General features: G+C 42.6%; 1 pseudogene across 1 annotated transcript; it reads right to left on the reverse strand.

The window, feature by feature from the left end:
- Window positions 1-10,640: 10,640 nt before the first annotated feature.
- LOC113029837 (uncharacterized) lies at window positions 10,641-57,945 on the reverse strand (annotated as a pseudogene). Its single transcript, XR_013911450.1, has 3 exons — window positions 57,329-57,945; window positions 55,478-56,387; window positions 10,641-11,327 (listed from the first exon to the last, which is right to left on the reverse strand). The product of XR_013911450.1 is annotated as an uncharacterized LOC113029837 (transcript).
- Between the last annotated feature and the right edge of the window lie 14,144 nt (window positions 57,946-72,089).

Here is a 72,089-nt window from a genome sequence, read left to right on the forward strand (position 1 = left end):
GACTTTATGACTTTCTGTGTCGTTTCTGGGATGCCTAGGACTCATATTGCACTGCTGGAAATAGTTTATTTTGATGCATATGGTGCTTTTTTGCAAATTTGCAGTATAATATTTATTTTCGTTTTTCCTGCAGTGTATAAAAATTGGTGTATTTCAATAATAAAACTATGAAGACACTCAAAATAAATTTCCTGTGGTGGGAAACTATTTTGTGCAACTTTTTTGTATTTACAGTTTTGAGGGATAAGCCTCTTAAATTTCTCTAACTACAAATATATGTTAAAAAATCAAAAACGATTTTCAATTTTTTTGTAGTTTATTGCACTTTTTTGCAATTTATGTAATTACTATGCACTTAATGAATACATATTATTAAAATCTGGGCTATAATGGTTGTATTGATTTATATCAACTTGAAATGCTCCAAAAAATGGCTCCACAGCATGTAAAAATATAATATAAGCTCTGGCGGACTTGGTTCTACGGTAGGTCTTAAAGGGTTAATCAACTCTGAGTTATGCATGTGTGTGAGTAGAGAAACAAATCAGTTACACCAGGACGGAGACACAGCTACCTTAAGGACCTTTTAAACCCTTATGCTCCTGCTAGGGCTTTAAGGTCATCGTCACAGTTACTGCTGGCTCAGCCCACTCAGCTCGACTTAAGACTAGAGGTGATCGATCGTTTGCTCTTGTTGCACCTGTGCTGTGGAACAATCTCCCGATTGGCATCTGGGCATCTGATTCTATTCATTCTTTTAAATCACAGCTTAAAACATATCTTTTTAAACTTGCCTTCTCCACCTTTTAATTGCTGGTTTGTTTGTTTGTTTGTTTGGTTGCTGTGACCTATTGACCTCTTGTATTAATTCCCTCCTATCTTTCTATTGGTGTCTTTTATTATGGTGGTACAGCTTTTATCTTGCTATTACCCATGTGCTGTAGTCATTCTTATTGGTAGCTTTTATCTATGAACATAACTCCTTATTTTTTATTTTTTTTATCCGTTATCAATGTTTGAACCTTTTATTGTTTTATGTAAAGCACTTTGGTATGCCCAAGGCTTTTAAATGTGCTCTATAAATAAAGATTGTTGTTGTTGTTATCAATGGAGCTGTGATACTGAGATTTACCATGACAACAGGGAAGTAAAGAGCAGCGCTTCCTTTTAATCTAGTGGACCAAGGAATATGAACACGTGTCAGCGTTCCATTACGTTACAACTATCTCGAAAAGTAGGAGGAGAGAAAAGAGTCATTTTAATTAGCTAGGCCGACTCTCATCATCACAGAAGGAATAACGTTTGATATAAAACACCCAGACAGCAGACCCCGGGGTGGATCTGCCTTCAACTTGGTTTTTATACAAATTGATTTTGCTACAGTGCATGACCATTTTATTGTTTGAGTAATTATTCAGTAAAAATTTTATCTCTTGAGGGAATGTAACACCCTCACTTGTTTTCTTTTTAAATGGAGAATATCATTATTTCTGTCATAGCTGGATAAGAAATATACAAAACTGTTCCCAGTTGAATTGTTTCTAAACTAGTCTGATCCCAGGCTCTCTTACAGCCATAGCATAGATGTGTTTTGAGTTACTGTTAATAGAGTTCAGTAATTGTTTTATCTATCTGAAAAAATGCAGGGCAGTGTCATAGAAATTAATGTAAAAAAACAATGAACTGATCATTGTGTCTCCGTCCTGGTGTAACTGAAATACTGTAAAAAGTCACAAACTAGTAAACAAATGTGTGTGAAACCATGAACCTCTCCAGATGAATTTGCTGCGCTCTAAGCTTTGACAGCGACTTTATGTACAAGGAAATGAGTGGGAGTGTCAGTCAGCTGGTGCAGGCGCAGCAGTCGGGGAGGAGCCACGGAGAAACCAACAACTTTTTACCCTTACTTCTAATGACTAAACCTGACACAGAACAGGTTGAAACCACTGGCTGAAATGCATCATCAAACCACGCTGGATCTACTCCTCAGGCCTGAAAGCGACATAGCTGCTCTAAATTTCAGTTTAGTGATCTAGTGATGGTAAATTTGATTATTTTTACTGAAAAGAGTTTTAAAGAGTCACTCAACAAAGTGAATTGGATTTTTTGAGTCATTTGATTCACTGAGTCAGATGACCAGAAAGTGCAAAAAATTTACATTTTCATGTATATCCTACTGCTAAGATGAGTGATTCTAAAAGAAAACAACTATTTTATAGAGTAAAGAAGAGCAAAAACATTTCTAAAATTAAGCAATTTCCTATCAAAATTGCATAATAAACATTTATTTTGATTATTTTTATTTTATTAGTTTTTTCTTAAGTGTGTCAAATATATATTTTCTCATCTAAATGTCCACTGAGCTGTGAGCCAGGGGGCGGTAATGCGCCTTAACATTGGTTGCCAACCAAGAAGAAGAAGCTGTGAGCCAGGAGGGAGGGGGTGAGTGAGCGAGTGATTCGTTCGCTCTATGATTCAGCACAGGAGGGAGGGGGTGAGCAGCTCAAATGTGCTGTTAGCATGTTAGCAGAGCGATGCTACTGTGAACCGAGGAGCTATTTTTTTGATGTGAGCTTCTACTCAGGGTTTTTTCTTCCAGTTCAGAGCAGAAATTTTTTTGTTAAGATACTGGATGTTGTGTTTTTCTCCACAATTTTAATTATAAGCTAGATACATTGTTGTTGCCATACATTGTTGCCAACAGCAACGGGGATGAGTTAGTGAGTCAGTTGGGCTTGTGAATCATGATTCATGAGTCAGTAAAGTGATTCTCGAGTATTGAACGATTCCTTCATGATTCGCACATCACTAGTCACATCTAGCTCTGGTTCATGTTATAGCAGCCTTCATATTTTAAAATGTGTTTAAACAATAAGTGTTGCTATGCAACCAGCATGCCCGATTGTTGTTTTACATTAATTTTTATGATGACATCTTTGGCTGCTATTGGTGTTGTACCGCACACTCCAAAGTTTATGATGTTCCAAAGTTTAAAAAAAAAAATCTCATAAAATATCAGATTATGTGGCTTTACATGTATTTTAAAATGCAAAAGGGTCACAGTGGCTGAGAGCAGAAGAAGAGTGTCTCCACTGGTGTACACTCTGAGGATCGGGCCCCATTTCACTGCAGTGTCCCCTGACATTCTTCATAGTATATTCATGTTGAATATTGTAAGAGAAGCAATACCGAAGCAAAATGTCCTTGTGCAAACACAAACACTTCCTATGAAAGATTCTCCTTGACAGTGCAAATCTAGGCACAAACAGCAGCTAGAAACAATGTAGCTAATCAGTCTCTGGAGAGAGAAGGCTGCTTTATGATGCTTTAATGCTTGAGTAGGGGATAGTACAAGGGCAGCTGATGGACAGTTGTGAGAGAGTTTTTGTTATCAGATCAAGGTAGTGGCAAAAATATCTGATACAAGCAGTGTGTGGGTTGATTGTGTTGGTACATCTGCAGAGAAGAGAAGAAGAGCTAAGTGCTAAAAAGCTGACGTTAAGTATTAAAAACAATGAAAAGTGTTCACTGCAGACACTGTCTCCAGTTTTCATGCTATGTTTTTGATCTTTGATTATTTTTCATGCTTCTCCCGTTCCTGGTGAACTCTCCTGCTTCTCCCATTGATGTTCCGGCCTACTCGTCAATCAATCAGCATTCGACTGATGGATATGTCATCCACATTTTGGAGGACTGCAAAGGAGCATGTTTGTGATGGGTGAAAATCCCTCTCCACACTCTGTGTGAGTGGAAACTGCACACAGACACATTTGAAGTGCCATAATTTACGATGAGTATTGTGTTTTATGGGGATAAGGAATGTCATTTTCAGTGTCAGGAAAACAAATCTGTATCTGCATTGATATAAAATCCAGTTTTGTTCTCTTTTTAAACAGCATTTTCAAAGATTTTGATTTCTCAAAAATAAATTCATAAATAGTTTTTCAAACAATGTTTAAAGTTTGTTTCTGTAAATCCTCTTTCCATGTGACTATTGGCCCCTATATTCTGGAAATAATTAATACTTCTCTTTACACTTGCTCAGTTCCCAGCTATTTAAAACAAGCTATTGCTGAACCAATTGTAACGTGCGGTGGAGATGAAGCCAGCCGCGGAGGTGTGCAGGTGGATAGCGAATGAGCAACAGCTTCTGACTTTCCAAAAAGTACTCATTTATTTACAATATCAAAAATAAGTGCTACCTCTACCACACATTACTGAAGAGCACACTAGTCCGCGTACACACGGGAGCATCCATTACAGGAGGAGTGCGAAGAAGAACAAAAAGGGGGTGACACCAGTCGTGAGACAGGAGGCGCCGCCATGTGGTGATACACTGCATTACGATAGCAACTGTTACACAATATTAAAAAAAACAAATTTGGACCCATCTCTTCCAAGCAGTTGCAGGCCAATATCAAAATTACCATTGGTGTCAAAGATCTTGGAAAAAACTGTTGCAGAACAACTTAACAACTTTTTGTTGAACAATGTTCTGGACATTTTCCAGTCTGTTTTTTTTTTTTTTTTTTCACAAATTGCACTCCACTGAAACCCTTTACTTAAAGTGTCTAGTGACATTCTGATGGCAGCAGACTCTGGAGAGTACACTGTTCTGGTTATGTTGGATCTCAGCTCTGCTTTTGATACGGTTGATCACAGCATCCTGATAAATAGGCTGAAGGACTTGTTTGGGATTACTGGTGTTGTTTTAAATGGTTTATGTCTTTCTGAGAGATCTTTTGTATGAATCATGTGCTGTCTGAAACATCAGTTCTGCCTTCTGGGGTACCTCAAGGATCTGTTTTAGGTCCTATTCTCTTTTTGATGTATATACTCCCTCTAGGCCAAATTATCAGAAGTTACAATAATATTTCTTATCATCTCTATGCTGATGACATTCAGTTGTACTGTTCTTTCAAAACTTCTGAGATTTATAAATTGTCATTTTTAAATAAATGTCTCCTGAGATCAAACAATGGTTAAATGACAATGTCCTCCAGTTAAATGCAGATAATACAGAAACATTGATTATTGCACCGGATCACATGCTCTCAGTTTTTTAGACCCTTCATTTCAGTCGAGTCTCAGAAACCTCGGTGTTATATTCAGTTCAATGTCTCTTGAGAAACACTCTAGACAACTTGTCCAGAACTGTTTTTATCATCAAAGAAATATTTCTAAACTCAGGCTACTGGTGTCAAAGGCAGAACTTGAGGTGATTATTCATCCTTCTTCTTGTTTAGATTATTGTAATGGTCTTTTAGTTGTCTCAACAAATCCGCTCTGGATCGCCTTCAGTCTGTACAGAATGCTGCGACAAGACTTTTAACTGGCACAAACAAGAGGTCACACATTGCTCCAGTTTTGGCTTCTCTTCATTGGTTGCCAGTAAATTTTAGGGTCCATTCTAAAATTTTAGTTGTAACTTTTAGAGCTCTGCACGGTGAAGATCCCCAGTATATCTCTGACCTGTTGAAACCTCATGCTTCATCCCGAGCACTTAGGTCGTCAGGTCAGAGATTACTGGCGGTCCCACGTACTAGCTTTAAAACATGTGGAGATCGGGCTTTTCAGGCACCAAGGCTGTGGAACTCCCTGCCGTTGTCTTTACGCGTTGTAATTATTTTTTTCAATGTTTTATATTACTTTATTTGTATTTCTGATTTTATTGTGAGCCACTTTGTGACTTTTATCTGTGAAATGTGCTATATAAATACATTTTACTTACTTACTTTTTTTTTACTACATATTTAACAATGGATTAATAATTGATTTTTTTATTGTAACAAAATAACTATAAATTGTAAACCCCAAAAAGTGACTTCTTCAGTCTCAGCTGACTGCAGGTTTCCCCAACCTTATATACAGTACATTTGCATTAATCAAATGTATTTATTTAGTATGCATTAATTGATCATTAATATGTAATAAGTAAATTGTCATGACCATTAATCAATGGCCATGAGTACCATTCACAGAGAGTTGGGGAATGGCTGCAATCACAGCATTTTAAGTTGGTGACAGATGTACCCTTAGGCCTCCTCCTCGATTCAGAGATGGTCTTTCCCGTTTCACGTAAATGGCCTCCTCGACTCTGCGCTCAAACCAGCGTTCCTCCCTGTCCAGGATGTTACATCCTCATCATTGAAAGAGTGTCCACTGGCCTGTAGGTGTGAATAGACTGCAGAGTCCTGGCCTGATGAGATAGTTCTTCTGTGATGTGCCATTTCGGGTCCCCCGGCACAAAGAGAGTAACATAGTGTATGCTGTTAAGTGCCAGGAGGATTGATTTATGCACCGGGGAAACCAAACAACCTCTGGCTAAGAGGATGGCCAAATAAAAAAAATAATTACTTTGGGGGATTTCCTTACCTGGATGATTAACCCTTTAAACCCTTTTAAATCCTTGTAGAACCGGAGCTGCGTAAGCTAGCGCAATAATTTTTTTTTGCATATGAAACCGGAGGAGTTGTACTTACATCTGATGCCATCAGCTTGTCCTCGGTCACGGTTTCCTTCCACATATAGCTTTGCAAAAATTGCATAAAAAGCCCTTGCAGGAACAAAAACATAATATTCCAGAAACACGCTTTGCCAATCCGATCAGCTGTTCATAACACTTCCCACATTGAAACAGAGGTCAGCGCTAACGATCGCATGTCCGCCATTTCCTGCCCGAAACCGGAAGTGATGTCATTTTTTAACTTGTAGGCCTTAAAAGCCTACTACTGGTGTTTTTATAAGTCATGTTTGACTTTATGCTTTTCTGAATAGTTGCTGGGATGCTTAGAAATCGAACTGCACTGCTGGAAATAGTTTATTTTGATGCAAATGCTGTTTTCTTTGCAAATTTGCATCATAGGATTGTTTTTCGTTTTTCCTACAGTATATAAAAGTTGGTGTATCTCAAAAATAAAACTATGAAGACACTCAAAATAAATTTCCTGTTGTTGTAAACTATTTTTTGAAACTTTTTTGTTGCAAAAAGATAAGATAAGCCTCTTAAATTTCTCCAAGTAGAAATATATGTATAAAAACCAAAAACGATTTTCAATTGTTTTGTAGTTTATTGTATTGTAGTTATATGGACTTAATGCATACATATTATTAAAATATGGGCTATAACAGTTGTATTGATGTATAGCAACTTGAAATGCTCCCAAAAATGGCACTACAACATGTAAAAATATAAAGTAAGCTCTGGCAGACTTGGTTCTATGGTAGGTCTTAAAGGGTTAAGCATGCATCAAGATATAATTTATAAATATAAATAGCTATTCATTATTAATATATAAATTAATTGACTAAACTAATTACTTATTCATTAAATTCTTCAGTGACTTACTCGGTCCTGCATACATCTTCATAGCTTCGTAACATAACCAGTGCTTTATGGTCAGCATGCACATTGACATATATGAAATATATGTGTAGCTGGCCTCAGTATTTATAGGTGTTAATTTACAAAGGTATGTGGAAAATGGCATAAATGTAATGCTGAAAAAACCTTTTTCTGCCCAGTGGGGTTATAATTGTTGATAAGAGTGCTGATTTATTTGCAGGGGAAGGAGAACATGTTATCAAAATAATTGTAAAACTGAAATCGTGTATTTCTCAACCTGAATCCATTCGTCCATCTGTTCCTCCATCCTGTTGCAGGGTCAAGTGTCTTTAAAGCCCATCATTTCCTGATCTCAGTAACACTTGGATGAAACAGAGACAGGGTGAGGAAAGCCACTCACCCAAGTGCCTCTTGTATGAATGGATAGAGCAAAACAAGTTAATGGTTACAGTGAGTGAATGGTTTGTACTGTAACTACTAACTTGGTTGCAAGTTATTTATGCAGCAATTGAAAAATATCGGTCTTTTTGTTACTGGTCCGTATACACACACACAGAGGTACTTTGAGTCTGCTTTTACTTTACTTTTCTAATAGAAGTTAAAAAATCTGGTATTAATGAGACAGATCAGAAGAGTGTACAACTGATGTCTGAATTTGACTTAATAAATACCACCATTATCACACAGACTGCATAATGAAAAAAGAATCATGTTTTGTGTTCTTCTGTGCCACCTACAGGGCAGATTGCAGGTTTGTACAGTGGAAGGATTTTTGTTCATATCAAGGCCACTAATTTTCTTTCAGCTGCCTCGCTGTGTCTGGAAACAAACGCACCTATAAATCCTATCATTAAATCCTATCATTATTGAAATGAACTGGATGTAACCACCCATCCATCCAATCATCCATTCTCTTTCACTTATCCAAGCCTATCCCAGCTACCATAGGGTGAGAGGCAGGGTACGCCCTGGTCAAGTGTGTCTGAAAAGAGAGACAGCCATTCACACCTATGAGCAAGTTAGACTCAGCAGTTAACCTAAGCTCACTAACTGCATGGCTGTAGGAGGAAGCTGATGTACCCGGAGAGAAGCCGCACAAACACGGGGGAACATTCAAACTCCACGCACGCAGCACACACACACGGCAGCGTTGATGTCACATTTTCGAATGGACTCAGTTTGCTTGGAACCCTAAAAACCGAATCAAGTCGAATCAAGTACGTACTTATGGAAAAGAGGCACTGACTGATGACAAACTATGGAAGTAATACATCAGTGCAGCAGAGTCACATCTTACTTATCACTCTGCTTTCTCTTTTGATGTATCAAAAACCTGTTTTAATTTACAATTTACTCCCAGGTGTTTCCTTTAAATCCAAAACTACAATAAATACAATGAAATTCATGTTTTTTAAACTGTTAATAAGCTTGTGTCAAATATGAGCCCACGTTTATTGGTTTGCTGACACTTTTAGTAGAGAACAGTGGTAACAAGGCATACCTTGGTTTGATTAAAATGCACAACACATATGTTGCTCATACCCAGATGAATGCCAGCAGTCCCCCCCTCATCTTTTCTTCTTAATATGTGTGGCTCTCTTTGTTAACAGGAAGCTGAGCAGTATGATGGAGTGACTTAGCATTTCAGTCACTGATGATGTGCTCTCTCTTTCTGTGAGGTCAGTGGACAGGACAACAGTGATTATGCAAACGGATCTCTCTAAGAGCCATGTGTCTGTGGCTGCTGTTTCCCACAGACTGCCTACTGAAAGGCCACAAAAATGTGATTTGCTACTATTAAACACAGAACACATTTACATGTTTAAATAGCACATTGTGGCATTTAATGTCTTTTTTATGGTTGTATCTAGATTTGCATGAACAGAAAGAATCAAAGTTCAGGTAGAAAAACCATTTCCTCCTGGGGTTCAACTGGTTTAAGGTAAAATAGCAGATAATGCGGGTATACTGTATTCAACAACTTGTGCTATGATGAATGGGTCTGTCAAAGAGCTAAAACTCACATCAGTGTGTGTTCATGGCCATTGTTGTTTGCTGGATCATGTGCGTGCGCGCACACACGCACACACACACACACACAGAGCACACTCAGCACACTCAGTGTTATTTGTGCAGCGATGAAGGCTGCTGGCCCACACAGTGTCAAGTCTTATTAGAGGACTGAGCTCCTTGTAAACAATGACACCAGAGCTCTTGTGGGGGGGCGGGCAGTAAAGCTGCAACAAGGAGAAAACCTCTGTTCTCATGTTCTCGTGTTACTGAACACCCTGTGGGCGTGACCTATTAACTACCTGTCAAACTATAGTTTGGCCATAACTAGGCATTCCTGATCCCACACACAACTGGAAAAATTTAGTCTCACAACCATTTAATGAATTAACATTCAAGTTATTTCTTATCATTATACATTCTGACACTTCAAATGCTTCAGGAGCTGTCCGCTCAGCGCTGCATCGGCACCACGGAAATACACGGATACATCCGTAGACTCGAGACAGAATTCACAATGTGTTTTCAGGACTTTCAGGTGTATGGACCAATGTTTTCTTTTCTGATCAAACCAGAAAGCTTTAATGAGCAGCTGGGTTTGTCTCGCATTAACTGCCAGAGTTAAGGCTAGTTAATGCGATATCAAATTGCGGCTGATAGAACTGAAAAGCTCGACTCTGTGGGGTCAAAGTTTGCAGAACTACGAACGGAGCTGGAATCCATAGCTGTGCGTGTTCATGGAGCTGCATTTTCACCTGCTGGACATCACTACCTGACAAGTTTAACTGTCTTCAGAACATTGCAGAGGCCTTATTGACAGTATTTGGCTCTACATGTCTGTGTGAGCAGATTTTCTCTCACATGAGTCCTCAGGTAGCCTCTGAATGCTGGACACTCGGAGACCTGTGTCTCTGAAAAGTATTTCTTTGTGCCCCCCCTCTCCCTGTTAATGCCCTACCTGGCCCACTGGCAAAACTTTGCTAGATCCGCCCCTGCACAGTTACCAGCTGTCAGCTACTTAGAAAAGGATCCTGGTGTTATTTGTCTCTCAGAAACAGTTCATAACTTCAACTCATTCATGTCACCTAAAAGGTAAACCTGTTTCTCCATCACCTGTTCAGCTCTGATGATTCAGTAAGGACATCTCCTGGTTTCCTCTTCATGTTTCCCTCTCACCACATATCCAAACCGACATCATGACCAGCAGCTTTACAGCTGTGGCTCTGGGATTCCCAGAGTATTTCTTCACTCACTAAGGGAGGATTCAGGGTCACCTGGTCCAGCCCTAACTATATGCTTTAGCAAAAAGGAAAGTTTTAAGCCTAATCTTGAAAGTAGAGATAGTGTCTGTCTCCTGAATCCAAACTGGAAGCTGGTTCCACAGAAGAGGGGCCTGAAAACTGAAGGCTCTGCCTCCCATTCTACTTTTAAATACTCTAGGAACAACAAGTAAGCCTGCAGTGCGAGAGCGAAGTGCTCTAATAGGGTGATATGGTACTACAAGGTCATTAAAGATAAGATGGGGCCTGATTATTTAAGAGCTTGTATGTGAGAAGGAGGATTTTGGATTCTGGATTTAACAGGAAGCCAATACAGGAGAAATCTGCTCTCTCTTTCTAGTCCCTGTCAGGACTCTTGCTGCAGCATTTTGGATTAACTGAAGGCTTTTCAGGGAGTTTTTAGGACTTCCTGATAATAATGAATTACAGTCGTCCAGCCTGGAAGTAATAAATGCATGAACTAGTTTTTCAGCATCACTCTGAGACAGGATATTTCTAATTTTAGAGATGTTGCACAAATGGAAGAACGCAGTCCTACATATCTGTTTAATATGTTCATTGAAGGACATGTCTTGTTCAAAAATGACTCCAAGGTTCCTCACAGTGTTACTGGAGGCCAAGGTAATGCCATCCAGAGGAAGAATCTGCTTAGATACCATATTTCTAAGATTTTCAGGGCTGAGTACAATAACCTCAGTTTTACCTGAATCGCTACAGGCTGTCTAACTTTGCATGCCCACCAATACTATTTCCATTTGGTTAGCTATTATCAGTTTATCCGTCTGTATGCAGAAGTCCCACAGGATCTTAGCTCGGACATTCTCAACCACCCTCGGTGGGGTGTCCTATTTTGAAATTTGGGACTTCCAGGCCATACTTGGCACAGGTGTTCCTCTTTACTAGGCTCCATGTATACCCAGCCTGCTAGCATCTTGACCACACAGGTTGGTCAGTATTGTCGTACAGTCTCGAGTGACTGTTCTATCTACCAATAGCTGGTGTTTTGCCCCTCTGTTGTTCCTGTCAGTTCATCTTAGCTGCTATGATGGCTTCCATGTGGTGCTGAGGCAGGTTATTGGCTGGTATTTGGATGGGACTATTCCCTTATGGGGCTCCTTGCGGATCAAGACTGTCCGACCTATAAGACCTTCTTCTAGTATACCTCCTCAAGTGACTATTCAAGGCTATAGGTCTTTGCTGGGCAGTTTCGAAGGCTTCAGGTGTTTTTTGTGTTGTTTTCTTTTTGTTGTGTTTTACATGGCCCAGGCCCATAGAAAACGGGTCTAGCCTGGATCTGGCATCAAGCTGGCACTTCTGACTGACCCTATGTCATGGCAGAGTGTATGTCAACCAGATGTGGGCCAGGTCTGGCAATGATGGCACTGTTTATGTTCATAAATTCCTATTTTAGTTAGAAAACCCAAATGCCATGTTGTAATACTATACTGCTATGGTAGCCAACATTTCAAATATAGCTTTGATAGGTTTGTGAGTGTACACTTTATCCAAAACCTAGAGTTTACTCATGTCTACCACTGGGAGGCTGTAGCTCTGGAGGTAGAGCAGGTTCCCTACTGATTGGTAGGTTAGTGGTTCGATCCCTGGCTCCTCCAGTCTACATGTCAAGAGTGTGAATGTGTATGAATGTAGTTAGGAAGCACTCAGTTTAGAGAAAGTGTTTGATTAGGTGAATGTGGCATGTTGTATAGAGCACTTTGAGTAATCTGGGAGAGTAGAAAAGTGCTATATAAGAATCAATCTATTCACTGTCTCAAAAGAGTTTTGTCATGTTACTTTTGCACTATTATGCACATGTTGTTATTACATTGCTTGATTAAGGTACACATTAGTGTGACATCTGGGGCCAGAGCTGAAACTGTTCTGGGCCAACACAGGGCCACCAGTGTGTCTGCAACTGGCCTGTGGCTGCACACAACTTACACATGGCCCACATACCGCAAAGAATGACGGCCTTTTGGTGGCCCAGATAAGGTTTTCCAGAGGTAGCCCACACATGGGACCACCAGTGTGTCTGCAACTGGCCCTGTGCTGGCCCATGTGCTGGCCACATCTGGCAAACCAGATCGGGGTCACCAAAGGGCCGTCATTCTTTGCGGTATGTGGGCCATGTGTAAGCACATTGCGTGGGCCAGATCCAGGCCATACCAATTTTGCTATGTGGGTATATGGGATTAATGTACTTAAACCAGGCAACGATCCTAGGCCCTCATCCAGCTGCCACCCATTTCCACTTCTAAAGTTAGACCTTAAAATACATGAATGTTGTTTTATGGCAAGGTCCTTGCCAGAAGATTAAAACAAAATATTCACAAAACATTGTGACCAAATAGTGTGTTTTTTCTGTTTGTTTGGAAGTGTAGCAATCATGTTGTTGTCCAAAGGCCAAAAAATACCAAATTCATTGCAATAGGAGTGTTTTCTGCAGAAGGCTTATCTCCATATAAGGAGATGAGATGCAGAGGAAGAAACAAACCAATACCAGACATAAGGCCACCCTCAACTTTTTCTACCAATCATGTTAACCAATCATGATGAGAGGTGAAACGTCTTCCAGCAACTTAAAGAAGTCCAGACGCTTTTCTTTGCAAGCTCCTTTGACTACGATGACCTGGATGACTGAGAACCTTCACAGACAATCATGTTAACATTCTGTGACCCGCAATAAAAGTGTTTACTGCCTGGGCGCAGTGGCCTTTGGCTCTGGTGCCAATGATGATCCGGGTGAGAGTAAGAGTGATGGATATCTGAGAAGAAAGTATATTCCCTATTGTTGGGTCTGTGTTTCCACAAGCCCCACTGGTTCAGAAACTTATTCTCGTTAACGACAAAAACAAGACGAACATCTTTTACTTGCTAGCAAGGGAGGCCCCAGACTGAGCCAGTCGCTCATGGTTTGTTTAACGATATTTGTGGATTGCCAGTTGCGCTTAGTTCCAGCTATACTGAGCTGAGGTCACCCCCAAGAACAAGTGAGCAATCTAGAGTATACTTAAAAAGAGTCAAGAATGAGGGGTCATCAACCTTTGGGCCATATATTCTGTAGAATACATAACTTTTTGTAATACTGCTACTCACCTTTGCCTAGACTTATAGCAAGCTTACACATTAAACACTTTAAGAAACTCAGGTGTTTTAAGTTCATCTGTAGCTATGGCATGGTAAATGGCCTGTATTTGTATAGCGCTTTACTAGTCCCTAAGGACCCCAAAGCACTTTACACTACCAGTCATCCACCCATTCACACACTGGTGATGGCAAGCTACATTGTAGCCACAGCCACCCCGGGGGGCACTGACAGAGGCGAGGCTTCCGGACACTGGCGCCACCGGGCCCTCTGACCACCACCAGTAGGCAACGGGTGAAGTGTCTTGCCCAAGGACACAACGACCAAGACTGTCCAAGCCGGGGCTCGAACCGGCAACCTTCCGATTACAAGGCGAACTCCCAACTCTTGAGCCACGATCGCCCCCATGTTGTGGCAGGTCTGTGATTCTCTTTCAGTAAGATAACATCTACCTGTAGTTTTTTTTAAAAACTGATTAAAGATCTTTAACCTCATTCTGGAACCAGCTCCATGCAAATTCCATGTGATAAATCTTAGTGGACCCATAGTTGTGTGTGTGTTGCCAATGTTTAATGCTGTGAGTGACGCTCAGAGTGTGAATAGAATGAGTAAAAAAAACACGTGTGGTGAGAGGCTCCACAAGAGTGCAATACATAGACCCAAGTAGTGCTTGGTGTTGTGTCATTATATGTGTGCACATTAACTTATATCAGTGAGCATGTGCATGCCTGTGTGTGAGTCCTATATGTCTGTGTGCACTGTGAGGCTGTAGTGGATGTGCTGATGCTGAGTGTGTATGTGCGTAATCGTGCAGATGAAATAATCATTGTGTAAAGATCGAGGGTGCAGAAGCAGAAGAAAAAGAAAAAAATAATTGGGAAGTGATTGGGGATGAGAGGGAGTGAAAAGAGATAGGAACAGTCCATAATGTTAGAGAAAAGCTGTGTGTGACTAAATATGAAAACAGCTGATCTCCCAGCCAATGGATGTGGTGGAAGGTGATGCTCTTCACAGTGTCCTCCAGGAACACGTTCTCACTCCCAAAGCGTAACATTTTACGCTAGGTGACAAATCGTCAACATATTACGTTTTCGGCTACCCACCACGTTCCTAAATGACGACCTCGGAAAAATGAGGAAATATGAGGACCGTCTGGACTCAATCTACACATGCTCGCTCTTTTTCTTCAAATCGCTTGGAAACATGCTATTTTATGTCATTAAAGTCCTGGTTAAGCTCAGGAATAAGGTTATGGTTAGGGCTAGGGATAAGGTTAGGTTTAGGCCTGGAATACAGGGCCGGAACGTCTATTACCGCGGGACCATCATTACACTGGATTTCATCCATAACCCGGCGCGTACCACAACAACGCGGAAGGTCTCCTTTCGCGTTCCTCATGTTCCTCGACATGACAAAACGTCGGCATGTTACGCCTCGGGAGTGAGAACGGGCTGCCTCAAGAAGCTTCACGTGGGTCTTGATGAAGATTGGATAGTCCGCTGTCCTCTTCCCTTACTTGAAAAACTGCACAGCTCCTGTTGTCTCAAGAACATTAATGAAATCCTTCAAGACCATTGGAGTGTGAATGCATGTTAATGTTGAGTGGTCAGATAAAGTAGAAAACCGTTTTATCAGAACCAAATCATTTTCCATTGTTGTTTTTGTTAACTTTATTCTAACTTTTATTCTTCTTTTGCATTAAGAAAATTGCCCCTCAGTTTTGTTGTTCAGTGTTTCATTGAATCTAAAGGTTCTAATTGAAAATAACACCTTCAAAACTTAGTGTCCACTCATGGTTCGGGGTGAGATGTCTGATCGCCTCCAATGAGCATGTCACGTACCATCGACGTGCTAAAATCTCAAGATGAGCGGATCTGACAGAGACTTACGATGTTTCTAGATAAGAATTCTCTTAAAAAGTTGGTTGACTTCATTGAGAAGGCTTGTCTAGCACAGCACAAAAAGTCTAGGACCAGGCAAAAAAGGAAGTTTGACTTACTTGTTGTACGTCAGAAACTACAGCAAAATACGGAGAGTGTACTCAACAGCCAGAAGAGAGATGGATGCGACACGAGGATGTGGATAAGTGGATGAAAAATGTGTCTGACAGACGGCTCACCCAAACAGAGAAAGACATCCTTGCTAAAAAGGGTTGAATTTTGCTGTCACACTGAGACAAATCCCGCTAGTGGAACTGATCACAGCCACAAAAACATTGCAGAAGTGGAAGCAGAGCAACTACGGACAAAGGTTTCGGCCTGTCTCAGCAATGCAAAGCCCCCAGCATCCAACATCAGCATGGAGGAGAGGAAGGCCATTTAAGTCAAGGAGTCAAGGAGGCCATTTACATGAAAAGGGAAAGACCATCTCTGAATCAAGGAGGGGGCCTAAGGTTACATCTGTCACCATCTTGCAATGCTGTGATTGCAACCATTGCCCAACTGTCTGTGAATGGTACTCATGGCCATTGATTAATGGTTGTTGATCAATGGTCATGAGAATTTGCATAATCATGATGAAGGAACTGACCTCACAGCCCAATTATTCCTTCAGTGGGCTGGTTTCAGTCATTATGCAAATGTACTGTTTATAAGATTGGGGAAACCTGCAGTCAGCTGAGACTCACTTGGATGAGTGACAAAACGTTTCTCCCAGTGAAAACGCTACGTCCAGATGAACAGAATCAACCTTTGGAGATATCTACGGGGGCCCTGAGAGGCCAAACGGACTGCAACTTCAGAAAACACCAGCAATAAGAAAAACGCTGCAAAAGCACACAAAACACAATGGAAATAGGAAAAACGAAAACACAAATAGGAAAAAACACAACAGAAGTGTTTCTGGGGAGACAATAACCCGACGGACCAGTTGTAGGAAGTAAAAACATGGTAGCGTGTTTTATCATGATTCATATAATACTGATGACAGATTTTTAGGCTAATACTTACGCTAACACACTTACCTCTCATCTTTCCTCACAAAACCGATAGATCCTCCACTTCTTTTAAGTGTCTCCCAGAGCTCCGGGAGATGACGTCACACAGGTCTTCCCCAAACCCACTCCCCCACCCCCTTTTGGCAGCAATTGGCTGACTGTCGCGGTAACGGAGGCTAACCATGTGTGGCAGGATGAATGTTATTTCTCGGTTCAACCCACTTTCGGCCTGGCGCATTAGGGGGGCGCTAGTATAAATAGTGGCCATTTGAGCATTCCTGGATCGCTTATCTGTGATCTCCTTTTTGGTCACCTGACTTCCCTTGGTGTTGCAGAGATCATTTGCGGGTTACCCTTCTGAAGCCTCCATAACGGCTGGTCATAGCTGTAGAAGCCTCCTATGAGCCACTCCGTTCATGATTCATGACGCTGTTTACTCCGAAGTGTGGGCCTTAGTTTTACAGAATGCTACACTAACTGAAGTGCTGCTGCTTTGCTTTTACCGTCTGTTCCTGTTGCGAGGTTTCTTTTCCTGCTGCTGCCAGCCTTTTAAAGTGGACAGCGGCGTGGACAGCGACCATATGTATGCCGGCTACGGGAGTCGGCTGGCCTGCACATTGATTGAATGGATGATTAACTTATAGTTGGGCAGACGGCAAGTTGGAGCAATATGGCGATTCCGTCTGCTCCAGATTTTAAAGTTTTATCTAGATTGAATGTTGTTTTGATTTGTAGTTTGGATTTTTGTTACGCCACTGGTGGGAGGCCCTTTTTCTAGCTGCAGATCGCCAGTGTGGTCCTGCAGTTGGGTTATACCCCAGCGCTGCATATTAGTTTTGTTGTAATATATTATAATTTTCATTTTTTCTTTTATTCAGATGCAGAGGGCTGACGTGGAGGACACTGGGGGCGCCTTGGTGGTGGGAACTTTTGAGTGTTACACACCTGTCTTCTTTTAGTTTATTAGTGTGAGTGTGTGATAGTGTGCTGCACTTGTGTATTGGTGTGTTTTCTTTTCTTTTTTGGGGGTTTTGTGCGTGGCATCCCTGCCCCTCCACTGGTAAGCCTCGGCTCTGAATATCTTTTTTTTTAAGCATATTTGTACATTGATCTTTATGATTGTGCTTTTATATGTTGTTTTAAATAATTAATAAATTGTCAAACTGTTTTATCATTGAACCTCGTCTCTGTACTGAGTATAATAAACCTAAGTGCCTTCTTGGTGATTAGTGTTACTTCCAGTATTCTCTGGGTGAAATTCCCAGGGTGGCGTTGTCTTTTAAACTGAAGAGTATTTACTTTATTTCCACCTCGTGCTGCTACACATGGTTGATAACGCGCCCCAGGTTGTGCAAATAGACGAGGAAAAAAGAAAGGTACGTCGTTTTACCGCATTCCCAAAATCGAGCTAAATTGATTAGCACCATTAAACGAGCCAGGAGTAAGCAAAACAAGACTGAAAAATGGGACCCTCCAGCCGTCGGTTTCCGTTTGTGCAGCGATCATTTCATACAAGATATACACTTTCCAACATAAATATTTCATTATTTACTAGACTATCATTGTAGTTTCTGATGAGTGCAAAACCACATAGTTGCATGCATCGTGGGCTTTCTGTCGTGCTTTCTAAGTTAGCAAGCTGTAAAGTAGAAATACTGAAATGTTTGTTTATTTTCTAGTCAGAAAGAGCAATAATCCATTGAGTCTGGACTTTATTCCATCTATTTTCAACTATGTTCCATTTCCAGAGAAGAGGAGAAAAAAATGAGACTGGATGTGTTCAAATGGTAAATGGCCTGTATTTGTATAGCACTTTACTAGTCCCTAAGGACCCCAAAGCGCTTTACACAACCAGTCATCCACCCATTCACACACTGGTGATGGCAGCTACATTGTAGGGTACATGTTGTCTCTGCATTTTTTAGGGGCGCACTGACAGAGGCAAGGCTGCTGGACACTGGCGCCACCGGGCCCTCTGACCACCACCAGTAGGCAATGGGTGAAGTGTCTTGCCCAAGGGCACAACGACCGAGACTGTCCAAGCTGGGGCTCGAACCGGCAACCTTCCGATTAAAGGCGAACTCCCAACTCTTGAGCCACGATCGCCCCTCACCGTTCAACAGAAGACAGAAAGCAGAGCTACAATGGATAGAGCAAATAAAGCTATCTGCAGAAGGCACCCCCCCAAGGTGAAAATATCAAAGTCTTTCTCTAGTTAACTGTTGTAATATATGTTGGACCTACTTGTTGTTCTGTTGCATGTTGGTCTTTTACTCTGACTATCATACTTAAATTAATGTATGTAAAAGATCTTCAGCCCCACTTTATCCTACTTGGTAAAATTATAAACCAAAACGTTTCTGCACAATTGGTTCTAAGTTTAGCACAAGCTAAACTTAGAACCAATTGTGCAGAAAAGTGGTATCATGTACTGTAGTAGTATACTGTAGGAATAGAATGATTAACAAAAATGCGGTTTATATCTTAACACCTCTCTATATACTTCTTTTGTGTTTTAACCAGTCAACCAAGCTATTATCCCCAAGATAACAGCAATAATCCTACTGCAGACCAAACTTCCATCTCACAGCATTTGAAGGACTCCATCAATGAAGAACCTGGAAATGATGTCCTGCCTGTTCTCCATGAGAATGTTCTGTTAATTAGCACTGAAACATGTGTTAAACGCCTCCAATCTCTTGAGCAAGAATGCCAAGCTCTGAGGACTGAAAATGTGTTGCTGAAAGAAAAAACAAATAACACTACACTGAATAAACCGTGTTTAACATGTTTTCAGCAGTACTTGTTAATGTTAATGAAGCTTGGAATGAACTTGTCCTTTGACTTTTTGGTTTTTAATTTCAAAATTGACTCAACCACTGTTTCAAGGCTTTTCAAACACTGTATCGGTGTGATGCATTGTAGACTGGTGCCAAGTCTAGTGTTGTAGCCTGACAGAGACAATCTGTGCTATATGCATTTCGGAACAGCAGCTTTGAGAAGACTGTTTGCATCATAGATTGTTTAGAAATATTTCTAGAGAAACAGAGTTGATTGCTATGGAGGACCACAAGAGCCACGCGCATTGAAATAAAGAATTCTGTGCTTAAATAATGAATTGTAGAATAAAATCTGCATGTGTAAATTCATTTTTGAATTCTAATTTAATAAACTGATTTTTAAAATGCTTTTTAAATCTTCATTTCAAAAATCATTTTCGAATTCCACTTTAATAAACTGCATTTCAAAATCCATTTCCCGTTCCTGTTCGCTCAGGGATTAATTTTGGATTGGCTGTTGGATTAACAACTTCATTTTAAAAATCCTGCTGCTATTCAAATTAGAAACTTCCTGGGATGTAAGGAGCTCTCTGATTGGTTGGTCAGACACAGGCTGTCTGCCTGGATTTTTCTAGCTCATAGCTTCGCCCTGCTAAGAAGCGTGTATGCTTGTACAAAGGCGGTTCAGCCTCAGGATTTACACTCGGCTCGACACGGATATGTGAAGAATGAAGGGACCCTGCAGCCAAACGGAGAGCCCAACCTCTGACTGAGTGCCTGTTTACTCAGTTTGACCACCTGTGAAGGTAAGGTGGTAACATTGCTTTTTTTTTTTTTTTTTTTTGCCTGTCCCGTTTGGCTCTTTTGCCATCAGAATTGTTGTCTAAAGGCAAAGAAAGATGCCCAACGGATTTACTTTACCAAATTGACCATCCCAGCCTTGCCGTAATGGTCCATTTGATTCACCTTTTATTGTTTATTTTATTTTCACTTACTGAATACGGGACAGACTTGACTGGGAGAAAGAAAGAGGTGGTAACATTGCTAACGCTAGCATCACCACACGTAGCCCCGTTATTTTAAGATCATCTTAGCTTATGAAAATTTTACGTCGCAGCTGTATGAGCTAGCTACGTGTTTTGTAAGCTGCTGTGCTCTTCACAAATAAAGCTGGAAGCAGCTCAGACTATTAGAACCAGCACTGAGTCCTGTTACATTCATACAGTGTTAGAGCAAATGCTGCAGCCTACAGCCTTTAAACTAGCGATTAAAATGCTGACAGTAAACTCGTCAGTCCAGATGTTACCACATTACTTTGTGATACTTAAGAGTTAAAACAACTGAGACAGGCTGACTAAAATAACAGCTGTCAGTTCTCTCATTCCTTATATCAAGACTGGAGATCACACTACTGATTTCAGTTCATTTAATATGTGAGTGCACAGATTCATTCTCAACTGGACATAAACGATGATCAAAGGTTGTATATATGATGAATTCATCAAATCCCAGCCTCTAACACAGTGCGCTGAATCTTAGCTTTGAATGTCCAGTATATTCTAATCAGTGCAATTCACTGAACATTCACAAACATTCACTGAACCTACAGTATCTACACCTGTGTGGCAAATGTGTGGTAAAGACACAGATAATGAAATGTAATTATTAATACAATATACATCATGAAAAACGAAAGCTGAAATTGATTCAGTTTAGTACTTTTCTCTGTGTGCTCTGTGATTTTAAAGGCCTTAAATTCTGTGATATATACTGTAAATGATTTTCACAGAGGTCTTAAAGTAGTTAAATCACTGCTGATAGTCTGGTTGTTTATATTTTCACGTTTTTGTGTCTGTAGGGCTGTTTGATGATGATTTGGACTCCTCTGGGAGATGAGGACACACCCACATCTGTTCCATGCTGCAGCCATGGATGGTGTTACGGCTCTGAGGCAGCTTTGGGCCATCAGACGCACACACTGGAAAACCAGCACCTGGACTTCAAGCGAGTTCAAACATTTCTGGCCTCTTATCACTTAGATTTCTTAATCTTAACAGTGAATGCATTTAAAGCAGGAACTGCACACCTAGCCATCAAAAGTTTGGCAGCATGAGTACTGCAAAGTTTTGTAGGGTCCTTGTTAAAAATTCCACAAGCACCACGTTTGTCATATAAAGTTCAATTTTGTACAGTACATTGTTGAAATTATAAACTATATATTCTAGTTATCCACTTTTCAGTATTTTTTGAGTAAATGGATGTCAGTGATAAATCAGCGGTGATTCACCTGCAAATGTTTTTTAACAAACTTTGTTTTTTGTAGAATTTATCAGCAGCTGTGGAGAGATGCATGAATATCTTCTGGTTCCACTTTTCCTAACCTGGAAGCTGAGGATGGCTGATTTCTGACAAAGACACACACCTCCGCGCTTATCATGGGTGTTTCATCCTCCGTGCAGCAATTCCAGAGAAAACGAGAGAGCAACGACCACCCATTAAGACCAGCCAGAAATCTGGCCCTTTTTGGCAGCTGTGGAAACTTCCAATAAGAAAGTTTGCATTCTTAGAACAATGCTGGGTCATGTGTGATGTGTCATATGAGGATACTACATTTTGACTTAATTCTGCTCAATTACGTGTTTTGATCGTTGATCCAGTATGGCAGCTTTGTGTTGTGCTGCAAGTTAAAACCCATTGTCCTCATGAGCACAGCATCTAACAACTCTCCTTAAAAAAGTCGATGGACTTTAACTGGACACAATGGTTTCCAGTGGGAGATACATTCATCACTCATCCGTGACACTGGAGAAGTCACCTGGATGAGTGATAAAACAATTTTCCGAGGGGTGACGTAGGAGCAGCGACATGAAAAGACACGTGGCTGAGTTGCTCTGTGGGGATACGCTATTTTTTCAAATTGGGCACTAGCGCGTTATCTGTCGTCAGCTGCGTTATCACTGCAAACGTGCGCATCACCTAAGGGAACTTTGCAACAATGTCAGGATCCAAAAACACCAGAAAGACTGATGGAGCCAAGGCAACTGATAGCAATGCTACATCCCCGGACACGGCCGCGCTAATGGCTGCCATAGCTAACTCGGAGAAGAACGTAGTCGCCAAAATTTCTACGCTGGAAGCAAAAGTCGAGACCAAGTGCCAAGCTCTTAATGAGCTGATCGATTCGCTTCGCAGCAATGTTTCTGACCAAACAGATGAAGTGCGGACTGAACTTTGTGCTAAGATTGATGCTCTAGCTACTACCTTCACTGACCACCATAGCCGGCTAACTAGCCTGGAAGAAGATGCAAACACGTATTCGGACCGGGTTGTGGACTTGGAGAAGCAAGTTCACGATCTGAAAGAAGTTGTGTCAGCTCTTTTGGACAAGACCGAAGACCTTGAGGGGAGACAGCGCAGATGCAACATTCGAATACTTGGCGTGAGGGAGCACTTTGAGACTGGGACGCGCCCTGTCACCTCTGTGGCCCAGCTACTAAAGGAGGTTTTGGCTCTGGATACCGCTGCGACACTGGATCGGGCACATCGCAGCCTCCAGCCTGTCCCTGTGAGAGACCAGAGACCCAGGCCACTTATTGTCAAATTTCACTACTTTCAAGAAAAGGAGGAGGTACTTTGCAGGGCCGCGTTAAACAGTCCCCTGACGCATAATGGAGACAGAATCCTAATTTTCCCCAACCTGCCATCTGCAGTCGCGAAGAGACGGGGGGCCTTTAAAGAAGCTAAAGATCTACTGCGCGGATGTCGGGCTGTGAGATTCGGGATGCTATATCCAGCGAAGCTAAGGATTTCTTCCCCTCTTGGTGAGGAAATATTCACCAATCCGACGGCTGCTAAAGACTACGTCAAGAATCGCATCTTGGCTGTGTGTGGGAATCAAGACACGGACTGAGTGGACTGTACTGACATGGAAATCAAATAATCTCCACCTCCAATGGAACAAATTGTTTTGATCTTGAAGGCAAAGTTGCAGTTGTGCGGAACATTGTGCTGTTCATCGGAGAAATACATGTTTTGTATGAACTGTTTGAGACTGGAACAGCGTTTTTTAACTACCCTATTGATTCAACATCTCTGGGTGTACATTTGCTGTCAAAACTTTCAGGTCATCTTGCTAGTGCTCCTGTAACTAAATTTACAAAACCAATTATTTTGTTACCTTTTCGTAGCACATTTGTAGCTTTGCCTCAGCTACACAGCATGTAACTTAATGGCGTTTACAGGATGTCTTCATTCAGTGTGGTCGAGTTTGTGGATGAAGTTGACTCTGATGGCTGCAAGAAGGTAGACATCGTTCCATCAGAGTGGTTCCATGACACAGAGAGAAAATGATGCTGGTGGCCTCCTGCCTCATTGGTGAATGTGACAAAGGCTGTAAAAGAAGGAACACCACCAACCAGCAACTGGATACTCTACAATGTCCGTGTCATGGGAAATGCAGGTAAGTTTGACTTTATTTGTACACTACATCTGTATTTCCTTTTCTTTAAAAGTTTATACATGCACATTTTATTTTACTTGGAGGGTTTTGTAAATGTATGGCCCTGTATTACTGGAAACCATTTTTTCATTGTTATTGTTTTTGCAGATTTATTTCTTCTTTACATTGTATCTTACATGTGGTATTCTGTACAATTTATGTTATAGCAACTTATGCAAATGCCAGGGCCAAGTTGCATCAAGCAGAGTATTCATCAGACTTGACGGACAATGAGAATGGCATAAGAAAAAGAAAGTAAGTGGTACTAGCATACAAACAAGATGAAGTTTATTTCCTTCTGAAACAGTGTCATAAATGTTCTGTGCTTAACCTTTCTAGGCCAAGTGTTAAACTGATGAAGAATCAACTGAGCAGCCACACTGAATCAAGTGAGCCTTCTGATTCAGATGAAGAACTTCCACCCACGCCTCCAGAACAACTCCTTAAGCGACCCTCTGGAAAAAACAATAGTGTAGTCGCCAGCCCCGCTGCTCGGAGCGTCGCCAGCCCCGCTTGTAAAGCCATGTTCTCGAAAGTCCTTGCCATTTTAGAGGAAGTGAAGGAGACTCAACTGGTTCATAGCAAGATGCTAATTGCCTTGCTGAAGCAGAAAAATGGTTCAGTTACGGAGGTCCCTGAAGGGGTTGTTTTACCTCTTAAAACCCAAGACGATGTTGAGGCTCTTAATGGAAAACTGGAGGACTCCAGTCTCATGTCTGCTATATTAATATTAAGCCACTGTTCTTTATACAGTAGTCAGAAAACATTCTTTGATATATTTTCTGAAAGACATTCTCCTTCATGATTTGTTTTGGCATACAGCATAATTGGTTTCATTTAACACAGCAAGTCTTACTGGTCCTGAGGCAGCAAAGCAAGCCAGAGACCATCACATCTGCTACCATGTTTTTCTGTTGCTATGATGTTTTTTTTCTGAGATGTTACTTTTATACCAGATGTTTACCTTCCAGAAAGTTACATTTTTTTTATTCTAATGATTGATTTTGATAACGGATAGATTTCTTATTTTATTTATTTATTTTTTTTAAGCTCAAGTTTTATTATAATTTACAACATTGTAACTTGTACTTGTCAATGTTCACAAGTAGGACAGTTACAGAAACCGCAATGCAGAAATGTAGATCAAAATGAGAACTGCAATTAGGAAGCACAAAACAAAACTGGAAAGCAAAACAAAACCCAAGCAAGCAAACAAACACACAACAACAAAAACAAAACAAAAACAAAAACTTTATGTAACATTAAATAACGTGACAAATCTAGCCATAAATGAACAAAACGAAACAGACCTATGCTAAATTATTGAAACAGTAAAGCATGTATGGGTCGCCAACGCTCAGTAAACAACTCTCTCTGAATCCGCAGAGCGTATGTTATTTCCTCCATCTGGTAAATTTCTCTCACTTTATCAAGCCACATATTATATGAAGGTGGGTCAAGATTCAGCCATTTAATAGTAATACACTTTAGTGCTGCTGTAAGCAAGATTCTTAAGAGATACTTTTTATTGTTTCCCACAAAACCATTTGGTAATACTCCTAAAATGGCTAACTGTTGGTCTTTGTTAATGGTTGTTGGAAAACTGTGTTGAGAACTTTAAATATGTCATTCCAAAATGAGCAGAGTTTTGGGCATGACCAGAATATATGTGAATGGGTTCCTAAATAAGTACCACAATTTCGCCAACAGGTGTCAGGATTTGTAGGCTTCATTTTGGCCATTATCTCTGGGGTTCTAAAATATCTCATGACCACCTTCCATTTAAATTCTCTCCACAGCCCAGAATTAGTCACAAGATGGGCTTCGCCGAACACCTCTTCCCAGGTGTCCTCTGAAATTTGAGTGCCAGTCTCAGCTTCCCACCTTGCCTTAATATCCAAAGTTGCATTTGTATTGAAACTCATAAATGCGTTATAAAAATTAGTGATTAATTTTGGGGAGGAATTACTTTGAAATATTTTTAGAAATATTTCCTCAATGGGTGAGGGCTCCAAAACTTGCCTCCATTCTTTATGTTTTGTCAAAAAGCTTCTTAGCTGCAGAAACCTAAAAAAGTCGGAAGAAGGAAGCCGAAACTGACCTCTCAACTGTCCAAATGAGCTCAGGTGCCCATTCCTCACAACATGACATAGTTTATAAAGCCCGCTATTTGACCATGCTCTGAAGCCAGGGTCTTCCACAATAGGAGAAAAACCCTGCAGGGAGGAGAGGCTTGATAAAATTGAAATTTCTTTTGGAAGACCAAATGAATGTTTGATTCTACGCCAAATCTTTAGTGTGACCCTTGTCCATTCCCCCATATGCAAATTTTTAATTGAAATGTTAGAAAAAAGCAGGGATTCCAATGATCTTTCGCACATTGTCTTCTCGATGTTTAGCCACTGAGTTTCAGATAAATCCCGCACCCATACAGTCAGGGGTCTCATCTGAGCTGCCCAGAAATAATATTTCAGATTTGGAACAGCCAATCCCCCCTGCAGTTTTGACAGTTTTAATGTTTGGAACTTGATCCTTGGGCGTTTGCTTTTCCATATAAATTTGGAAAAAAGTTTATCTAAATTATCAAATGTAGAGTTGGGAATGTTAATAGGCAGCATTTGGAAAAGGTATAGAAGTCTTGGCAATACATTCATACGTATACTCTCGATCCGACCTAAGAAAGACAGAGGCAGGACTGTCCATCTCTCTAAATCTTTTTTTATTTTTGCAACTATAACTTCATAATTTACTTTAAACAAGTCTGATAATGAGTGAGGAATCTGAATTCCTAAATACTTGATACCTTCGTTTGGCCATTTAAAGCCACATCGCTCCTTAAATGTTTGTGAAATGTTTCCTCCTATATCCATTGCCAATGTTTTGTCAATATTAACTTTCTAACCAGAGAGGTAACCGTATGTACTAATAATTTCTTTTAAATGAAGTACACTGACTGCAGGATTTGAAATGTATAAAAGTACATCGTCTGCATAGATGGACAATTTATGCTGTTCTCCATTAATTGAAAGGCCCTGAATTTCATGTTGATCTCTAATTTCATATTGATCTCTAATCAACTGCGCCAGAGTCTCAATACTTATATTGAATTCTATTCTATTCTATTCTATTCTATTCTTATATCGAACAGCAGGGGCGACAGTGGGCATCCTTGTCTACACCCACGTTCCAGCGGAAATCTGGCTGATAATGTTCCATTTACCCGTACAGCCGCCATTGGGTTGGAATAAAGAATCTGTATCCACTTAATTAAGTTTGGGCCAAATTTGAATCTTTCAAGTGTATGGCCCAAGTACTGCCAGGAAACCCTGTCGAATGCTTTTTGCGCATCAAGAGACAGAATCATTGTTTCTTCTTGTTTGGTCTTGTACAAGGACATTAAGTTCAACAATCTACGAACATTGTCCCCATAGTGCCTTCCTGCAATGAACCCCGTTTAATCTGGATTTATAACCTGTGTAATAATTTTACTAACTCTTTTGGCTAAAATCGTGGTGAGAATGCGTGAATCAGTATTAAGTAATGAGACTGGCCTGTATGATTGACAATTTGTGGGGTCCTTGCCCTCTTTATGGATTACGACAATTGTAGCATCATTCCAGGACGGCGCCATAGTCCCAGTCTCCAGAGCGCAGTGGTAAGCTTTCAGTAATAAGGGTGCGACTTTGTCCTTAAGTTTTTTATAGAATTCGTTAATAAAACCATCAGGGACAGGACTTTTTTTTAGTTTTAAGGTTTGAAATCACCTGTAAAATTTCTTGTTCCTGAATTGGTTCATCTAACTCCTTTGCTACAGATTCTGGCAGTGTTTTTAAATTGATCTTTTCTAAGAAATCAGATAGTGTATTGTCATCTTTACATGTATCTGAATTTTTATATAATGACTCGAAAAAATTGGCAAAGCAACTTGCAATTTGATTTGGTTTAGTAATTAGGGTTTGATCTGACTTCAACTTTTGGACCATACTACGAGTTTGCTGTTTCCTGAGTCTTATTGCAAGCAATCTACTAGCCCTACTACCCTGTTCATAGTACTTTTGTTTAATGAATCTTAAATTGCCCTCAATTTTCTCGTTTAATAAACTATCAAGCTCACTACGTAACATTTTAAGATCGGAAAGCAAATTGGTTGTCTGTGCTTTTTTGTGTTGTTGCTCTAGGTATTTTATTTTGGCCTCCAATTCACACCGCCTAGCCTCTTTTCTTTTTTTCCTGGCACTTGCAAATGATATTATGCGACCTCTAATGTATGCCTTGGCGCAGTCCCAGAGAGTTAAAGGCGATATCTCCGGAGTTGTGTTCAACTCCAAGTAAGTATTTAGTTCAGTATGTATGAACTCACAAAACTGGCTATCATTTAGGAGTGAGGCATTTAATCGCCAAAGTTTTAGTCTTGGTGTCAATCCTAAGTCCCATGAGAGTGATAACGGTGCATGGTCAGATAGTGTAATTGGTAAGATTTCAATATTGTCAATTCTATGCTCTTCTGTTTTAGAAGTAAAAAAGAAATCTATCCTGGAATAAGATGCATGTCTATGCGAGTAAAAAGTATAATCTCTGACTCTAGGAAACCTATTTCTCCAGACATCAATTAGTCCCAGTTCAGTTGTTAAATGTTTTAGAGCTTTGCTCATTTGTGATGCATGGCTTTTAGAACTTGGTTGTTTATCCAAATAACGTGACAAGACACAATTAAAATCCCCTCCTAGCAATAAAACACCAGAACACTTTTGAAGTACTAAATTAGAAATTGTATGTATGAAATTTGGCTCATCCTCATTGGGGGCATAGATATTGATGAGGGAAACCAGTACTCCATCAACAGAGCCATTGACCACAATGTACCTTCCATGTGGGTCTCTATATGTAGTGAGTGGGGTGAAGTTTATCTGTCTATGTACTAGGATAGTCACACCTCTTTTCCTGCCAGACTTCTGAGATGAATAAAACACTTGCTGTGCTCACGACCTTTTTAGCTTGTCACGCTCAATGTCAGATAAATGCATCTCCTGCAGAAAAGCTATATGACAATTGAAACTTTTTAACTGGCCTAGAATTTTTTTCCTTTTAATAGGGCTGTGGAGGCCATTGACATTATAGCTTATGAGTTTAAGCAAATCTATCTTGACTGTTTAGGGTTACGTTTGAAAGATATCCAAGAGGCACAAGTAATTTTGCACTCCATGATGACCCAAAGTTTTGCTTAGCATAGGACAATACAGAAAGAACCATCAAACCAACAAACCAGAAACTAATATATAAACTACATTGTACAAATTTTTTACCCATCAAAAGATCCCCGGGAGAACAAGGGACCTGAACAGGGGTAACAACAGCAGGACAGAAAGTCAAATGGACCCCGAGCGCAGCTAACTCAAGTTTAGATGTCTTCATATGGAATGATGAACTGAAGTTCGGGGAAAATTGCTGGGCGAGCAGTCTCAGTACCACTAACAAATCTCAGTACTGTCTGCTAAAACACTATTGGAACTCAGGCCCTGCACAACGTAGTAACGACCAGGCACAGTAATGTAGCTTACTGACATAGAGAACTCTGAGTTACCTTCCACCTTGGGACAGAAGATAAGATAGTTATAGATCACCATCTGCTGGAGAGAGTATTTTCCTTGACATAATCCATGGCTTTGGCAGCATCCACAAACTCCTTTTCAACGTTGTTGTAAGAGACACGGAATCTGGCAGGGTACAGGATGCCAAAGCGGACTCCCGGCCTATCGTGGAGTATCTTCCTCACGTCAGTGAAAGCCGCCCTGGCTTTCGCCACACTGGCCGTGTAGTCGGGCAATATGGCAATTGGGTTTCCTTTGAAGTGTAGTTTTCCTCTGCGCGCTCTCCTGAGGATGTCCGCCGCTTCTCCTTCGCTGTTTAATTTAGCAATGATAGGGCGCGGAGTATCCCCGGGTCTCCGTTGAGTCAGGCTACGATGAGATCTTTCCACGCGGACTTCTCTGTCAAGCTGAAACACCTCTTTGAGGAGCGCAGAGACCGCCGCCGGAGAGCTGGAACCCTGAGTTTCAGTCACACCGGTAATCCGGATGTTTCCCCTTCTCATACGTCCCTCGAGGTCTTCACATTTGTGTTTAAGGGCTTTCACCTCTTTTGTGAGGGGCTCCATCGTGTCTTGTACGGCCACCATTTCGTCAGACCGATTCGACAGATTTTATGTTAGCTCTCACCTGGTCCAGCTCGGCTCGAATAGTGGTAGTGTTGCTATTGATTTCTGCCTTCACGTCTTGGATATCCCTTTTCAACGAATCAAAGCTGTCAGCCAGAGCAGACCTGATTTCCTGCTGGATGACGGCGGCGATATCTTGTCGCAAGGAGGTAAGAATATCCATCTTGAGGTCTGCCACATCCATTTTAGCTATCGGTGCCGACTTCGGTGTTTGGCTAGCGGTGTTGTCACAACTTTTGCCCGCAGCTGCACTGGTCTTAGCTGTCGACGAAGCCTCGTATTTGTATTTCCGCAGATTTGCCGCCATAAAAGCGACTTTCTTGGATTTAAATCCATAGGAACTTTGTTTAAAAGTTTAAGCTTGTCTTTGAAAGCAGATTGGTAACTTAAGTGCCTATTTTTGATGCAAATTAAGCTGGAATGTGCAGAGGCTCTGAAGTAAGCGTGTTCACTCCATCGCGCTCGCTAGCGCCCCCCAGATTTCTTATTGTTGTTCTGCTATGATAGTTTATACAAATTTTGGCCAGTTCCTATTTATTTTAACCCTTTAGCCCCCAACCCGTTGCCGGTGACAGGTTTTTCCAACCTGTCTCTTCGAACCAGAGCTCTAGGGGCCCAACACGCCTGGACTTATTTAGAAGAAAAGAGATGCCCAAAAACAAACCACAGGGGCAAAGGTCACAAAATAGTTTTTGTTCTGTTTTACAGTTAATAAATCAAATTGCCTATTCTAAATCTTTTATTCATGTACATTCTGAGTGCCTTTTTCAGTTTTAAAAAACGGTAAAATTTCAAGTTTGTTTTTTTCCCTATTCTGTTATTACTCCCTGATTACACTCTTATAGTATACAGTAGAGAGAAAAAACTACCAGATGTGGAAAGTAGAAGTAATCCTGAAAAAAAGGATAAAAGCACACACACTCACAGCTGATTTTACGACACTTTTACAGCTAAAACAACAAAATAATTCCAGGTGCTTAACATTATGGGTAAATGATAAAGGGGTAAGGAATAGGGGTGGGTTTTGATTATCGATTTATCAATTAAAACCTATTTTAGTTTGGAGAAAGTAAATGAGAGCAGGCACACGCATTCTGCACAAAGATGTAAACACAAAGCGCGGACCCACCGACGGATCAGAATCAGTGAGATGTGGCCTTTCTCAGCCGACGGCACTTTGTGTTTTTTGTGCTAGATTCTGAAGCTGCAGTTTTTATCTTTCTCCAAACAATATTGACTGAACCAGCAGCAAAAGAAGATCCAAACTACACTGAAAATTTCGCTTCACATGAACATAGTCATGAATTCCCTCTTACTTTTGCTGTTTTGGTTTTCCACCACAATAAAAATCACACTTCACGCAGAGCTCGCTGTCTCTCTCTCAATCTCTCTCAGTGTACTTCAAGAACCGTTTCCCATCTAAAAATCTGTTTTCTGCATTTACAGTGCTGTCATTTTTTTCCCCTTTCACTTACGAACAGAAAGGTCCCAAATCGATTCGGGACCTTGTGAATTGGAGTCGAATCGACTCTAGAAATCAGTGACGATACTCAGCCCTATTAAGGAACTTAAATTCAATTTTTAACAGTTTAGCTTGTGTTACTACCATTTTTTTTTTTTATCACCACACAATTAACATTAAGTAATATGTAAAGCATCCATTTATCCTTCATTCCTGGTCCATTATCTTAAGCTTAGGCTGCTCCCCCCTGCGACCCAATCCGGTACTAAGTAGAGAGGCCCAGACTTCGCTCTCTCCAGTCACTTGGCCCTGCTCCTCCAGCGGAATCCCAAGGCATTCCCAGGCCAGCTGAGAAACATAGTCCCTCTAGCATGTCCTGGGTGTTCCTCTGGGTCTCTTCCAGGTGGGATGTGCCCAAAACACCTCACCAGGGAGGCATCCTACCCAGATGCCAGTATCTAATCTGTCCTTTTTGTATGTTCCCCTCTGGTTGCCATGGTAGCAGATATAGGGGGAACAAGTGTAGATGATGCTACAAGAAGGATGATGACATGGGAAAAAAAAGTTCCGAGATTTGCGCCTCTTTAATGTTGTGTATGGTAAGTTAGTTTCACTTGAGACACTTGAATTTTTTAAATAAAGTGTTTGAAAGTGTAAGTGAGATTGGTTATTGTGCCATCTTATATATTTGAGGCAAGAAAGTGAAATAAACATTGTTCTTTGTAAATCATCACCAAGGAAGTAAGCTAAGGTTAACTTTACTTTGGCTTATCCATTTTTCTTCTTCATTTTTGCAGAAGCACTGAAGAAGAATTCTTTGACTGCAAAAGTCAACCTGCAAGAAGCAGAGAAAGCTCTCTCCAAGTGGTTCACTGGAGCTAGAGACAGAGAAGGACTGAGGGCTGCAAGAGGACAAAATAGACTAACTGCACTGTAAAAAAAAGACACCCCTGCTGATTCAAGACAAGGTTTTGAGTTTCCCTTCTCCTTTTTTCCCATGTTGCTACAGTTCCAACTCTCTAAGCAATTTGAATAGTTTGACATTTCTAGTTTTTTAAGTTCACACTCCTTGGAATACAGTTACTTAAACCCACAGTTGTTGGACAAAATAAATGTGAAAAAATGTGTTTTGTGTCCCCTCCTGATGTTTCTGTTTGCAGTCAGCTTTAATATATTTGGTGTCTTTGTGTCACAGAACCCGTATTGGCCGTCTGTTAAATTGATTTTGTGGCTGTTTTTCTACATGGGACCCACCCAGTGCCAGAAATTAGCCAATTCAAACAAGAAATAAGATGCAACTACAGAACCCACTGATAACTAGTGAAGGGTCGGTCGTGAACAAATGGCTCTTAGAGCCGGGTCTTTGACGTGAACGACGCGAGCCGGCTCCTTATCGCGAGCCGTGGGGTTTTTGTTTTTTCCTCTCTCTCTCTCTCGCACTTTTTCCCGCTTCACTCGCACGCGAGCCTTGTGCTTTACGCTGAGCAGAGGGGGGAGGGGCGGTAGTTACACTCAGTAGCACAGGAACAGAGCAGGAGGGAGAGAGAGAGAGCCAGGGACAACAAGGTCACATTAGAAAGGTATAGTAATCATCCACAACTATTTTCAGTTGCAAATGATAAAGGATTCAGAAAGTTTATTCATGCAGGTCCATATGACAGAGAATGTGCATCTTCTTTTTGTTTTCATATTTTAATTTATATTTAATTGTGTTGTGGTTTGCAGTGTTTTGTGTTGTTTCACTTTAAATTTGTAAAAGGAAAAAGCTGAAAATTTAAATAGTTAAAAGTTGAAATGTGAATAGTTGATTTTTGTATTATATGATTTATTTGTTACATTTTATGTGGAGTGAATAAATAAAAGTATATTTACGGTGGTCCCTACAGACAAAGCACGTACAAACTTCAAATCACGTACGAACCCTGAACCACGTACAAACTCCAAAACATGTAAAAACTCCGAAGCACATAAAAACTCAAAACACTCCAGGATGCTAGGGGGCAGTGTTGAACTTTTGTTACCTAGTGGCTACACAAGCCAGCAAGTACCAACGACCAGATTTGGTGTGTGGTAGTAACAGGTAAATGAACATTTCTTTTATTTATTATTTGAGTATATATATGAATGCTTGTGTATAAATACACCAACAATACACATATGCTTTCATGCTTTCAATTGTGTATTTTAAGTGATCTAGGTAGCTCTGTTTTGGAAGTTCAGTTCATGCTAGAAATGTGTTTTGGAGTTTGTATGTGTTATGTAACGGCTGTGCGCAGGCAGGAAAAGGACCCAAAGTGCAGACTCCAGAGACAAACGTAAACTCAAACAGCTTTAATGCTGAACTCAAACAGAACAAAAGTAAGAATCCAAATAACTTACACAGGCAGACAAAACACACACGGCTAGATAAGGGTAGATCGCGACAATGACAAACTGAAACACAGGGCTTAAATACATAGAGGGAGCAATCAGGGAATGGACAACAGGAGGGAAACACAGCTGGGGCAAATCAGAACTGACGAGACAAGGAAGCATAAACTGAACACACTGAGATAAGACAGAGACCTTCAAAGTAAAACAGGAAACACATAACACAGACTGAACAAAAGACAGGCTCACATGCAGGCACTACTACAGAGGGAACAGAGACGTGGGACCAGGGCAGACACAGACACTGAATGGACACGGGGATATAGCGGACAGGGGAGACAGCAACTAAGGATTACACAGAGACAAACCATAAGACATGACTCTAACAAAAACCCAAAGACTAGAAATTATAAATAATATAATAAACTCAAAAACCCTGGGTCAACCACCCAGGCATCCTAACAGTATGTGCTTTTTGGAGTTTGTACGTGCTTTGTCTCTAGGGGCCACCACATATATTTAAATATAAACATATATAAATAAAACCACTTTTTTTAACGTTAGTAATTCTTTTGTGCATAATTTTATATTATTGTTAATAATAAATTAATTAAAGCAACAAAACAACCCGAAGAGCCGGTTTGGAGCCGAAAGACCCGGCTCTTTTTAGTGAGCTGAACCGAAAGAGCCGGTTCTCTAAGAAGAGCCGGAAATCCCATCACTACTGATAATGCCATTCCAAATTTTAGCTCGTGTTTTCCTCATGTTGTACCCACTAAGAACTTGAAAAATGGGGCCTAGGTGGGTTTCTGTGTACTTTGCCCAGTTGGGGCCCATTTAGTTCCCAGATTTTACCAATATGACACCATGATGAGCTTATAAAATGGGGCCATTATGGAACCCGCAGACAATTCCACTTAAAGCCCACTTTTTAGCCTATGTGGTGCCCACATGGTACCCACAAAAAACTTGAAAGATGGGGCCCGGGTGGGTCTCTGTGTACTTTGCCCAGTTGGGGCCCATTTAGGTTCCAAATTTTCCTAACATAACACCTATATGGGCATTTAACATGGGGCCATTACGGAACCCGCGGACAATTCTATATGGGGCCCATTTTTCAGCCCATTTCCAAACCATATGGGCCCCACATATAAATGTTGGCTGGGTATGTTATATATCCTGCATAGATCTGGGACACTGAAATACTTTTGAAAAGCGGGAGCATTATAGGGCTCGGTAATATTTAACCTATTTATTTTTTTGATATACAGCTCGATGTCATGCGAATTAAAGAGAAATGAATACTCCGATGGCTTAAAAGTTTCAGTGGCGCTGTTCATGTTGCTGCCAAAATGGTCACCTGACAACTGGTAGTTAAGTGGGGTCTTATTTTGCTTCCCGCAACTGGTCCGTCGGGTTATTGTCTCCCCAGAAAAACTTCTGTTGTGTTTTTTCCTATTTGTGTTTTCGTTTTTCCTATTTGTTGTTCTTTTTTTCTATTTCCGTTGTCGTTTTTCCTATTTCCGTTGTGTTTTGTGTGCTTTTGCAGTGTTTTTCATATTACTGGTGTTTTCTGAAGTTGCAGTCCGTTTGGCCTCTCAGGACCACCGTAGATATCTGATTACTTGTCACAGTGTCAGGTAGGTACATGTGAACTGATTTAACTGGGCCATTTGTTTCTGCTGCGTTCCTTTGTATGACATCACTATATTCGTTAATACATATATTTAAAAAAAACATAGAGAATGAACTGTGTACTGAGCAGATATACTGTGAGAGCGGTGTAACATGATATACTCTCACTGCTGATCCAGTTGCACTGGCTCCCCATAAAATTCAGAATCCACTTTAAGATTTTGACTTTGAAATTCAGGGCTCTGCATGGACAAGCACCAACCTATATCAGAGATCTTTTACATCCTTACAACCCCAGCAGGTCCCTGAGTTCATGTGATCAGGGCTTGCTGGTTGTCCATCATACAAGGCTGAAAACGAAAGGCGATAGATTGTTTTTAACTGTGGCCCCCAGACTGTGGAACTCCCTTTCTTTGAGATCTGTGGACTCAGTGATTTCTTTTAAAAAAACAGCTAAAAACTCATCTTTTTAAACTTGCTTTTGGTTGGTTTTTGTTTTTATGTTTTAGCTTTTCTGTGAAGCACGTTGTGATTTTTGGGGCTATGTGCAGTGTAGTCCGTGCTGCAGGGAGAATGGACTGCCATACCCGTTATGTGTTTGTGAGCGAGGGAGGGAGAAAAAGGAGAGTCGAAAAGTAAGACTTGTCACCGAACAGAAACGGGAGCTGGAAGCATGTAAATATAATAATAACCACTGCAGCCAAGAAGAGTGCCTGACGAGCCCAGTTGTAAGTAAGCTATTAAGACTCGACTGTACACCATGTTCGTGTTTTCCTCTGAAACAATAAGCTCCGTTGCAGCAGCCTTTCAACGCCTCTCTCTGTCTCTCGCTAGCAAAGTTGACCCAGACAACAAAGTAAATCCAGTTTTCAGCTATGAGCCCGACACGAACCCGACGTATTAGCCAGAGGTCCCTTTACTACACTTCGGAGCCGTGGACCTGTTTTATATACGCGAGGAATAGTTTCTATACGAGATCGCTGCAAAAAGTGCAGCCTTACCTAATGTCCACCTACTGTTATTCATTTATATTAAGATTTAAACATCTAGTTGGTGTTGGTATGGAGAGTAACCTTCAGCAAAAGTAATAATTCACACAGCAATAGTACATTCATGTAGTTGTAAAAAGCATGATAATATAATAGGTAATCCAAAGTATTCAGAATACGTTACTGTCATTGAGTAACGTAACGTAATACGTCACAAAATACATTTTGGGGCATGTAATCTGTAGTGGAATACATTTTAAAAGTAACCTTCCCAGCACTGCCTGTATGTGTGTATATACCTATAGATGTATATATATATATGTATATATATCCCCTCCTTGAATCGCTACCTTATCGTGGTGGAGGGGTTTGTGTGTCACAGGGATCCCAGGGGCTATGTTGTCTGGGGGCTTTTGCCCCCTGGTAGGGTCTCCCATGGCAAATTGGCCCTGGGTGAGGGACCAGACAAAGAGCGATTCATAAGACCCTTATGAAAAGGAAACCGAGGGAACAGTTTACCCTGCCCGGGATAGGGTTACCGGGGCCCTGCCCTGGAGCCAGGCCCGGGGAGGGTGCCCGAGGGCGAGCGTCTGGTGGCCGGGCCTTAGTCCATGGGGCCCGGCCGGGCACAGCCCGAAGAGGAGACATGGGACCATCCTCCCGCAGGCCCACCACCCGCAGGAGGCGCCATAGGGGTCGGGTGCATTGTGTGCCGGGTGGCGGCCAGGAGCGGAGGCCCTGGCGGACTGACCCCCGGCTGCCAAGACTGGCAATAGGGACATGGAATGTCACCTCTCTGGTGGGGAAGGAGCCTGAGTTAGTGCGTGAGGTTGAGAGGTACCGGCTAGATATAGTCGGGCTCACCTCTACACATGGCTTGGGCTCTGGAACCAGTCTCCTGGAGAGGGGCTGGACTCTGTCTCAGTCTGGAGTTGCCCCTGGTGAGAGGCGGCGGGCTGGGGTGGGTATCCTAATATCCCCTCGGCTTGCTGCCGGTGCGTTGGGGTTTTTCCCGGTGGACGAGAGGGTTTGCTCCCTGCGCCTTAGGGTCGGGGAACGGGTCCTGACTGTCATCTGCGCTTATGCGCCGAGTGGCAGTTCAGAGTACCCCGCCTTCTTAGAGTCCCTGGGGGGGGGTGCTGGAGGGTGCTCCACCTGGAGACTCTGTTGTCCTGCTGGGAGACTTCAATGCTCACGTGGGTAGCGACAGCGAGACCTGGAGGGGCGTGATTGGGAGGAACGGCCTCCCTGATCTGAACCCGAGCGGTGCTCTGTTATTGGACTTCTGTGCTAATCACAGTTTGGCCATAACGAACACCCTGTTCGAACATAAGAGTGTCCATAAGTGCACGTGGCACCAGGACACTCTAGGCCGTAGGTCGATGATCGATTTTGTAATCGTATCAGCAGACCTGCGACCATATGTTCTGGACACTCGGGTAAAGAGAGGGGCTGAGCTGTCAACTGATCACCACCTGGTGGTGAGTTGGATCAGGTGGCGGGGGAGGACGCTGGACAGACCTGGTGCACCTAAACGCGTAGTGAGGGTGTGCTGGGAACGTCTAGCAGAGGCCCCAGTCCGCGAGATCTTCAACGCACACCTCCGGCAGAGCTTCAACAGCATTCCAAGGGAGACTGGGGACATTGAGTCCGAATGGACCATGTTCAGCGTCTCCATTGCCGAAGCTGCTGCATTGAGCTGCGGCCGCAAGGTGGTTGGTGCCTGCCGTGGTGGTAATCCCCGAACCAAATGGTGGACACCAGAGGTGAAGGGAGCCACCAGGCTGAAGAAGGAGAACTATCGGGCTTGGTTAGCCTGTGGGACTCCGGAGGCAGCCGACAGGTATCGACAGGCCAAGCGGAATGCGGCTCGGGCAGTGGCTGAAGCAAAAACTCGGGTGTGGGAGGAGTTCGGAGAGGCCATGGAAAAAGACTTTCGGACTGCCTCGAAGAGATTCCTGAAGGCTCTGGACGTTGTAGGGCTGTCCTGGTTGACACGCCTCTGCAATGTTGCGTGGAGATCAGGGGCAGTACCTGTGGACTGGCAGACCGGGGTGGTGGTCCCCATCTTTAAGAAAGGGGACCGGAGGGTGTGTTCCAACTACAGGGGGATCACACTCCTCAGCCTCCCTGGGAAAGTCTATGCCAGGGTGCTGGAAAGGAGAGTTCGTCCGTTAGTCGAACCTCGGATACAGGAGGAACAATGCGGTTTTCGTCCTGGTCGCGGAACACTGGACCAGCTCTTTATCCTCTCCAGGATACTTGAGGGTGCATGGGAGTTTGCCCAACCAGTCTACATGTGTTTTGTGGACTTGGAGAAGGCATTCGACCGTGTCCCTCGGGGTGTCCTGTGGGAGGTGTTGCGGGAATATGGGGTGTCTGGCCCATTGCTACGGGCCATTCGATCCCTATACAACCGTTGCAAGAGCTTGGTTCGCATTGCCGGCAATAAGTCGGACTCATTCCTGGTGGGTGATGGGCTCCGCCAGGGCTGCCCTTTGTCTCCGGTTCTGTTCATAATTTTTATGGACAGGATTTCTAGGCGCAGCCAAGTGGCGGAGGGCTTTCGCTTTGGTGGCCTCAGAATCTCATCTCTGATTTTTGCAGATGATGTGGTTCTGTTGGCTTCATCGGGTGAGGGCCTCCAGCTCGCACTGGAACGGTTCGCAGCCGAGTGTGAAGCAGCGGGAATGAGGATCAGCACCTCCAAATCTGAGGCCATGGTTCTCAGCCGGAAAAGGGTGGAGTGCCCACTCCGGGTCGGGGATGAGTTCCTGCCCCAAGTGGAGGAGTTCAAGTATCTCGGGGTCTTGTTCGCGAGTGATGGGAGAAGGGAGCCGGAGATCGACAGACGGATTGGGGCTGCAGCTGCAGTAATGCGGACGCTGCACCGGTCCGTCGTGGTGAAGAGGGAGCTGAGTGTAAAAGCGAAGCTCTCAATTTACCGGTCGATCTACATCCCTACCCTCACCTATGGCCACGAGCTGTGGGTAGTGACCGAATGAACGAGATCGCGGATACAAGCGGCAGAAATGAGCTTCCTCCGAAGGGTGGCTGGCCTCTCCCTTAGAGATAGGGTGAGAAGTTTGGCCATCTGGGAGGGGCTCAGAGTAGAGCAGCTGCTGCTCCACATCGAAAGGAGCCAGCTGAGGTGGTTCGGGCATCTGACAAGGATGCCCCCTGGGCGCCTCCTGGGTGAGGTGTTCCAGGCATGTCCCACCGGGAGGAGGCCCCGGGGCAGACCCAGGACACGCTGGAGAGATTATATCTCTCGGCTGGCCTGGGAACGCCTTGGTATTCCCCCGGATAAGCTGGAGGAGGTGGCTGGGGAGAGGGAGGTCTGGGCCTCTTTGCTTAGGCTGCTGCCCCCGCGACCCGGCCCCGGACAAAGCGGATGAAGATGGATGGATGGATGGATGGATGTATATATATGCGTACATACATATATGCATACACAAATATACAGTGGTCCCTCGCTATAACGCGGTTCACTCGCTGTTTCGCGGATTTTCTTTGTTCAATTTTCCATGCTTTTTTTTTTTTAACAGTGCATTGTGTTCTGCGTCCTGATTGGCTGTAGACCATTGTCAGTCAATCTCATGCTGTGTCTCCTGTATAGTACAGAATGTGTTCAGCTTGTCAAATTTAAATAAATCTCCGATCGCTAGCAGTGTGACTGTGTTTGTAAGTTTTCTCCCCAACAAACACAAACATGTCGACAAAACGTTTTGCACTGTCAAAGGCAACCGCGGGTTTCTTTGGTTTCATTCTATAATACAGAACTTATTTTTCTACGAAGGTTTGAACTTTGAGAGTTTAAACGAGAGAAAAGTGTGAAAATGTTCATGCCTGTCTGAGAAAAGTGTATAAAGTGTGTAGTCAGGGGTTTCACAGCTTTAAAACATCTATAATAATTGTAATAAATAAAGTTGGCTACTTCCCTGATTTCACCTATTTCACCTAAACAATGTACATTTATGAGTCTAGCATTAAAGTTTTTCTATTAAACACCTCAAAAAACGACTAACTGTACTTTCCTCTGTGATGGAGAGATGAGAATCAGTTGTGATGGCTAATCTCAGAATACTCAGAAGCTCTGTAAGGAACAGTGGGCTCACTACTCCACCTAAAGGAGGACAGAAAGAAGGAAAAAGAGCCAGACTGCCAGGATCATGACAAGTTAATCTGATGATCTTACATTCACGGAAGTATCTTTCATGTTTAACTGTTTAATGTGTTAACTTTTTATTGTGACTGTGTTAGTTCATGGACACAACAGAAGTCTGTTAATTATTTGAGCTTGAAATCTAGTGAATATTGACTGGATGCATTCCTTATTTTGCTGGGTTTGTAAATTAAATTACATTTGCAAGGGAATAATATGTGTAATAACAATCTTATCAAAGGTTGGCTGAACCATATTTTCTGTGGTTGGGTCACACAAAGAGAGGTAGCTTTCATCGTTAATGGTGCAGATGGACTCAAGATGCAGGACTCGGATAAGTGACTGTGTGTTTATTCACAGTGAAGCGATGGAGGACCCGGCTCAGCAGTTACACATAACAGAACACACACACAGAGGGAAACGAGAGAATATGAAGAAGAGAGACAGATACAACTGGCTGAGTGGGTGAAGACCTCAGGACTGTGGCTGTAACTATACATCCAAAGTAGTGAAATATGTGCATATATGTAAGAATTAAACCGTTTCATTGATCTAATGGTACAATAGAAAGTGTTTAAGGCAAACATAATGCATTAAAATACATTTAAGAATAAACTAACTAATTGCTGTGACAACAAGACAAACTTACAGTATTTGTTAAGGAGATCAGTATAAAGGTGCATCCTTTTAATGGAATAACTACAAAATCTTTTTACACTATAAAGTGAAGATGGGACTTTGTCTTTTGTCATTCCTTTCATCACAAACAGTTGTCCCAGCAAAGCACTTGTGAGATGACTTCACGGCACAGAAATTTCACATTTCTTTTTGTTTTAATTCAGTGTTTATGCAGCATACAGGTGATGCTCAACTGGAAAAAGCCTTGCCTGTACTTTGTGCACATTCACAGGTTTGTGAAAAAAAAACTAAACTTACAACTTTTCATTTCAGTGTTTACGCTAAGTGATGTTTTGGTGAAGATTTGGCAAAAATATATATTTTGTTGCTCTGAAAACATATTCTAAGCTTCTGTTGGCTTCACTTTTTGAAGTTGAGCTGCTGAATAGTTAAATAAATCACATTTTCGTAGATATTTAGAAACTTTTTTAAATAGATATAATTGAATTCAAAATAGAAAAATGCTGTTTCCTAATAGTACACTTGTGAAACTGATTGGCAAGAAAAGAATTGTATCCATGCAGTAGTATATCCAACAATGAAGCAATGTGAAGGTGGAAGAAGCTTAACGTCTGCCAGCATGACTAAACATGGCCTGTGAGTCTCCATAGTCTTATATTAGGAAATAAGAATACATAATCATTATATGTAATATCATCTCAACTCCCACATTACTTTTTAATAATACTGCCTTGCTATTACAAACACAATACCAGGTCCTGATATGAAAGCTCAAGCAATGCCTCAAAATAGTCTGTATCACCTTTCATGGAATTAGGCCTCTGGCAAATGGCTTAATAAGATTATCTGGCCGGCCAATTTAACAAAGGCACAGTAATTGTTTAATGAAGATATTGAATATGCAGGCCACATTGTGTTCCATAAGCTATGACTTAATAACTGTCTGCAGTCTAAACGAGAGCCATCCTTTACCATCCTAAGTGGAGAAAACGTGTGCGCGTACAGATTTTTTTGTTACTTTGAGGAATATAAGTGTTAACAAACTGCCTTTAAATCAAACGATTGAAAAAAAGCATAGCAGCGGACAGCTTGCTGTAATTATTGCCGCTGGATTTGAATCATAAGAGTGTAATATTTTAAATTGTCAGTACGCATAGCATTAACAGAATTTGTGTGACAACAGATTTTAAAGGAACAAATCTGACCACACAGGCAATGCCATTCATCCATCCAGCCATCCAGCCATCCGTCTTCGTCCACTTATTCTCAAGAGGCTCTGGAGCGGGGGGCATATCCCAGCAAGTAAAGGGCAAGAGGTGGGCTACACCCTGAGCTTAAATCTACAGCAACTGCATGTTTTTTAGGCTAAAATTTTCTTTTAAAATATTAATGACACTGTTATTGATCATCTTTACTGTGCTGACTGCAGACAGCTGTGGAGATGGGGCATCTTGACATGTGCAGTTGGCTTGAAGTTGGCCTCTAGTGTTGTTCGCCACATCAAATTCCTGATGATTCTTATAGTCCTGATTAATCTTGTACAATTCAACGCATTTTAGGATACACCCGGTAGTGAGGGGTGCAAATTAAAACTTTAATCTACAGCAACTGCAAATTTTAAAAAGGTTTTTTAGGCTTTTTCATAATGTTCTTTTAAATTATTTATTGCACTATTATTGATCATATTTATTGTCTAATACACGTTCTTTATGACTATTAGATCATCTTTGGTTGTACAATCCTAGAGCCACGTTGGGAAGGGAACAACATGCGGGTGGTAAAGTGGATGAGAGCTTGTCTGACAAGATGAGAACTAAAGACAAAGATTGGTAGAGTAACACTTGTACAAGTGTGCCATTAGACCTGCACATGCGCTAATCAGCTTCTAGATATTATAGTTCAATATGGAGGGCTCATTTGGAAGAATTAACAAGATTTACTAAGCTAGAGAAATTAATGTGTTTGGCGATTAGATTCTGACGACCCATCATGGCAGAACAGATCCCATCAGAGATAGGATTCAGGACACGAGTCTAGACTTTGGTCGTGGTGAAGAAGAAGATGGAAGCTTGGATAGAGCTCTGAGGCACTTTTGTCAGCCAGACGGAGGGTTCACAAAAGAGTCTGAAAGGGAGAATGATGGAGAGCACTGATTTAAACCACACAGAATGGTGGCTGATTGGCTTAAAGAAAGCAAGCAAGAAGATGATTCGATTATAGTAATGATGTCAGTATTGAGATCAACAACATGGGAAAGTGATAGTGATGTGATGAACAAATTAGCAGCTGAACACCCAGGAAAGGAGCAGATGAGTGATTATAAATCTTTCTTACTGAACCTTTATTAGTGAAACAAAATTGCATGCAACTAAAAATGGACAAAACCTTAGACCAGACCTTCCCAAAGTGTGGGGCCCACCCCCTAGGGGGGGCGCAGAGCCATTGCAGGGGAGGGGGGGGGCGGTATGAAAAGGAAAAAAACAAAACGCTTGTACACTGCTAGCACGGGCGCCCACAGAAACGCAAAGCAGGAGATGAAGCATCGCTGAATATGTTTCCAAACCAACTTCATTCTAAGCCAAAGACTAGAAAATATGGTGAAGCAAATCTTCCCTTTGGCTTCACCTGCACAAGTGCCGAGGTAGGTCTCCCTGCAGGATTGGTTTTCCCTGCGTCGGGAGCAGCGCTGGGCCATTCACATTCTTGATTTTTCACAAACACTTGTTGTAATGACTAACTGACATGTTGGAGATGTTTGCTCTTTATACAGTAAAGTTACAGCTGGATACAAATAACATCAGGCTGATCCTGCCACGATTTGTTCCCTCGGTTCAAATCACAGACAAACAGGATCCCACAGTTGTTTATGTTTTTAGACCCATTTTGCACAGAGAGGCATTTTTTGAAAAATGTATTCATAGCAATGTTGAATATTATTACACAGGAAAAAAACAGCTACAGTAAAATAATCCCACCGTGACGCCTCTGCCTTTGTAAATGGAGGGACAGTAACTGCGTGTAAAACCTGCAGACAGTCAGATTAACAGTATTTTGTCTCTACCTGCCATTCTGCGATTCATGTCATGTAAACAATAATGTGGCCACAGCGTGACGTGAAAAAAGGCTCATACCTTTGACGCTGCATGACGAACTCTGTATTCCTCGTCCACACGTAAACGCAAAAAAGAGTTTTAAAAAAGCTCAGTTTTCGGTGATTCGAAACACGTGGACGAAACAGCTGCGTTTTCAAAAATACCCGTGTAGGTGCGGACGCAGCGTAAAAGAGTTAGTCGTTTATTTTATTACTACCTGTAATTTATTGCAGATTACTTGTATTTGCTTAATTGTTTACTAAATGTTTGAGGTGTGAAATAAACCGCAATTGAGCAAAATATGGGCGTGTGTGGTTGGAGGATGTGTTAGTGTGTGTGCACAGGGTTTCCTGAAGTGTTTATGAGAATTTTTTTTTTACAGTTTTCTCAGAAGTGAAACACTGATGTTGGACAAAAAGACCTGGCTTGCATTGTCTGCTCCAATTTCTTACCAAAAGTATTCTATTGATTGAAGGTCGGGACCCTTTGCAGGGCAATCAAGTTCCTTCACAACAAACTCGCCCGTCCATGTCTTTATGGACCAGGAATAACATTTAATTGAACAGAGAAAATGAAGAATAAAACTTTACTCCCTAATCACGGAACACTGAGCAGCTAGCTGCGTGATTAGGAATAAGCAACTGCTATTACAGCAAATGACTGGTGAGGTAGAACACATATGCTAGGGCAAGGGCGAGCCAGGACGTTAGGTCAGGGGGGAAATATCATCTCCACCCACGAGATTTGGTACCAAGCCACAAGAACAACTGATGTGTTGAATGCAAGAGCAGCTGACCTGTGCAAAACATCATGGCTGACCTGGAAACCTGGACCGTCCTTGGCTGACTACCAAGACTATGTGAAAGTCTACAAGAAGATGTGAATGCGGCATTACAGGCCATAACTAAAACAAGCCAGCAGATCTATACCAGAGAAAGATAAGCAGCCACAAGGAGCAGTAAGATTCATGGAGTAGGAGACTAGAGACCAAGATCAGGGTAACATGGAGGGATAGTATCAGAACTGCAGAACAGGGTCCAGTAACCAGAGTTATAATATATTTTTTTATTTTCTAAGTGGTTTTCATTTATTTATTTTTTATGTTTTGACTTTTTAATTCAGTTTAGTTTCAGTTCATTTCCAGAGTTGAATTTCTTTTGCAGATGTTTAGTTTTAGTTTAGTTTTTAGTAGTACCAGTGTTCGTTTTAGTCTTTTGAATTACTATGTGAAGGCATATGTGAAGGTAAGATTTAGGAAAATAAGGGCAGGTATTATAAAAACAAAATGAAAAATAAAAAGACCAAAAAACAAAACAAAAAAAAACATTTCCAATGCAGTTAAGCTATAGTGTGACAGACAATAAACATGTCTTTCAATAGCTGGAATAATGTTTTTGCCAACGTAATAGATACAAAAAATAAGGATGTTTGCTCTTAACTTGTATTTTATTTTAGTTAGCTTTTGAAGTTCACAAAAACATTTGTTAGTTTTACTGTTTCACAGTGTGAGTGTAACCTCAGAGAGTTACTAATGGTTTGAGTATGTTATGAGTGAGGTTGAAAAGTTGTGTTCATTATTAAGCTTTATTAAGTAAAATTGTTTTGATGAGAAATAATTAAATAGCAGGTGTTTATGATGTCCAGATGGTCTTTGAAGTATATTGGGGGGGGGGGGGGGGGGGGGGGGGGTGCTACTGAGATCAGGAAAAAGGGAGAGGAAAAAAACTTTGGTTTTCCAAGTGTGAAACATGGTTGGCTTTCTTTATCCGGATTGTATAGAGGAAATAAACTGTCTGGGTACTGTTCTTAATTGGAGAGGAGTTTTGCTATTGCTGGGATTCTTCTGGGTGAGTTAACTTGTTCTGAGTAAGAATATTGTGATGTTAAGCGATCAACGATGACATGCTAACAGCTATCGCGGCCATTGCTATTAGCCTGTGGTTGTAAATGTACAATTGTGAAGATCAAACCTTATATTAGATTTTGTTAGCTTCCTATAACACTGTATGTAAAGACTGCAGGTTAAATGTATGCTGTAGAGATTGTATGTTTGTGTATCAAACCTCTAGTTGTATTTATTGTGAAGTGAATGCAGTTTAAAGAAAAGGTGGTGGGGATTTTTTTGTGCTATGACGCTGCACCATCAACATTTTGAAGCTCCAGGAGAGCCCATTTTGTTGTTTACTTTAGTAAGAAATAATCATTGTCAGTGTTTGGGGATATTTTGTCTTTCTTTCTGTACACTGGAGAGGCAGAAACTGCAACTTTGCTAGAATGTATGTAGAAAATATAGGAAAAAATATATGTATGGATGTCTAAGTGGAGATTTCTGAAAGTTACTCTGATTCTGTTATACAGGTCAGGTTTTTTCGGATGTACCCCTCCATGAGTCCTTGAGATGATTGGTCGGAAAACAAAACTAAATTCTTTGGACGAGCCTTGAACTGTACAGAGTCTACTTACGTGGTAGGACAGAATTGCACCTCATTTCTCCTTTGCGTATCCTGCAAGGAGAAGCCTTATTGCTGGACTCGCACTTCAAGGTGTGGCCTGACACTAGAGAGACTGAGCAAAATCGCCCGAGGGAGTGTTTTGTTTATTATTTTCCCTGATTTGGGCCCAATTTTTCCTTTCATGTAATGCTATTGTTTTCATTGTATGTATATGAGATTATTCATTTGTGAATACAAGTTAATCTAACCAAGTTCTCAGAGCGTTTTATTAGTCATCCAATTTGCTCTAGTAGTTGAACCTTAGCTATTGGTCCAGCACCCAGGTAAGCATTCAAATCTGTATCCCAAGTATTGAAAGAGGTCTTACATGAGTGTTTTTTAAGTTTTAGGGTTTTTTTGTTTCAGTTAACTATGGTAACCTTGCCAGTAACCATCTGGTATATCCAAGGAAAGAGTCTCAAATATGAAGAGCTGGATAGCAACACCCTGACATGTCACCACTCTGACATAATCCACACCAACTAGCTAAAGAAGCTAACTGCGCGCCATGGCAGCACGAATGAACCACCTAACAGTGTATAAGATACATAGAATGGCTAACCGAAGGCCAGACAGTCTTGACTCAATGCATAGCACATGGATCCTGGGATGCCTAAAACTGTACAAGATCAACAGGACCCTAAGAGCCTTCACCCGGAATTCAACTGGGATATGGCAAACAACACTAGACACCAATTTCAAGATGATCCATTAACTATTAAGCTGATGATTTACCAAGGAGAAGCTCTGTCCCCACTGATTTTCTGCAGGGCTAAACCCCATATCCAGATCTTTAGCTAGACCAGGGGTCTGCAACCTTTAACACCCAAAGAGCCACTTGGACCCGGTTTCCACGCAAAAGAAAACACTGACATCTAAAATGAAGATAGCACTGTATATATATATATATATATATATATATATATATATATATATATGTGGGTCAATACATGAGCGGGACACAGAAAGGAATTGGCAAGAATACCAGAGGCGCAAAACACCAGCTACTGGTAGACAGAACAATCAGCCGAGACTGCAAGACCAGACTGACCAACCTGTTCACTGCCTGGATTGATTACAAGAAGGCCTATGACTCAATGCCCCACAGCTGGATACTGGAATGCCTAGAATTGTACAAGATCAATGGGACCCTAAGAGCCTTCATCAGGAACTCAATGGGGATGTGGCGTACAACACTAGAGGCCAACTCCAAGCCCATAGCACAAGTCACCATCAGGTGCGGGATCTACCAAGGAGATGCTCTGTCCCCACTGCTGTTCTGCATAGGCCTGAACCCCCTCAGTGAGATCATTAACAAGACTGGCTACGGATACAGACTACGGAACGGAGCAGTTGTCAGCCACCTCCTGTACATGGATGACATCAAGCTGTATGCCAAGAGTGAACGAGACATCGATTCACTGATCCACACTACCAGGCTATACAGCAATGACATTGGAATGTCGTTCGGACTGGAGAAGTGTAGCCGGATGGTAACAAAGAGAGGGAAGGTAGTCAGAACTGAGGGGATTGAACTACCAGAAGGCAACATTGCAGACATAGAGGACAGTTACAAGTACTTGGGGATCCCGCAGGCAAATGGGAACCATGAAGAGGCCGCTAGAAAAGCTGCAACCACCAAGTACCTGCAGAGGGTCAGGCAAGTCCTGAGGAGTCAGCTGAACGGTAAGAACAAGATCCGGGCCATCAACACGTACACCCTGCCCATGATCAGGTACCCTGCTGGGGTAATAGGCTGGCCAAAGGAGGAGATAGAAGCCACTGACATAAAGACAAGAAAGCTCCTTACCATGCATGGAGGGTTTCACCCCAAGTCCAGCACCCTGAGGCTGTACGCTAAGCGGAAGGAAGGGGGCCGGGGACTGGTGAGTGTCAGCACCACAGTCCAGGATGAGACAACGAACATCCAAGAATACATTGGGAAGATGGCCCCAACTGACTGAGTGCTCAGTGAATACCTCAGGCAGCAGAAACCCAAGAAAGAGGAGGGAGATGAGGAACCATCATGGAAGGACAGGCCCCTGCACGGTATGTACCACCGGCAGATAGAGGAGGTGGCTGATATCCAGAAATCCTACCAGTGGCTGGACAAAGCTGGACTGAAAGACAGCACAGAGGCACTAATCATGGCAGCACAAGAACAAGCTCTGAGCACAAGATCCATAGAGGCTGGGGTCTATCACACCAGGCAAGACCCCAGGTGCAGGCTGTGTAAAGATGCCCCAGAGACAATCCAGGACATAACAGCAGGGTGCAAGATGCTAGCAGGAAAGGCATACATGGAACGCCATAACCAAGTGGCCGGCATAGTGTACAGGAACATCTGTGCCGAGTATAACCTGGAAGTCCCGAGGTCAAAATGGGAGATGCCCCCAAGGGTGGTGGAGAATGACCGAGCTAAGATCCTGTGGGACTTCCAGATACAGACGGACAAAATGGTGGTGGCTAACCAACCGGACATAGTGGTGGTAGATAAACAGAAGAAGACGGCCGTAGTGATCGATGTAGCGGTTCCGAATGACAGCAATATCAGGAAGAAGGAACACGAGAAGCTGGAGAAATACCAAGGGCTCAGAGAAGAGCTCGAGAGGATGTGGAGGGTGAAGGTAACGGTGGTCCCCGTGGTAATCGGAGCACTAGGTGCGGTGACTCCCAAGCTAGGCGAGTGGCTCCAGCAGATCCCGGGAACAACATCGGAGATCTCTGTCCAGAAGAGCGCAGTCCTGGGAACAGCTAAGATACTGCGCAGGACCCTCAAGCTCCCAGGCCTCTGGTAGAGGACCCGAGCTTGAAGGATAAACCGCCCGCAGGGGCGTGCTGGGTGTTTTTTTTTTAATATATATATATATATATATATATTAGGGGTGCAACGATATTCGTATCGATATTGAACCGTTCGATACAGTGCTTTCGGTTCGGTACGCATATGTATCGAACAATACAAAATTTTTAATTTATTTTATCAACTTTCCTTCTGACGATGCTGTCTGTGTTGAGCGCTCAGTGAATCTGCGTTCGACTACTCCGCCTAGGCTGCACTGTCGAGCGCAGATCCACTGAGCGCTCAACACACACAGCATAGTCAGAAGGAAGAGCGCAGGGCAAGCTAGCAAGACAGAAGTTAAGCTCTCCTTGCAACATGGACCTCCCCCACCCTCATTCAGATCTGGCGTTTGGAATTATTTTGTTTTTCATGTGACGTATGACCCTGAAGGTAAGCGCGTCATGGACTAAAGTAAAACAGTATGTTGGATGTGCCACGCAATGCTCAATTACATGGGTGGGAACTAGTGTGTTAGCGCAGTTAGCTCGTTAACGTGTTGGCCGTCTAGCCCCATGCACGGGGCGATCGGCGGTAGCTCGTTAACGGAGATTTGCCGTGTTGTGGCGTTAAGGTCATTTCAACGAGATTAACCTGAAAGCACTAGTGGGAACACAATGAATATGACTGCACATTTACGCCGACATCATCCTAGTGCAAAAACAAAAACAACAAGCATGCTACTAACTTTAGCCGAGTCATTTAGACAGCTGTTAGCACATGATTCTCCTTATGCTGCTGAGAATATAGCCCAGAAGAAGCGGATAGTATAGCTTTTATTTTGGAAAGAGCCATTTCTCTGTAATAAACTCTCTTTTCCAAAGATGAGTGATTCCTCAATCAGATACAGGGCTTGCAATATCGCTAGCCCGACGTCCTGGGGCTAGCGATTTTTTCAGTCGGGCTACCAAAATCTATCTCTTCCCTGCCCGTCGGGCTATTGTAGGAAGGAAAAATATATGTCAATGCTTTTGCATTCTTTCAGAAATGTAGCTGGGTAATTATGTCATTGGCATTGGTGAGCCACTGTCAATATAAGATAAGATAAGATAAGATAACCTTTATTAGTCCCACACGTGGGAAATTTGTTTTGTCACAGCAGGAGTGGACAGTGCAAAAGTTATGAGGCAAAAATTAGAATACAATAAGAATAAATACAGTACACAACTGTACAGAATAGAATAAAATAAAATACTATATACAGTAGAATAAAATAAAATAAATATACAATAAGATAAAAATAGAATACAAATACAAATACTATATACAACTGAGTAAAAATACAACGACGACAGAAAGGATTATTGCACTTAGTATTATTGCATATGTATGGATGTGTGTGCTTGATCAGTTAAAGTCTTTATTATGGAGTCTGACAGCAGTGGGGAGGAAAGACCTGCGAAATCTCTCCATCCCACACCGTGGGTGCCGCAGTCTCCCACTGAAGGAGCTGCTCAGTGCTGTCACAGTCTGCTGCATGGGGTGGGAGATGTTGTCCATCAGGGATGACAGCTTAGCCGCCGTTCTCCTGTCACTCACCACCTCCACTGGGTCCAGAGGGCATCCTAGAACAGAGCTGGCTCTTCGGATCACCCTGTTCAGTCTCTTCCTGTCCCCAGCAGAGATGCTGCCGCCCCAGCAGACCACGCCATAAAAGATAGCAGAAGCCACAACAGAGTCATAGAAGGTCTTCAGGAGTGGGCCCTCCACTCCAAACGACCTGAGTCTCCGCAGCAGGTACAGCCTGCTCTGCCCTTTCCTGTAGAGGGCGTCTGAGTTATGAGTCCAGTCCAGTCTATTGTTCAGATGAACACCAAGGTACCTGTAGCTGTCCACAGCCTCAATGTCCATACCTTGGATGTTCAGTGGTTGCAGTGGAGAATGCTTGTGCCTGCGGAAGTCTACCACCAGTTCCTTGGTTTTACTAGCGTTGATCTGGAGGTAGTTCAGCTGGCACCAGTCCACAAAGTCTTGGGTCAGACCTCTGTACTCCTTGTCGTCCCCATCAGTAATGAGGCCGACTATTGCAGAGTCATCAAAGAACTTCTGCAGGAAGCACTGGGTGGAATTGTGGGAGAAGTCTGCAGTGTAGATGGTGAAGAGGAACGGAGCCAGAACCGTTCCCTGTGGGGCCCCCGTACTGCAGACGACCCTGTCCGACACACAGCCCTGAGTCCTCACATACTGTGGTCGGTCGGTGAGGTAGTCCAGGATCCAGGTAGTGAGGTGATGGTCCACTCCAGAGTTCACCAGCTTGTCCTTTAGAACCGAGGGAAGAATAGTGTTGAAGGCACTGGAGAAATCAAAGAACATGATTCTCACAGTGCTTCCAGCGGTCTCCAGGTGAGCGAGGGAAAGATGTAGGAGGTGAATGACGGCATCATCCGCTCCAATGCCAGGCTGGTAGGCAAACTGAAGTGGGTCCAGTGATGAGCTTATTAGGCGCCGAAGCTGAGCCAGGACCAACCGCTCCAGGGTCTTCATCAGGTGGGATGTCAGAGCCACCGGCCTGTAGCTGTTGAGGTCCTTGGGGCGTGAAGTCTTTGGCACTGGTACAACACAGGAGGTTTTCCAGAGCTGTGGGACTCTTCCCAACCTCAGGCTCAGGTTGAAGAGGTGCTCCATCACCCCACACAGTTGGTCCGCGCAGGACCTGACGACCCTCGAGCTGATGCCATCTGGACCCGCTGCCTTCTTGCCATTAATCCTCCTCAGTTCTCTCCTAACCTGGGTGGTTGAGAGAGACAGGCTGGAGCCTTGTGTTGAGTGTGTATTGGATGCTGCAGTTGGGGGTGGGGGGGAGTGAGCAGGGTGAATAGAGGAGGTGTGAAGTGTCTGAGGTGGAACAGCAGCAGTGGGGGTGGGTGAGTCTGCAGCCGATGTTGCAGACTGCCTCATGGCTGAATCAAATCTGTTGAAGAAATGATTCAGTTCATTTGCCCACCTCACATCCCTCCCAGGCAGAGAGTTCTGCTGTTTGTGGCCCGAGATGGTTCTGAGGCCTCTCCAGACTTCACCAAAGTTGTTTTGTTGAAGCTGGTTCTCCATCTTCTGCCTGTAGCTCTCCTTCCCATTCCTTATCAGTCCCCTCAGCTCTCTCTGCACCCTTTTCAACTCCTCTTTGTCTCTGGATTTGAAGGCCCTCCTCTTCTGCTTGAGGACGGTTTTAATTTCTGGGGTAATCCAAGGTTTGTTGTTGGAGAAACACCGTACAGTCCTGGTAGGTACAGTGTTATCCACACAGAAGTTTATATAGTCAGTAATGCATATAGTAAGGCTGTCGATGTCCTCTCCGTGGTCATCACAAATCACCTCCCACACAGTCGACTCAAAACAATCCTTAAGAGCCTCCTCGCTCTCCTCTGACCATCTCTGTACTGTGCGGGTGGCTGGTGGCTCCCTGCGCACTAAGGGCTCATACACAGGGACAAGGTGCACCAGGTTGTGATCAGATCTGCCCAGGGGAGGGAGAGGTGATGAACTGTATGCCTCTTCTGCATTGGCATACAGTAAGTCCAGTGTTTTATTGACTCTGGTTGGGCAGGTCACATACTGGGTGAAGGTGGGCAGTGTGGAGTCCAGTGAGGCATGATTGAAGTCCCCTGATATTATGAGAAGGGCTCTCGGTGATTGTGTTTGCAGTCTGCTGACCACAGAGTGGAGAGAGTCACAGGCTGCATCCGCGTTGGCCGAGGGGGGGACATACGCTGTTATCGCGATAACATGCGAGAACTCCCGGGGCAGGTAGTACGGACGCATGCTAATGGCTAACAGCTCAATGTCTCTGCTGCAGAGTTGCTCTTTTACAGTGATGTGCCCAGGGTTACACCATCTGTCGTTCACAAAAACTGCCAGTCCCCCTCCTTTCCTCTTACCGCTGTCTCTGGTCCTGTCCGCTCGCAGCAGCTGGAATCCCGGTAGTGTCACGCTTGTGTCCGGAGTTAGCGATGTTAGCCACGACTCCGTTAGCATCATGATGCTACATTGCCGGTACTCCCTCTGTGACCAGGTTAGCGACATGAGCTCATCCATCTTATTGGGCAAAGATCTTACGTTTCCAATAATTACAGAAGGAAGAGATGGTCGATAACGTCTCCTTCTCGGGCGACGGCGCTCCTTCCCAGCACGACACCCCCGTCTTTTCCTCCTCAGCTCGCTGGGAATATCGGGTCTGTCCGCCGGCAGTACCGCTGCAGGACGCAGCGCTAACAGCTGATCCTTACTGTAAACAAAGGATCTCTGCTCTGGGTCCCCAGACACGGGTGAAAAAAGTAGAAATAAACTGAGAAAAACGACCAGGACTAGCACAAAACGGTAGAACATGGTTGCAGAGTCTAATTACTAATACGTTAGTTACAAAAAAATTACGAGAAAAAAGATAAGAAAGAAAGAAACTCAGAATGAGCAGAGCTGCTGTAACAGGCTGCCGCACACGGGGGGCGCCGGAAGTGACAATATGTGACATATTGAAATCGTGTTTGAATTTGCGCTTGTTTTTTTGCTTTCACTTTGCAATCGTGCGAACTGTGTATAGAGAGCGACAGCACTGATCTGTGAGTGATGATAATTTGTGCACCAATTCCTCTGACATCGTCTTATCAATCGTTAGCTTACTACGCAAACATGACAAGTGAAATCTCCCGCAGCTTAAACATGTGAGAGGTTGATCGTGCAGAGAATCGCTGAGCTTATGTGAGTCCGTGTAAAAGCAGCAGGATATATATTTTAGTTCTGCTGAGCCAAATAAGACAGGTCAGGGTGAAGAAGTGACAGCCAAAGAAAAGCTTACCACAAAACGGAGAAGTTATGACAAATAATAATAATAATAATAATAATAATAATAATAATAATACATTTTATTTAAATAGCGCCTTTCAAAGCACCCAAGGACACTGTACAACAGATAAAAACTGGAAATATACACAATGATAAAAATAGAAGATAAAAGTTAAAACATACAGAAATTTAAGAATAGGCAATTTTAAACAGATGAGTTTTAAGGGTGGACTTAAAAAGAGAGAATGAGCTAATATTTCTGAGGTCCGGGGGTAGGGAATTCCAAAGTCGAGGGGCAGAGCAACTAAAGGCCCTCTCTCCCATTGTGATCAGACGAGCAGAGGGAACAGAGAGAGAAAGAGAAGATGAAGATCTGAGGCAGCCGGATGGGAGCTTCATCTGTAATAAGTCAGAGAGAATGAATAGCCTTGAATGTATACAGAATTATTTTAAAATGGATGCGAAATTTGACCGGGAGCCAGTGAAGTTGCTTCAGGATTGGGGAGATGTGGTGGGTAGAAGAAGTCCTAGTAATAATACGGGCAGCAGAGTTCTGGACAAGTTGGAGCTTGTTGATAGATTTTTGTGTGAGGCCAAATAATAATGAGTTGCAGTAGTCAATTCTAGAGATAACAAGATTATGGATGAGAATGGCAGTTGCGTGAGGTGTGAGGAAGGGGCGGAGGCGATTAATGTTACGGAGTTGGAAATATGCTGCACGTGTAATATTATTGATATGCGAGTTAAAGGATAATGTGCTATCGAGAATGACACCCAAGCTTTTCACAGAAGGAGAGATAGGGACCAGCGAGTTATTGATGGTGAGAGAGAAGTTGTTAATTCTGGATAGCAGTCGTTTGGTGCCAACCAGAAGAAGTTCCGATTTATTGCTGTTGAGTTTAAGAAAGTTGGAGGAGAACCAAGAATTAAGTTCAGCTAGACAGAGGATGAGGGAGGGTGGAGGAAGAGTAGAGTCAGGTTTGGTAGCGAGATAGAGCTGGGTGTCATCGGCGTAGCAGTGGAACTGAATATTATATTTACGAAAAATATGTCCGAGTGGAAGAAGGTAGATGATGAAAAGAAGGGGCCCGAGGACAGATCCCTGGGGCACCCCAGTGGATAAAGGAGAAAGCTGAGAAGTGAAGGATTTTAATTGAATGAACTGAGTGCGGTCAGATAGGTATGATTTAAACCAGGCTAGTGGAGTGTGAGAGAGACCAATAGAAGCTAATCTGTTAAGGAGAATGGGATGAGAGATGGTGTCAAAAGCTGCACTCAGATCAAGAAGGATAAGGATGGAGAGGAGACCAGAATCAGCTGCTATAAGAAGGTCGTTTGTTATTTTTATAAGAGCAGTTTCAGTGCTATGTAAAGGACGAAAGCTGGACTGGAACTGTTCGTAAAGGTTATTATCAGTTAGGTGAAGATGGACTTGTGAAGCAACTATTTTTTCAAGGATTTTTGAGAGAAATGGTAGATTGGAGATAGGACGAAAATTATTAAAGTTGTTGGGATCTAGACCAGTTTTTTTCAGAATTGGGGTAATAGCAGCAACTTTGAAGGAAGCAGGAACAGTTCCAGTGGTGAGTGAAGAGTGAATAATAGCAGATATGAGGGGAAGGAGAGGGAGTAAGCAGGCTTTGACGAGGACAGTGGGGATAGGATCGAGCTGGCAGGTAGAAGGCTTTGATTTATGGATGAGATCAGCAATATCAGCTAAGGATGGAAGTTGAAAAACAGAGAGGAAGTGAGAAGGGGGAGGAGTTAGGACAGAGAAGCTACATTGAGCATTAGGGTCCAGGTCTAAGTGTATTTTATGAATTTTATCAATAAAGAATAGCATTAGAGCATCACAGAAGTTAGATGAATAGAGATGAGCACGGAGAGAATCAGGTGGCCTGTTAAAAGAATTGAATAGTGAGAAAAGGGTCTTGGTAGAGTTCTTACTTGAGCAGACAATAGCAGAGTAATAAGCAGATTTGGTTTGACTAATACATTCCTGGTAAAACAGAACGTGGTTATTAAACATATCCTTATGAATAGTAAGGCCAGTTTTCTTATAGAGGCGTTCAAGCTGTCGGCCTTTAGCTTTCAGTAGCCGGAGTTCAGGGGTGTACCAGGGTGCAGAGCGAGAAAAAAGTACAGTTCTGGTTTTTTGTGGAGCCAGGGAATTTAAAATACTACTAAGGCTATGATTATAAAAAAGTACCAGGTCCTCTTGAATAGCTAAGTTGTTAGAAGACAAGCAGCTAGAAAAAGCAGAGGAAAGGATATCAAGATTTATATTCTTAATATTCCGGAAAGAGATAATACGGGGGTTGTTAATTACAGAGAGGGTCATGTGAACATTAAAGGAGAGAAGTAGATGGTCCGAAATTGGCAGTTCGTCAGCTGTACAGATGGAGGGGTAAGTCCAGAACAGCAGACTAAGTCCAAAGTGTGGCCCTTAATGTGGGTAGGGAAGTTTATGTATTGTTTAAGGCTGAAGCTATCAAGGCAGGATAGAAGGTCCTTGGTAAGAGGATGGTCGCAGTTGTCCACGTGAACGTTAAAGTCACCCAGCAATATTATATTAGGGGAGACAGTAGCTAGATTGGTCAGCAGATCGGCAAAGTCACTGATAAAAACAGAATTAAATTTTGGGGGGCGGTAGATGACAGCTATTACAGTTGGGGTAGGTCCTGAAAGTTGACAAACAGCAGATTCAAAGGAGCTGTACGTAGGGGCGGACAGCGGCGAGACTTTCCAGTTCTCGCGATAGATTATCGCGAGGCCACCACCACGGCCGGACTCGCGAGGTTGGCAGGTGTAAACAAACCCCGGGGGGGTGGAGTCGTTGAGTTGCGAAAAGTCATTGGGCTGTTGCCATGTCTCAGTCAAGCAGAAAAAGTCAAACTTACGGTCTGTTAGGAGATCCTGGATGAGATGTCCTTTGTTCGTAAGCGAACGGATATTAAGCAGGCCGAAGTTGACAGGAATACTGTCGGACTGGATGAGAGTGTTAGCCGACCTAGGCAGACCAGTCAGAACATTGTGGTCAATAGACCTGCAGGGGTTCCGTTGAGAGCGACCAGAGGTGGACCAGAAGGACTGAATTGGTTTGGAATTATCCTGATGGAAATACCGACGGGAGCCTCGATGTACGTACTTTCGGCGAGGGAGGAAGGCAATGTCCGTGTGGAAATGAAGAGCAGCCAATGGCGGAGCAGCTAAAGAGAAGCGGAGCCGGAGGAGCTCATCAGCTGTATATTGATGAAGTCCAGTGCCGAGTCGGTAGATCGATGACATAAGGATCCAGACCCACACTGAGAGTACATAGATCCTGAAAGGCCACATCATGGACAGGAACAGCCGGGCAGGGACACCGGTGGGCCTTAGAAACAGGAGTAGGACAGAAGTCCAAAAGTCCAGAGTCCAGTAGCGTTAACGTTAGCGATAGTGGTGAGTGGCGGCCGGTGAGTAGCGGCAGCCAGTCGCGCCAGCGTTCACTCAACCGGAAGTATCTTTGTCAAATCAGACTATAAGGCAAAAAGAAAGTGCAGCTTTATGGTTTCATGGACAAAATAATTTCTGTGGCTGCAATATGACGAGCTAAATAACCAGGGCTGCACATAAGTGGTCCGCAGGTGCACATTCGCTGTCAAAATAAAAAACACGCACAAGGGTTAGGGTTAAATTTTAAAACTGTACTTTTGAGTTAAAATATATATTTATAATTTTAATAAATGACAAATTAAAAAGGCATGAACATTTTATTTTGTATCGAAAAAATATCGAACCGTGACACCAAAGTATCGAACCGAACCGAACCGTGAATTTTGTGTATCGTTGCACCCCTAATATGTGTGTGTGTGTATATATATATATATATATATATATATATACCCATAGCAGCTGGATAGCGTAGTGGTTAGACTACACGCCTTTGGAACAGAGGATCGCAAGTTCGATTCCTGCCTGGGGCGTCTGTATCCAGTAAGGGTCCTAAGGCTAGACCCCCTATGCTAAGCAAGCCTACCGCAGACATGAGCGAGACAGATAAATATGAAGGCATGCCGGCTCGGACGTCGCCCGGATCAACAAGGTCCGCGTCAGGTGTTGAGGAACCAGGGCACCCTGACGAAAAGTGGGCTACTGGAACAAGAAGGCATCGGTGGGCAAGGGACGAAAACAGGGCGTTGTTGGAATGCTACTACGCAAGTAACCCCGGCGGAAGGGGCTACATGAATAGGATGAGGGACCTATGGATTCTTCGATACCCAACATCCACAATGACGGCGAAACAACTAGTAGCTCAGTGTTCCAACATTCGAAAGAAGGGACTACTCTCACAGCTAGAGATTGACGAGGTACAACACAAATGCTACGGCAAGGAGGAGTCAGGACGCCAGGTCAGGGGGGAGATATCATCACCCCCACCCGAGATTGGGTACATAGCCCCAAGTGTGATAGGAGAAGGATTGTTGAGTGCGAGAGGAACTGACCTGAAAAATAGGATCATGGCCAAGCTTGAAACCTGGATACCCCGTAGCCGGTTACCAAGATTACGTGAAGTACCCTCAGAAGGTCTGCTAGATGATGTTAATGCAGCACTACGGGCAATACCTACAACCACGATTACCGACACTAACAAGCTGATCTACAATACGGCAGCAGTGATCAGTGAGATGCTTGGCTACAAGTTGAACAGCCACAAGGGGCAGTACCCTCCATGGAGAATGAGGCTAGAGGGCAAGATCAAAGTAGCACGGAGAGAGGTTAGCCAACTAACGGAGTTGCAGAAAGGTGCGACAAATAAGGTGCCTAAGAAATACAGCAAGCTGTCCATACCTGAGGCCTTGGAAACTGCCAAGCAAAGACTCACAGCCTTGGCCAGCCGCTTGAGGAGGTACACCAGAGAGATAGAAGGCAGGAGAATAAACCAGCTGTTCTCCACAGAACCAGCAAAGGTGTACTCTCAGTGGCAAGGGAACAATAAGAGAACAGCACCACCAAGGCTGGAGACGGAGCAATACTGGAAGAGCATATGGGAGAAGGATGCAACCCATAACGGCAATGCTCAGTGGCTATTGGATCTGAGGGCAGACCACAGCGACCTCCCTGAACAGGGTCCAGTAACCATCACAGTGGCAGATATCCAAGAAAGGGTCTCCAGTATGAAGAGTTGGACAGCACCAGGGCCCGACATGGTTCACGCCTACTGGCTGAAGAAGCTAACTGCACTCCACGAGCGTCTGGCAGCACAAATGAACCAGCTGCTAGTTAACGAGAGACACCCGGAATGGCTAACTGAAGGCCGGACGGTCCTGATCCCCAAGGACCCCAAGAAGGGACCGGTCCCCTCCAACTACCGACCAATAACCTGCCTCAGTACTACATGGAAGCTCCTGTCAGGCATCATATCGGCTAAGATGAACAGGCACATGGGTCAATACATGAGCGGGACACAGAAAGGAATTGGCAAGAATACCAGAGGCGCAAAACACCAGCTACTGGTAGACAGAACAATCAGCCGAGACTGCAAGACCAGACTGACCAACCTGTGCACTGCCTGGATTGATTACAAGAAGGCCTATGACTCAATGCCCCACAGCTGGATACTGGAATGCCTAGAATTGTACAAGATCAATGGGACCCTAAGAGCCTTCATCAGGAACTCAATAGGGATGTGGCGTACAACACTAGAGGCCAACTCCAAGCCCATAGCACAAGTCACCATCAAGTGCGGGATCTACCAAGGAGATGCTCTGTCCCCACTGCTGTTCTGCATAGGCCTGAACCCCCTCAGTGAGATCATTAACAAGACTGGCTACGGATACAGACTACGGAACGGAGCAGTTGTCAGCCACCTCCTGTACATGGATGACATCAAGCTGTATGCCAAGAGTGAACGAGACATCGATTCACTGATCCACACTACCAGGCTATACAGCAATGACATTGGAATGTCGTTCGGACTGGAGAAGTGTAGTCGGATGGTAACAAAGAGAGGGAAGGTAGTCAGAACTGAGGGGATTGAACTACCAGAAGGCAACATTGCAGACATAGAGGACAGTTACAAGTACTTGGGGATCCCGCAGGCAAATGGGAACCATGAAGAGGCCGCTAGAAAAGCTGCAACCACCAAGTACCTGCAGAGGGTCAGGCAAGTCCTGAGGAGTCAGCTGAATGGTAAGAACAAGATCCGGGCCATCAACACGTACGCCCTGCCCGTGATCAGGTACCCTGCTGGGGTAATAGGCTGGCCAAAGGAGGAGATAGAAGCCACTGACATAAAGACAAGAAAGCTCCTTACCATGCATGGAGGGTTTCACCCCAAGTCCAGCACCCTGAGGCTGTACGCTAAGCGGAAGGAAGGGGGCCAGGGACTGGTGAGTGTCAGCACCACAGTCCAGGATGAGACAACGAACATCCAAGAATACATTGGGAAGATGGCCCCAACTGACTGAGTGCTCAGTGAATACCTCAGGCAGCAGAAACCCAAGAAAGAGGAGGGAGACGAGGAACCATCATGGAAGGACAGAGCCCTGCACGGTATGTACCACCGGCAGATAGAGGAGGTGGCTGATATCCAGAAATCCTACCAGTGGCTGGACAAAGCTGGACTGAAAGACAGCACAGAGGCACTAATCATGGCAGCACAAGAACAAGCTCTGAGCACAAGATCCATAGAGGCTGGGGTCTATCACACCAGGCAAGACCCCAGGTGCAGGCTGTGTAAAGATGCCCCAGAGACAATCCAGCACATAACAGCAGGGTGCAAGATGCTAGCAGGCAAGGCATACATGGAACGCCATAACCAAGTGGCCGGCATAGTGTACAGGAACATCTGTGCGGAGTATAACCTGGAAGTCCCGAGGTCAAAATGGGAGATGCCCCCAAGGGTGGTGGAGAATGACCGAGCTAAGATCCTGTGGGACTTCCAGATACAGACGGACAAAATGGTGGTGGCTAACCAACCGGACATAGTGGTGGTAGACAAACAGAAGAAGACAGCCGTAGTGATCGATGTAGCGGTTCCGAATGACAGCAATATCAGGAAGAAGGAACACGAGAAGCTGGAGAAATACCAAGGGCTCAGAGAAGAGCTCGAGAGGATGTGGAGGGTGAAGGTAACGGTGGTCCCCGTGGTAATCGGAGCACTAGGTGCGGTGACTCCCAAGATAGGCGAGTGGCTCCAGCAGATCCTGGGAACAACATCGGAGATCTCTGTCCAGAAGAGCGCAGTCCTGGGAACAGCTAAGATACTGCGCAGGACCCTCAACCTCCCAGGCCTCTGGTAGAGGACCCGAGCTTGAAGGATAAACCGCCCGCAGGGGCGTGCTGGGTGTTTTTTTTTTTTTATTTTTTTATTTTTTTTACCTTTATGCTTTGTGTGAACAACTAACGTAAGTAAGTAAAGTTTATTTATTAAGCGCTTTTCATAGACAGGCAGTCACAAAGCGCTGTACACAAATATTAAAATAAACAATACAATAAATAGGCATTATACACAATGTAAAAGATCAAATGTAAAGAATGGAAAGATTATAAAATACGTAGATCAACAAAAGGCTTGTTTGAAAAGAAAAGTTTTTAACTGCTTTTTAAAAGAATCGACAGAGCAACTAAAGTGTGTTGCTTATGAAATCCATGAAGTGCTACAGAGAAAATTACATTTTATTTATGTAATTAACACATTTTGAACTCTTAAAGAAATATAACAAAAGGAAAGACACCCAGCTGAACTAAAATGATCCAGCAAACAAAAACTGTTGTGAGCCACCACACTTATATCGCCTTTGGGCTTTTGGAGCCTTGACCTGACTTTTAAAAAATAATTGAAAAAAAAGCACTATGCTGCTAAAAAAAAATAGATATTTGCAAAATTCTGCCGAAATATGTATTTTACCTGGTTAATGTGTGTGGCAGGGCGTGGTCTGCAGCGCCGCTGCAGGGGAGGCGGACGCACCTGACCGGCACCCGCAATCACACCTCATCACCTTAAAATCTGTGCTCTCTCTGCTGTTGTGTTGGTCTGTGTCGGGCTGAAGAGCTACAGCCGGCTGTGTGCGTACAGCAACCGTGTGTGAACAGTGGTCAATAAAGAGATGCTGAAAAGCGTGTTCATGCAAACATCGTCGGGTCTGCCGTGATATGTTTACAATAAGACTTATGGTCCCGAACCTCTGCGCACAGTGTCTGCTGTCATCCGAGGCGTGAGCGGTGTTTGCTTTTATGTTTGTTTTTGTTTAGTTCACGGTGGGGAACAGCTGCTGACATAATGTGGATCCGAAGATCCATAATTGGCCTAGCTGGGGTTGAAAGTCTCGATAAATGCACGGCGTTTCGGCGGGTACACCGGCTTCCGCGAGTGTGCCGCTTATTTTGAGCGATGAAAAAATAATAAGATATAATTTTATTTTTATATTTCAAAATCCCAATAATCTTCCAATTTAGAACTACAAGTGAAAAAAAGAACTAAACACAAATAAAATTCACTTCAGCTAAATACTTCTAATTTATTTTCCCAAACCACCCGGAGCCGCAAAATAAAGACTAAAGAGCTGCATGATTTTTGAATCCCAATCATCTTATTAATGGGTCCAGTGAATGTGGATTCAAGTGCCCTGCATGTGCATGCGTTTGTTTCACTTTCCATCCATCATTAATGGTAACCACCTCCTGTTCCAAATCGAAGAAATATTCTGTCTGTGTGCCTATGATGCCTCTATAAAGAGCAAATCTGAAGAAAATACATGCATAGATTGCTGGCTTTGTAGCTATCAGTGCCCATTACTTACTGCAATGTGAAGTGATAAAGAGGAGCCACAACCCTCCGTGAAAGTGTGACCATTTTTCACAAGTTAGAGCACATTAGAGAGTCAAGTCATTATCACATATTTGTCTCTGATACTTTGCTGCTGATCTCAGTCACTGTAACAGAGTTGCCTCCTTCTGTGTACAGAGATTTACAGATGTAGGTAAAAGGCATACTGCACTGAAGACGGCACTCTTCAGTCCATCATCAAAGCAGAAGAGAGTGCAGGTAGGGTGGAGTGGGTGGAGATGAACGCTGGAGTGATTTGTGACAGATGGGTATCAGCTACACCTCGTATGATATATGGTTTGTAGATGGTGGAAATGACAGGAGGTAGAGGTGAAGACGTTAATATTTTCTTTGGGAGTGACCAGCATGGACAGGATTAGAAATGAGTATATCAGAGGTACATCTCAGGCTGAGCATTTTGGAGACAAATTGAGATAGGTGAGGCTCAGATGGATTGGACATGTGCAGAGGAGGGATAGTGGATTTATTGGATGTGTTGAAGATGGAGCTGCCAGACAGAAGGAAAAGAGGAAGTCCTCAGAGGAGGCTCATAGATGTAATGATAGAGAACATGCACAAGGTTGGTGTGACAGAGGAGGATGTTATCATTTCTAAATCTGATATGCAGGAATCTACTATAGCAAATATTAACAACTGAATTCACAACATTCTTCACTCTTCAAATTTGTAATTATTTGTTATATTATTAAATATTAAATGTTTAAGTTAAATGACATAACTGAATGTGGAAAGGGGATTTAATCCTGGCATGTTAAATCATTGGCATTGTTTGATTCGGTCACCTACATCTGAACATAAAAAACGTGAGACTTGTACATATTCATTTCTTTTTAAAAACTGCATTACAATAGTCAAGTATACAGTCTTATTGTGTGTTTACGTTCAGACCTTGTTTAGTTGAGATTCATAAATATTTTTTAGATAGATCATGGTTCATTTTTTTACAGTGACACGTTTTTCATCGAAGTCTTTTTCACATAAGGTCATAGCATAAGGAATAAATTAAAAGCTTAAAAAGAAGTTACTGAATCGGTGAGTTGTTTGAGCTGTACGTTAAAAACTATATTGACAGCAGTACAATAATAAATACTCTAACAAAGTGCATAGAATATATATTTCCTTTTTAGTTTTTGCTGCCTTCAAAGTATTACTGTGTTCATTGGTTCCCTGTTTAGTTACTTTTTGAGTCTTCTGTCTCTTGCCTGTCAGTGCATCATGGGAAACACCCATCAGCCCAGGCCTACTGTTGTATAACTAAGGCAGGATTCAGGCTCACCTGACCCAGCCCTGTCATCTTAATTTTGTTTTGTTGTTCATGGAAGATCATCTTTAATTCATGGAATCTGTCTGTGACACCTCAAACCACGACAGTTTGACCTAAAAGGGAAGGGTCTTCTAGTAACAAAATATAATTTATATTTCTGTTAATTTGTATGTTAATTTGTGTTACTTTTAATTAAAACAACATTTCTTGAAAGCGTTATGTTTTATTTTTCTTTTAAAACTGAAAATGTTTAAGTTTGCAAAGGCATGTGAGACCTGTAACAGCAGGTTAAAACCTGTTAGCACTGTAAATTTTAATTAGGTAATCTTAGTTAAAACAAAAAAGGCATAAACCATTTGCCTCTTGCACTAGATAATGTATGCTATATTAATAATCACTATATGTATTACTGTTTTTAATTATGAGTTATTATTAATCTCTGGCTCTCTTCCGCAGCATGTCTTCCTCCCCTAATCCCAACCGGTCACGGCAGATTGCCGCCCCTCCCTGAGCCTGGCTCTGTCCAAGGTTAGAAGTAGTGATGCACGAATCGAGTTCAGTACTCGAGAATCACTTTACTGACTCATGAATCATGATTCACAAGCCCAACTGACTCACTGACTCATCCCTGTTGCTGTTAGCAGCAATGTATCTAGCTTATAATTACAATTGTGGAGGAAAACACAACAGCCAGTTTCTTATCAAAAACATTTCTGCTCTGAACTGGAAGAAAAAACCCTGAGTAGAAGCTCACATCAAGACAATAGCTCCTCGGTTCACAGTAGCATCGCTCTGCTAACATGCTAACAGCACATTTGAGCTACTCACTCAGGACTCGCTGACCCCCTCCCTCCTGTGCTGAATCGTAGAGCGAACGAATCACTCAGGACTCACTAACCCCCTCCCTCCTGTGCTGAATCATAGAGCGAACAAACAAATCACTCACTCACTCCCTGTCACTACCCGATCCGTACCGGAAACCCGATCGGTACCCCACATGCGCGAAAGGTTTCTACTTCCGGTCGTAGCGTTTTACGATAGTTATGGGTCAGAGTATCTGTTAAGATGTTAAGAATAACAAGTATATCTTAAAATGTTTGCAATAATGAAGCATTTCAGTACAATGTAGACAATAACAAAAAATAAAAAGAAAGTTACGGATCAGGACTCTCCGATCCTTACTGCGCATGTGCAAAGTCGGACCGTACAAATCGGGTCTACCCGATCCGTACCGCGCATGTGCAGATGTTTTCTTCTTCTTCTGTTCGTTTAACGGCAGTTTACTCCCCAGTGTACGAGGACAACGCCACCTGCTGACCGAGCGAATAAACCCTATTATAAACTGAATTATCGTCATTACAAACGTGTGTTAAATCTGATTTAGTGATAGTCGAGTGTGCTTATGCTTGTCTGTGAGGAGAGGATTGTTGGAATAGTGATGATGATGTCCGCTATCACTGTCAATTGTCAGTAAACACTTCATCTGGCTGCTGAATCTTCACGTGACACATTGCTAAGTCAATATTATTAAGTCTGTAATTAGGCGCCATTCTTCTTATTTTACGGCGCTGTTGTTCAATCGGGGGACGCTCTCTGTTGAGGAGAAAAGCAAAAATTTGTTGTGGATACGGATTATCCATTGTTTAAATGTCCCGGGCAGTCGAAAATGAGGCAGAGCTGTTGAGAAATGCTAGGAGCTAACTGGGCGCTAACCGTATCATTCAAATATATTGAATGTCGCAATGTTGGCAAAGAGAGGAAGTGACGTAAGATTTGCGCATGCAGGGTACGGATCGGGTTTCCGGTACGGATCGGGTAGTGACACCCCCTCCCTCCTGGCTCACAGCTTCTTCTTCTTCTTGGTTGGCAACCAATGTTAAGGCGCATTACCGCCCCCTGGCTCACATTTCAGTGGACATTTAGATGAGAAAATATGTATTTAACACATTTAAGTCCTAATCTTTGATCCTATGAGTGTTACCTAGCAGGCAATGCAGAGTTCAGATGGAGCCAATGTGCATGAGAGGGGTCCCCCAGTTCTAACTACCTCACAGTCTAGGTGTCTCCCTGCCACCTCTGATAAGAACAGCCTGAGTAGGCTTGCCGCACCAGTCCTACCAGCCACACCTGTTATTGCAGCGCCTTTCTTAGTCGGTGCACTTGGTAATTAACTGGGTTCATTTTTGGGACCTGAAAAATAGGCCTCAAGAGTCTGTTAGATTTAAAGGGCTGGAGTAACCTGTGAAAGCTAAGATAAGATAAGATAACCTTTATTAGTCCCACACGTGGGAAATTTGTTTATTTACACTAGAATGGATTAATTATTAATCCATTAGTTTATTAATAATTTTAAGATCGCTAAATATCAAGAACTGTCATGGTCCTGGGCCATGTGGGCCCAGTATTCTTAGTTTTCATGTATTTTTGTATTTTGTTCCTTATTTAGGCCATGTTTCCTGAGTTGCCCTGGTGTGTTGTTCCCTAAGTGTTTTCCCTTCGTGACTCTCACCCCCTGTGTGCCCCTCTGTGTATTTGTGAGCCCTCGTCTCTCTTTGTGTTTATTCTATGTTTTCCCCAGCCCGTTATGTCTGTGTTTTCCCCGTGCTCTCTCTCCTCCTGTCTGAACCTCTGTACTTCCTGTTTTACTTTGCCCGTCTCCCGCCAGTGTGGTGTTCACTCCTGCTGTGTCTTGTTATGATTATCAGTGTCACCTGTGTTCCCCGTGTGCTCCCACTTCCCTCGTTAACCCTCTGTGTATTTATGTCTGCGTCTCCCTCAGTTCTGTGTCGCGTTCTCCCTCATGTTGTGTGTGTTCCTCCCTGTTCCTTGGCGAGCTTTGTATTTAGTTTTCCCAGTTTAGTTTTGTATTTCCTACGTTCTGCCTCTCCAGCATTAAAGCTGTGATTTTTGAGTTCATCCCCGAGTCTGTGAGTTTTGCAATTTGGGTCCTCCTCCTGCCTGCCACACAGCGATCCATGACAAGAACTTGAAGTCTGGTCCTGCAACTGAAACACCACTGTGTGCAAATCATATGAGTCTTGAGAAAAAGGCTGGTAGCTTTACCTAGGGAAAGGAAAAGGAGGACACAGGGACATTTGGAGTAATTTAGGAAAGACTGAAACAAACTGTAAGACATGGGTCGGCAACCTTTCTGATGACGAGTGCATCTAAAATTTCCTCAGAAGTCAGTGTGCTGTATGATTGCATTAGCAATAAATTGAATAACACTCTATATTAACAGTTTCACACTATATAGAACCACTTTATAGAATTATATTTGTTGGCAGATGTTGGCAGCTATCAGTGAATAGTTATCAGCTATTTCGGAACAAAAAAAAAGAAACTTTTTATCCATAACAGCAAATGAACTGTACAACAGAAAATGCAAATGCTATCTATGGTCTCCTCACAACAATGATAGGACAAATAAACTGAGCCAATATGGCATGTTTGTTAATACAGAGACACACATGTTAATGTGATCTCTGGTCTCCCTCTCAGACACAGGTCTCCGAGTGTCCAGCATTCAGAGGCTACCTGAGGACTCATGTGAGAGAAAATCTGCTCACACAGACATGTAGAGCCAAATACTGTCAATAAGGCCTCTGCAATGTTCTGAAGACAGTTAAACTTGTCAGGTAGTGACGTCCAGCAGGTGGAAATGCAGCTCCACGCACAGCTATGGATTCCAGCTCCGTTCGTAGTTCTGCAAACTTTGACCCCACAGAGTCGAGCTTTTCAGTTCTATCAGCCGCAATTTGATGTCGCATTAACTAGCCTTAACTCCGGCAGTTAATGCGAGACAAACCCAGCTGCTCATTAAAGATTTCTGGTTTAATCAGAAAAGAAAACATTGGTCCATACACCTGAAAGTCCCGAAAACGCCTTGTGAATTCTGTCTCGAGTCTACGGATGTATCCGTGTATTTCTGTGGTGCTGATGCTGCGCTGAGTGGACAGCTCCTGAAGCTATTTTAATATAGTTATTTTTAGCCAATTACAAGTTGAATCTGGTAGTTGGGGTTGTTAGCTAAGATACTGTCATTAAGAAGCAGCACAACTAATGTGTCTATGCGAGCTAATTTGCGATGTGCACCGCTGGACCGGCCATTTATTTTTTTTTTAATGCACCTTCTCAGATTAATTCACTGCGTGTCATGCCCAGGGCTGGACTGGGACAAAAAATCGGCCCGGGCATTTTGACTAGAGACCGGCCCACCAGGTATTAAAGCCATAGAGCCTTTGAATGAAAACAAACACTGTTGTGACAGTGATGTACGCTGTCTTGTTGGTATATGTATGTCTACATATCTGTGTGAGCAGATTTTCTCTCACATGAGTGTTCTCAGGTAGCCGTCTGAATGCTGGACACTCGTGGGAGTGTGAGACCAGAGATCATATTAACATGTGTATTAACAAACATGCCATATTGGCCCAGTTTATTTTTCTTATCACTGTTGTGAGGAGACCATAAATAGCATTTGCATTTTCTGTTGTACAGTTCATTTGCTGTTATGGATAAAAAGTCTTTTTTTTTTTTGTTTCAAAGTAGCTGATAACTATTCGCTGACAGCTGCCAACATCTGCGAACAATTATAATTCTATAAAGTGGTTCTATATAGTGTGTAACTGTTAATATAGAGCGTTATTCAAATTATTGCTAATGCAATCATATGGCACTTTGACTTCTGAGGAAATTTTAGATGGTACTCGTCATCAGAAAGGTTGCCGACCCCTGCTCTAGCAGATCATTACATGAAGGAACCTTTTAAAAACAAGCGCGTCCATGCTCACAGGTGTACACACGGGTGCCCACACACACAAACTACACCCTTTTTGGCTCCTACCTCAAAGCACACTGTGCGCTGTTATAAATAGTAACGATGTTATAGATCATTGTGAGTTGTTTATTATCTTGCTCTTTTTTTTTTTCTTCTGCTTGCTTTTCCTTTTTTTAAATTTCTCAACAGGTGATCCAGGTGATTGATATATGTATTTTTTGTCTGCTTATTTTGTTGTTGTTGTTGTTGTTTTTTTTGCCCTTCATCCCCGTCCCTCTTCCCCACTGTTTTTATTTCCCTCTTTCTTTCTCCCCTTTCTTTTCCCCAGTCAAGTCTGTCCCATATTTAGCAAGTGAAAATAAAATAAAATAAACAATAAAAGGTGATTAAATAGACCATTATGGCAAGACTGGGATGGTCTATTTGGTAAAGTAAATCCGTTGGGCATCTTTCTTCGCCTTTAGACAATAATTCTGACTGCAAATACCAATAAAATAAAAATGAACAAAATAAATGTTTATTAAGCAATTTTGATAGGAAATTGCTTAATTTTAGAAATGTTTTTGCTCTTTTTTGCTCTATAAAATAGTTGTTTTTTTTTAATCACTCATCTTAGCAGTGAGATTTACATGAAAAGAGAAACAAATTAAGTTTGAGTGAAAATGTACATTTTTTGCACTCTCTGGTCGACTGACTCAGTGAATCAAATGACTCAAAAAACCCGATTCACTTTGGTGAGTGACTCATTAAAACTCGATTCAGTAAAAGAATCAAATTTACCATCACTGGTTAGAAAGGGGTTTTTCCTTCCCACTGTTTCCTTCCCAAAGCGCTTGCTCACAGAGGGTCATATGATCATTGACATTTTCTGTGTTTTTTTGTATTACTGTTGGGTCTTTACAATATAAAGCACTTTGAGGCACTGTTGTTGTGATTTGGTTCTGAATAAATGAAACTGAGTTAAATTGAATATGTGAACTGAGAGCTTTCATAGAGATAAATAAAAAGCTCCTTTCATCGAGTCATTTTTAAAGGTAACTAGATGAAAATAAATATAAAGGTTTAGTGCAAAGTACGGGGATGTATATTATGGATGAACTGGTTAGAGGTGATGGGAGAAAAACAGGACAAAGGCACGCTGCGGAAGAGATAATAATAACTAATGACAATCCAATTATTAATTTACTTCCACTTATCCGGGAGCGTTAGGGGTAATCATGCGGGCAAGAACCTAAGCAGAGGATCACAGATGTCCCTCGCCCTCACCCAGGAGGTGTCCTAGTCAGATGCTCAGACCACCTCAACAGACACCGCATACTCCCACAGCACCTCCTACAGGATACACACTGGTGTCTATCATCTAGTTCAGCGGTTATCATCATGACATGCAACAACTCCCTTGCATCCACACCTTTGTTGTGGACAGACTGTGACTCCCGTAACCAATAACAAACACTACTCAGGTTCAGATCAGGCAGGCTGCTCCTGCCATTCAGGCCCCTCCAGGTATCACTGTCATTGCCCACATAAGTCTCCCAGTAGGACCACTAAGTCACCAGATGGAGAACACTTGAGCGACTCCAAGGAGGCTGGGCAGTCTGAACTGTCACTTGGTGCATACGTGCAGATGACAGTCAGGACACATTTCCTGGACTGAAGGTGCAGGGAAACAACCCTTTCTTCCACTCGGAAAAGCCTCAACCTTTCTACGAAGCATCATAGGGACATGTGCAGTATGTGTTGGGCAGTGGTGGCCATGGTGGACTGATGCTAGTGGCTGGGACATATAATTTCACCTCTCTGGTGGTTTTACTTCATATGTTTCATATGTTGTTTGTTTAATTTAAGACAAAAAAAAATTAAATGAATGAGAGGTAAAACTTGAGGGGGTAGGGACAAATAAGTAAATACTTCAGCCTACTCCTTTTCAAACAAATAATGGAATGATATTTTGTAATGATTGTGAAGGCACATGTTTGAAATGTTTGAAATAAAAATTAACTGAACTGAACTGAACTGAAGAAGGGCCAGCATTTGGCTGACAGGGCTGACAGGAACATATAGTCGGGATCACCTCGATGGCTTGAACTCTGGAATCAGTCTCCTGGAGTGGGGTTTAATTCTTTAATAAACTTTATTTATCAGCTGAGAAACGGAGGGAATCCCACTTCTTCCTAGTTCAATTACTCACCCTACTGTTTTTGGAAAAAAAGGGTCTTCAGAAAAGGTTAAAATCCACATCTTTCCAAATAACTAAGCATCTTCTTTTCATCTGACTAGGCATAGTTTAGCGCATTACTTCCTCCCACTGGTAAAACAACTGTCTTCACTTAACAGTCAGTAAGCACTCATTAAAAATTTCACTGTATAATTAACACAAACTATTAAAAATCTTGTATTGTTCCTCGCCAAGTTAACTTATTTATGTAAGGTACTGGAATTTACAGTGTAAGGTGCAATTATTGGAATGATGATTCAGTGGACTGTTAGGAATTTGGATGAAATTAGAACTGTAGAAATGTATTAAGAAAAGTTTTGTGTTGATAATGTTATATAAAAAGAAATCACAATTCCAAATTAAAAACCATGAATTAATTGTTGTTAGG

Source organism: Astatotilapia calliptera, chromosome 9 (assembly GCF_964374335.1).
Source record: "Astatotilapia calliptera chromosome 9, fAstCal68.1, whole genome shotgun sequence".
Lineage (NCBI taxonomy): Eukaryota > Metazoa > Chordata > Actinopteri > Cichliformes > Cichlidae > Astatotilapia > Astatotilapia calliptera.